Source organism: Dipodomys merriami, unplaced genomic scaffold (genome assembly GCF_024711535.1).
Source record: "Dipodomys merriami isolate MVZ:Mamm:240054 unplaced genomic scaffold, mDipMer1.0.p SCAF_2, whole genome shotgun sequence".
Classification (NCBI taxonomy): Eukaryota; Metazoa; Chordata; class Mammalia; order Rodentia; family Heteromyidae; genus Dipodomys; species Dipodomys merriami.
In genome coordinates, this window is record NW_027203381.1 from 109,883,027 (window position 1) to 109,955,115 (window position 72,089).

Sequence of the window (72,089 nt, forward strand, 5' to 3'; positions counted from 1 at the left end):
GCCATCCCCATCAATCCATATCAGGTTATTAGAATTCCAAATGGTTTTACTATTCAAATCCCAGGCTTCACATACGCTTGCATTTAAGATTATATTTTAACTGTCCCCTTCTTGGTTAAACCAGTGGACTTTCACTCCTGAAATTATAAGCTCAAAATGGTACCGTATATCCATTTTTATAGAACATGGGCCAGTTGTTTTGGACCTGTTGACACTGCTTTATGTGGATAGGAACTTTGGAGGTCTAGTGAGAAAGATCATCTTAGTTTTTGAAAACCCACTTTATATCAGTCTAGAGAGCACAGGATAGAAAGTATGTGTAACACAAGAAAACTACAATCCTGTTTTTTTTTTTTTTCTGCTGTCTCAAAAACAGGATTTGAAGTCTCAGAATGTTGCCATAGTCTGGGAAAAGTCTGCTAGCTACTGTTCAGATATGAGAAAAGAAGAGAAGTAGAATTCTGTGATGTCTTATGAGCCTTAGCTAGTCAAGAGCAATGACAATCAATGTATACCTTAGAGCTACCATCAAATCAGATAGAATCTAAACTGGTTTAACACACACACACACACACACACACACACACACATACACACACACACGTAGAAGTGGAATCATAAAAGTTACCTCCATTTCCTTGTGCAAATTGGAATTTTCAGCTTTTCTGATACATGGGAAGTTATTTAGGAAAAAAATATTCCTTGAATCAGAACAAATTAGACCGGATCTACCATACCAATAAATACTCTTTAAAAAGCCAGTGTGTCATGTCTTTATGAAAGATCTTTCTGATCTTTCTTATAGCCAAAAAAGATCTTTCTGATCTTTTTTATAACCAGAAAGATGAGAAAATATGTGGGAACTCTGAGAAACTAGGCCAGTGCTGCATTTTGTAAGGGCATGGAGTTCATGGTCATGATTCTTCACATAGCCTTTTTAAAACTGGAAGATATTTAAGTGGTATGAGGCAACTCTCACAGATCTTGCAATAACTTTGATATTGAAGTTTGAGATCTACTGAAGTAATCAAGTTCTCATGCCCTAGTGAGAGACATTGCTAGGTCAAGTGTCACACCTTTTGCTCATTTTCTACCCAAAGGAAATGATTTCTTTTTTTTTCTTTTCTCTTCCTTATAGATAATTTATTTTATTTTTAAAAATTTATTGTAAAGGTGATGAATTGGGGGGTTACAGTTATGTAAGTAAGGTAATGAGTACATTTCTTTTTTAATATTTTTACTGGAAAGATATATTTCTTCTCAGAAATAATTCTTCTGATTTTTAAAAAGTAACTCCCTGTGAGTCTCATGGTAACCAGAATAGATAATTCACCTCAGATGGGTTTTGCTATTTATTTCCAGAAACTAGTTCATTTTTCTTCTTCTTCTTCATTTTATTGGGTTGTATTCTTATTAATAAAATGTGTGCTACTGGAAGGGAAAGTCACCTTTGTAACTTAATCCATGTGCAGTCGTTGATATTTGGCCTGCCTAAATGTTATGAAGAACAGGAAAAAGTATAATTCATGAGCAGAATTCATTTTTTTTTTGCTTGTTATCTTCTTGCCAAATTAAGGATTATGGCTGGAAATTCATGGTGGAGGTTCACTTTGGAAATAAAGGAGGGGAATCAGATTATCCAGTGTGTGCTGTCATCATCAAAGGACATTGAAACTTCTCTGTGGATCATCAATTTCTAGTGTTTTAATGGAGAACTGTATTTTGCATAGTTCACTTTCTAATAAACCATAGCTGGAATTCCTTTTCATGCATAGTAACTTCCTTCACATCGTTCCTCAGTAGTATTTAGTTTCAAAGTGGTCAAAATACATTGAAAAATACATCATCTCATGGAGATCTTTGCTAGACTTCACTTAACAATGTTATCTTGATGTGTTTGTTTTCTTTCCCAAATTTATTTATCAAAAATTCATCCAGCTCCAGATTTCATAAGAGAGAGAAAAACCATAGCAATGTTTTATTGTTCCTGATGTTAGTGTTTGGGAAACTGAGGAGGGAACTTAATGCCACATGCCTGCTAGCCTAGCGCTTGTACCACTTGAGTCATGACCTCCAGCTTTGTTCAGGATTTACTGCTGTTTTGTGGTACTGGGAATTGAACACTGGAGAAAATGACAATTGTTAGCTTTCTGTTTGTTTTTCAGATAGTGCTTCCTGTTAACTTTGCTCTGGCTGACCTCAAGCTTCCATCTTCCAAATAGCTGTGATTATAGTTATACACCATGATGCCTGCTAATAGTTTGTTTGTTTTAAAGAGATTAAAAGTATTCTTGAGGGACACATCAAACATGTGATCCAAGTTACTAGAGAGGTAGTAATCAGGAAGATCGAGGTTCAAGGCCAGCCCAGGAAAAAAGTTAGTGAGATCCCCATTTCAGCAAATATGTTAAGCAGTGATGGTCATAACTGTAATCCCATCTACTCAGGAGGCAGAGACAGGAGGATCAAAGTTCAAGGTCTGACTGGACACAAAATTGTCAAGGGTCTGTCTTAAAACCAGGCTAAGCAAGGTAGTACATACTGGTGGTCCTACCAAGGCTGGCCCTGGGTAGCAAAAACATTATAACTTGTAGCAAGGAGGGCTTTGAATTCAAGGCTCAGTGATCCACACACACAATAAAAAAGACCTGAAATTGATTTATCATCAGCTCCATTATAAGGGCAGTGCTGTTTTCAGCTATAGTCAGTTGAGATCTGGTAGATACTTACTCTGTCTGGAAATCACAGTTTGTTCAACAGTCCAAAGTGGGGAAAAAATAAGAAAAAAAACACAATATTGTACTCATATTTCTTTTCAATAGATGTATCAATTGGTAAGCTCATTTTAAAATATGGAAAATAAACTTTTACACACATTCTATTAAATGCATGCTTAAAGCAGCTGCAGTTTGGATGGAGGGAGCTGAATTTCAAACCCAGGGCCTTGGGCTTGCTCTGCAGACCCTCTACCATTCAGCCATGCTTCTTGCCCCTTTGCCTTTATTAATCCAGAACACGTTGCATTTTTTTTTTTTTTTTTTGCCCAAGGAAGCCTAGTCTGTGACTCTCCTACTTTGCACTTCCTGTATAGCTGGAATGCAGGCCCTGCTCTCATACCTATCTTTTTTTTAATCCTTTTTTTGTAAAAATACTGTACAGAGGGGTTACAGTAACATGAGCAAGGTCATGAGTACATTTCCTATCAAGCATTGTTGCCTCCTCCTTTGTTTTCACCTACCATCCCTTCCCTCCCACCTCCACAACTACACTTCCCCCTTCCTTCCTCCCCCACCACCGCTAAATTTTAAAGTTTGTTTTTCAACATAATGTCTTGTGCATCTCATTGTTACAATGGGTCAACCTATATCCCCATTTAAGCATTTTGTTTTTTTTCTTCCCCTCCCCACATTAGAAAAGTGTGTATATAAGATGCAAGGCAGCGGAATCAAATGCAGTGAAAATAGGGGTTATACTGTGGGGGAGGAACATACAAAGAAACAAAAAAATCACATGGTACATTATAAATACATTAGAAACAACAGCAAAAAAGAATAAAACCTCCTGTGTCCCTATCTTGGGGTTCATCTTTCTCAACATCATCTTATCTGGTCACATGTACATAGCTTTTGATCTTTTCTGCTTGTCCCAGCCATATACTAGTTATTGCAAATAAGGGAAATCATGGGACCAATGTTTCTTTGGGCCTGGCTTACTTCACTTAATATAATTTTTTCCAAGTCTGCATTTCCTAATAAATGGGGCAATGTCATTCTTTCTGATGGAGGCATAGAATTCCTTTGTGTGTGTGTGTGTGTGTGTGTGTGTGTGTGTGTGTGTATACACACACACATATATATGTGTGTATATATATATATATATATATATATATATATATATATATATACCACATTTTCTTGATCCATTCATCTACTGAGGGGCATCTGGGTTGGTTCCATATCTAGTTATGGTAAATAATACTGCAACAAACATAGTTGTGCCAATAGCTTTAGTATGGTCTTGTTTATGATCATTTGGGTAAATGCCCAAAAGTGGGATTTCTGGGTCATAGGGGAGCTCTATGTGGAATCTTTTGAAGAACCTCCCTACTGTTTTCCAAAGTGGTTGAACAAGTTTACACGCCCACCAATAATGAAGTTGGGTTCCCTTCTGGTCACATCCCCTCCAGCATCTGTTGTCGTTAAAGTTCTTGATTTTAACCATTCTAACTGGAGTGAGGTGGAATCTCAATGTTCTTTTGATCTGCATTTCTTTTATGGCTAGAGAGTTTGAGCATTTCTTCATATGCCTATTGGCCATTCTTATTGAACAGACCTGAGTACCAATGGAATAGAATCGAAAACGCAGAAATGAATCCACAGACCTATAGCCATCTAATCTTCGATAAGGGAGCTGAAAAAATAGAATGGACAAAAGACAGCCTCTTCAATAAATGGTGCTGGCAAAAGTGGTTAATCACCTTTGGAAAATTAAAGCTAGATCTGTATATATCACCCGGCACCAGAATAAACTCCAAATGGATCAAAGACCTTGGAGTCAAAGCAGACAGCTGAAAACATTACAGGACCGAATAGGAGAAACCCTAGGCCTCCTCGGCACAGGCCAAAATTTTCTTAATAGAGACCCAGAAGCACAACAAATCAAAGAAAGTTTGGACAAATGGGATTGCATGAAGCTGCAGAGCTTCTGCATGGCAAAAGACATAGCTAGTAAGATCAATAGAAAGCCCATGAATTGGGAGAAGATCTTCATTAGCCATACAATGGACAAGGGTCCCATATCTAAAGTATACTTGGAACTCAAAAAATTAAATCCCCCAACAAACCCTCAAAGCAATGACTGATCGATAAATAAGTGGGCGAAAGACTTACAGAGAAACTATCATACCTATCTTTTGCTGATTGACGTGGGATTCTAACTGACATTTTGCTTGGAATAGACTTGAACTGTGATCCTCCTGATTTCAGTCTCTCAAAAATCCAAAATTGCAGGTGTGATCTACTTCCCCCAGATGAAGTTACATTATTTCTTTACCTCCTATGTCAGCATTGAAAGTTCTAAAAGTCACAGTATACACAATCATATAGGAGAGATAAGGAATATAAACACCTGATTTCATCTCTATACATATATACATTGGTCACAAAATTTGTGATATGTGAACCAGAAATGCGTACAGGAGTCATTTTCTGTTTTCTGTGTAGAATCCAGTACTGGTATTTGGCTTTCGAAGCTCCTATAATATTTTCTATGACAAATAATTTCTATGACAAATATTCTATGACATATTTCCCTTACTGTTTCCACATCCTCTTCAGGTATTTGAAGCCTCCTGTATAGGCTTTCTAAAGGAACAATTACCAGTGGTAACTCAACAGATTCATCACTATTATTCTGTGCTACAGAAATTCCTCTTCATTTTAATTTCCTTGTATAAACTCTAAGCAATCCCCACTACAGATTACCAATTTACACCAAAAACTCAAGCCAAGTTCCAGAACCTGTTGAAAACATCTGGCTGATTGCCTTTTCTCCACAGCTTTGTTTGTTACTTGTCATTCATGACAATTCTGCCAATTTGGTGTCTTGTTTACCTCCAACCCTTGTGATACACATATGTGATTTTAGACCAATATTTGTGATTATAACTGTAATTTTCAATTAAATATGATCATATCTGCTGTAATTATCTTAGTGCATGCTGTGTTGGTAAAGCGAATAAGAAGAAGAAGAAAGAAGAAGAAGAAGAAAGAAGAAGAAGAAGAAGAAGAAGAAGAAGAAGAAGAAGAAGAAGAAGAAGAAGAAGAAGAAGAAGAAGAAGAAGAAGAAGAAGAAGAAGAAGAGGAGGAGGAGGAGGAGGAGGAGGAGGAGGAGGAGGAGGAGGAGGAGGAGGAGGAGGAGGAGGAGGAGGAAGAGAAGGAGGAGGAGGAGGAAGAGAAGGAGGAGGAGGAGGAAGAGAAGGAGGAAGAGGAGGAGGAGGAGGAGGAAGAGAAGGAGGAGGGAGGAGGAGGAGGAGGAGGAGGAGGAGGAGGAGGAGGAGGAGGAGGAGGAGGAGGAGGAGGAGGAGGAGGAGGAGGAGGAGGAGAAGAAGAAGAAGAAGAAGAAGGAGAAGAAGAAGAAGAAGAAGAAGAAGAAGAAGAAGAAGAAGAAGAAGAAGAAGAAGAAGAAGAAGAAGAAGAAGAAGAAAGGAAATGGGAAATTTTTTAAAAAGAGGACAAACACAAACACCACATTAGGCCAATTTCAAGCTTGGCTTGCAAAATTGTATCTGATTTGTTTGGTGGCTGAATGTGATCATGTTTTTACCATGAGAACTCTTATTGTCATGGCTAATGTAATCCAAATATTTTAGTTCCCAGTGAAAGAGTCAGGAATAAATAAGACAAACCCAGCCTGCTAATTCTGGCTGTGGAAACTGAGTGTACTAGAGATTTGAATGAGGAAATCTGATTTGGTGTCAAGCCTAATAAAATGAAGAGATGTTTGTTGATGGGCAAAAGGAAGAGAGGGGTTGAGAGTATGTTACGTTCCCTGCTGAGAGAGTAGTTTGACTTTGGACAAAATAATATTTACAGGGTTTCTTTTGACTTATTAATGCTCATGGACTTTCTCTAATTTGAACCTTGTAGGGGTCATCTGTGCCTCTGTCATCTCTAATTCTCTCCACTTCAGTGAATCATGCTTCATGCTGCCAGATTGACCACCCACAAAGTCCTGTTTATGTAGGACTTGGCTTTTGCAGAGGAGTTCAGCGTAAGTCCTAAAAAACAGAGTCAGGAACAGCACCAAAACCTCCTCTTTGTTTCTGTCCATAGATGGAAAGACAATCATCTATAAGGCTCAATAACCAGCTGCGAGTTAAACCGTTGGAGTTTTCATGTCATCATTGATCATACTTATCACTGTATACTTTGGACTGTGTTATAATAGCATTCATTCTCTAGATCTTCTGGTTGGTCTACAATAATGCCAATGTAAGGAAAATCAGTGCATTTGAGTAAGGAATTTGCAATTAAGAGAACCCAGAAATAAAGAATCTGATGATTTATATTTTATTGCCAGGTGCTCCTGTTTCCTGTCCAATTTTATGATTGTGTCATTTTAGCCATGAACATATTAGAAAGCTAAGATGAATTTTTTCGGTTAAATTGATTATGATATTTTAGATCTTGGGAGAGACTGAAAGATGTTGCAACAGGTAGAACAAAGTATTAAAACTCTATTCCATGAAACACAAGACCCCTTGCAAAGTATGTAATTTGCCTTAGAAGTGTTTGTCTCCATCTTTGAAGAGGCTTTGTAGAAACGGAAGTTAACAGAAAGAAAATGGATAGAAATGGCAATAATCTTTGTCTATAAAAATTTAAATCGTGTCTTTTTGCCCTATTGTTATCATTGGCATGTGCAAATTCATTTCTGCCTTCCTGTCTTCAATTTTTTAACCTCCTCAATCAACTTGGGGAGCTCAGGATATGAAAAGGCATCTGAGTCACAATCTCAGATGAGCGGCCGCTGATAGCCACCGCCAACTTTTGAACATACAGATCAGTCGTCTTAAAAGTGGCTTCAAGAGGTCTAAACTGAGTTACTCTAGCTGATACTTCCTACAGCAGAGACAAATCTGTTCTATTAAGCCATGTCCAAATAAGTCATTAAGCTAAATCAGTCATTGTTGTTTTGTTAAGTAGCAGGAGGTAGCCAACATGTTTTGTCTTACCAGATTCTAATGAGTTCATTTCTTGTAAATTAAATTCTTCTAATAGGGAAGTGCTAGGAAATAACTATATATTTTGTTATCTTTGCCTACATAAGAAACAATAGCAAATTAGAAAGTCAAGAATCCACGTTCTTCTTGGAACTCCATATATTTTGCCTATTTTCAAAGAAACCTTTTTAAAGAATGCATTCAGAAAGTGTGTTTGCAATCACCACCCTTATTCATGAGGAAATATTTAGATGGAAAAATTCTATGTGTGTGTTTTTTCGGGGGGGAGGGGTGTATCCGCTGAGGGGTTTATGCTACTTACTATAGTGTATGTTTTGGCTAATTTTATTTGATTCTTATTGGCTCAGGATGTGATTGTTTTGAGACCCTCAAGTTCACATTCAGCAAATTTCCTTATCTCCTTCCAACATCGTTCCCATACAATCTTTTTTTTTTCTCTTTCTAAATTTAGAATGCCTTTGCCAAATTCTGATGACTGTGAATTCTGTCCAGCTCTCCTCTTTTCTCCCTCTCCATACACTTTCAGGTTGATCTGCCTTTCTAGAAAAGAACTGTTATTTTTATCAAGATAAAATATACATAACAAATTTGTATTCTTTTGCAGTGTTTGGGACCAAATCCAGAATATTGAGCACATGCTAAGCAAGTAATCTACACTGAGCTTCAGCTTTAGCCCATTGTCATATATTTTAAGTGTACAATCCAGTGGTATGAGGTGTGGTCATAATATTGTGCAACCATGACTATCATTTATCTCCAGAAGGTTTTAATCATCCCGAACACAGACTCTGCATACATTAAATAATTCCCAGCCATTGATCACTACCATTTTACTGTCCATCTCCACCAATTGGACTCATCTAAATAAAATCAGACAATATTTCACCTTTTATGTCTCCTTATTTCATTTAGTATACTATCACCTGTTCTTGGGTTCAGGGGTCTTCTGTTTTATGGAATATATAGCAATTGCATTCATTCTTTGACTGAATAATATTTGGTTATATATGTATATATATTTGGCATAGTATCATTTATTATGGGGTACTTAGATTTTTCTTCCTTTTGGCTATTGTGACTAAAAAATAATGCTATGAATACTGGTATATGAATATTTGTTTGAAACTCTGCTGTAGTTTTTTCCAGGATGCACTCAGTAAGAGTGCCTCACATAAGTAATTTTGTGTTTGTATTTTGAGGGAACTGCAATTGGATGTGTGGAGGAAGGAGCATCCTACTGAAGAATATATCATAAGTGACATCAAATTATATGAATCCCTTTCCTAATGATTGTGCTTCACTAATATTTCTTTTCTGTGCATGCACTGGTATCATGCTTAAAATCAGAGCTTCATGTTCTGACTTGTCTTCCTTTCTCACGGCTAGTGATCCTGAGTCATGCCTCCAGTCTAGCATTAGTTGGTTAATTAGAGGTGGAGTCTCATGAACTTTTTTGTCTGAGCTGGATTTGAACCACTATCCTCCAAGTCTCAGCCACCAGTGCCTACTTAATGACTCATTTGACACTAAGGACCCTACACTATTCATACTACAGTTGAAGGGTACTATCTCACTGGTTTCACCTTGAATTAACTTCATTTCTGTTCTTGCTCTGAAATAAACTATCCCTTAAAAAGAAAAAAAAGAACACAGGGAGAAATACCAGCTCTCTCCCCCCCCCAAACTAATCTGATGAGTTTTCATAGATTCAAGAATATGTTTGCAACTTTCATTTATCATAACATATCATTACGGGTTCTAAAACTGCACTCAAATGTGCGTGGGGAGGAGCACACAAGAGAAAGAAGGAGAAAAGAGAGTTTACAAATGGGTTTACATGCTTGAGGAAGTGCATGTTTGAGAAAAGTCCAAAATTTGCAGATAAGTTCATCATACTGGAGACCCAGGAAAGAGGAGAATGTAATCTCAGTCCAAAGACTATGCTGTTAGAATTTTCTCTTCCTCAGAGGGAAAAGGTGTTTTCCTAAAGGTCTTCAACTGAATGGATGAGATCTAGCCACATTATAGAGAGTAATATGCTTTATTCTTGGGCTGATGATTTAACTTATTTATTTAATTTACAACAATATGTTCATAACAACATTGTGCATGTTTGACCAAATATTTCTGTACTGTTGTCTGTTAAAGAATCCTTAGTGCTTACCATTAGAACCATTTGACCCCAAATCTAAAATGGCTTCTTGATCATCATAATCTTCTCTGACAATTTTCCTAAATGAAACATCTCTCTTTAGTTCTACACTAAAGTTTTATTCCAGTTTCTGTCATCTTGCAGGATTTCCATTCTCATTCTATCCCATTACCTACCAAGTTATTGTTTAGATCCTTCCTTTACAAATTCTGCCCCAAGCATCTCCATTTCTCTCATTTACTCTGCTGCTTACGTTGTCTATAATCCTTAATATTGGTGGCAAAGCCCTTACCGCCTATGGTGGATGCTCTGTGGTCTAGTCTAGAAAGCTGACTTTCTAAAGGGGAGCACAAAGGTGCCAACAGTCACTTTCATTGTGTGTCACTCTTCCTCTAACAGTAAATAGAAAGCTCTATCAAGAAATGTATTAGTAAATAGAGCTAAAGGAACGAATTTATAAAAACCATTCTAGGATCTTGTTCAGTGTAGCTCTATCCTTTGCTTTGACCTAAGTTTGTAGTCACTGTGTTTTTCACTGTGCTATGTACAACTCACTTGTGGGCAGTTGCTTTAATCTCTGCAGACCACTGGTTCATTGTTTATACTCCCATTGGTAATTCTTCTAGAATCTTCCTTTAGCTATTTCTCCTTTTCTAGTTGGTTTCGTGTCTTGATAGTCCATTGCAGTATTTATCATTTTCTTTGGCATTGAGACAGTGATGCATGACTTCGGCACTGCTTTCATGTCTACGTATGTCAAACAACGTATAAATGTCAAGTATTTTTAGCCTCTGCATCATAGCCATTACAGGATTCCAGACTCCCAGGATGCATTTCATCTTCAAGGTCCAAACTCTCAGTGAGTCATTTCACTAGGGAATGAAAGAGCTTTCTATCTACAAGCTCTTATCATATTCATGCTTCAAACTATGTGTAAAGTCTCTAAAGTACTTATCCATAGCAACTTGTTTACTGAGTTTTGTATTTGTTTTCACTGTTAAGTGTTTAATCCAAAACATCTAGAAAAGAGAAAATACATGTGGAAGAGGTAAATAGTCGTGCTTTCAAAGTTATTGAAACTACCCCAATTGTAAGGGAGAATTTGTTGGTATTTGATGATCTGAAGAGAGCAGATTGTGAAACAGTTTCCGCTTAGTTCACATTGAGGGAGAGTGTGTGTGTGTGTGTGTGTGTGTGTGTGTGTGTGTGTGTGTGTGTGTGTGTGTGTGTTCCTTTTCTTCAGGGAAATCTAAGGTACTGTTATATTGATCGCCTGATGGCAAAATAGTGCCAGAAAGAAAAGTCATTATATCAATAACAGTATTTTTAACACCATTATGAATGAAAACAAGCTCTAGGACCTATTTAAACTTTTATTGTGCATTTCCTGTTACAGCATCATTTATTATTTTTAAAAGTCTATTTTTAAAGCTACAATATTCCCTGTGCACATGCACAAACACAGATAACAATGTTTATCTTTATGTGAAAAAAAGTCAGGATACTTGGGAAAGGTACTTTAGGTGATTTCTAGTGAACTTTTGTGTGGAACATAAGTGTAGAATGTTCCACTGGTTGTTTCTACTTTTCTCTAGTCAGTTTTATTTTCTCATTTTTTTTCTCATGGTTATATTTCTTGAAGCCTCCTTTTGACACTGAAAGTGTATGCTACTTATTTTCTAATTTATTCTAAGCTATGCACCATGGAAAGAAAGAGCATGGGTTGTTTTTTAAGAACTAGGTACATTCAGCAGTTCAAGAACTTGGTCATTCAGCTGGGCAATCATCACCATCAAAATCCTCTCAGACAAAACAGTCACAAAATCTCCCAGAAGCAGGTTCGTAGGGTTGGAAATTGAGGTTAGTTTTAGAGTTCTTAAAAGCACTTGTTTTACTCTTAATCCAATATATCTTTGGGATAGAATTCACCACCCACTTATTTTAGAGTAATTCTTGGAGGTAGCTCCTAGTTTTACAAAATAGGACCCCAAAACTCAAAGCAGATTTACTACCTTTCATATTCCAAAGAATTGTATTTTTCTAGTCCTGGGATTTGAACTCAGGGCCTGGGCGCTGTCCCTGAGCCTCTTGGTGCTCAATAACAGTGTTCTACCACTTCAGCCACAGCACTACTTCTGGCTTTTTCTGAGTAGTTTATTGGAGATAAAAGTCCATGAGACTTTTCTGCTCCAGCTGGCTTTGAACCACAATCCTCAGATCTCAGCCTCATGATTACAGGTTTGAGCCACCAGCACCCAGCCACAAAGAATTTCACAACCCCAGATAATGTAAACTTTCATGGCAGTAGTAATGCTGATTCCTTAAGGCTGCTTTACTAGTGAATGTTTTAAGTGCAGGTTCTTTGCAAAGTGCCCTTATGTTGTCAAATCTTTATTGAACTTCTATTATGTGTGGACTATAATTCTAGAAACTCAAGAGTCGGGAAAATGATTTACATTTTTTCATTTTGTTATTAAAAATCACACAGTTTACTTACAGAGAGACAGCAAAGGAACACAAAATACAGTTGAGTGCTTATTTGTCTGCTCTAAAACTTAGCTCACAAAAGCCATGTAGTCCAGAATGGGACCTCTCTAGTGATTCTAACAGAATGTCTTTATTTCTTTTTTTAGTAAACAATTAAAATGACAGTCTAATGAGTAGAGGAGAAATCAGGAAAAAACATAATAAAATTAGTTATAATTAAATGAGATCATTAGTACAAACAACATTTAAAGGAAACTATCTTGGTTGTTTTTATGATAACTGCCTGTGTATGCACATTATCAGAATAATTAATAATATGTGGCTATATCTGTCCAAGTTTTCATCCACTGACATGAGGTATTTTCAAAGGAAATCACCAAGATAAGATAACCCAATTCTCTTTGTTGAAGACCTAGAGGAGTTAAATGACACATATTTGGTTCTAAAAGATCCAGGATGTTTAGTTAGGTGACTAAAAGCAGATAGGATGAAAGAAATGTTTGCATGTTCACTTTTAATACAGAGTATAGCATTAAATCATATCCAACCTTGCATGGTGAGAAACTATAATGGAATACAAATCCAAACAGTCCACACGAACTTAGCTTCTTTGTAAACTAAGACTTTGAGGATCCTATACATCAATTGTGAAAAATGTTAAAGTGTATAAGCATCTTGGGGAGAGATGATTTCTTGCATAGATGTGACACTCAAAATTCTTCAGGATTTTAGAAAGATAAATCATAGATATTATAAGTTATATGCACACATTCATGCATTCTCCAAATATTCTGTCTCTGTACATGTAAATGTACTTTTATTTTGTAGGGCAGGATGTATTTTTTTTTGGGGGGGGTCCAGTCATGGGGACTGAACTCTGGGCCTGGCCGCTGTCCCTCAGCTCTTGAGCTTAAGGTTAGCGCTCTACCAGTTGAGCCACAGCGCCACTTCCGGCTTTTTTCTTTTTGCTTATGTTGGGCTGAGGAATCAAACCCAGGGCCTCAGGCATGCAAGGCAAGCGCTCTACCACTGAGCCACCTTCCCAGCCCTGGCAAGGATGTATTTTTTGACATAGATTTTAGTGTTAAAATGCGGAAGTGAATACCAACAGTCTAGACCAGAAATGTAGAGGGTACCTTGAAAAGAATCCACACTAACGATAAGACTTGGTTGTAATAAGTAATAGGCTGGTCTCAAAGGTCTTTGTCAGCAAGGCACAGTAGCTCACGTCTCTAATCCCAGCAATGTGGACTGTAGAGACCAGAAGTATTATTATTTGAGGCCAGCCCAGGCAAAATATTAGAAAGACTCCCATCTCAACAAACAGGCTGGATATAGTGGTACACTGTGTTCCCAGATAAATGGGAGACCCAAGTAGGAAGATTACTGTCTGTAGATGACCTAGGGCAAAAGGTCATCCTATCTGAAAATTAACTAGAGTAAGAAATGGCCAGAACATGATTCAAGTTTCACAGTGTGTGCCTAGTAAACACAAAGCAAGTTTTAGTCCCGTTAAAAAACAAAAGATTCAGTTCTCTGATATTGGAAAACAATAATGCTATCTATCCCTGGTTAATGTATATCCCTTTGCGTGTATATCCTTTACAATGTAGACTCCCAATCATGCTGAAAACTGAATTTTACCGCATTTCATCAGTGTATGTTATTTTATTTGGGGTTACTTTTCAGACAGAGTACTGTTATGTAACCTACATTGGTTTAGAACTTGTGATTCTCCTGGCTCAGTCTTAAATACCAAGAGTACCGGTTTTCACTACCATACTTGACTATAAGTTTAATGCAGTCCCAACTGTAAACTCATAGAAATGTTTGCAACTGTATTTAATCAAAAGATTTTCCAGTCTTTTGTCTGAAATAGAATACAATGGCATGATGACCCTAGATAGAAAAACTGATGCCTTTGTTTTAAGAACAGAGAAAGGGAGATCTTAGAGCAAAGATTAAACAGGATATTCTGTGATTTCCTCAGCAGTCTAGTACAGTTGTATATTGAATTTGGAGGTCAAATTTAAAGTTCACATTGACAGTCCATACAAAAACTCTTATCACTACTATTATTGTAATATTTCAACACTGCCTATTTATAGCATATTGTGGGAAATTTTTAAATTAGAAAGCTTCAGGGCTTAACTCTCTAATTTCAGAGATAGATTATCCTACTATCGGGGAGAGTTTTCCAGAATGTTTTATATTTTGCAAACTAGATACTAGCTTCATGAGTCTTTAAGAACAAAGGACCCTGCCTATAAACTTGAAGACCTCATATTTATGACTACATATCCACATTGTTTAAGATAAAAGCATCCAGCCAATTTCCATCTACTTGAAATTTATTTATGAAGTGTATGCCCTGACCTTTATCCCTTTTCCCCTTAAGAATCTTTTGTAATGAGCTCAAGTTTTATTATTATTATTTTTTGCTATATTTTATGGTTATTATTAATGTAATGGGGTTTATTATTATTAAGGTAAGAGTTACATAGTCATGTAGTTATATAGTCATGTAATGAGTTATATTTGTTTCTGAACATGCTTCCTCCTAGTTTTTCCCTCTTGATTTCTCCCTTCCCCCACAAGTTGTATATTTCATTTTCAACATAGTGTTTAGTGAATATCACTGCTACATTTGTTTACCCTTTGTCCACCATTTCTATGCTCCCATTACTCTCCCCCAAACAGATGAACTTACCTACAAGAAAAATGTACAGAAATAAAAAAACAGTGAAAAAGGAAAAAAAACAAAAACAAAAAGCAAAACAATAAAAACATCTTTTGTTTCCATTTCTTGGGGTTCATTTCAATAGACATTTTCTATGGTCATATGCATCTAGCTATTGAGCCCTTACAATCCTCTCCTAAGTGTATTCTACTTGGTGTCACTGTGTGAATGCTTATAGTCCAACTGTAACTTTTTGTCCAGTTTGTTTACTTGTGGATTCATAAGCATATTCTAGTTACCATGCAACCTATATTTCTTTGGGTCTGGCTTATTTCACTTCTGCATGGGAAAGGACATAGCTAGCAAGGTAAATAGAAACCCCTCAGAATGAGACAAGATATTTAATATGCATCAAACAAGGGTTTCATATCTAAAATATACGTAGAGCTAAAAAAAAACAAAAATCAACCCTCAAAGAAATAATAACTCAATTAATAAATGGGCTAATGACTTAAAGAGAAGTAAGAATGACCTATAGACATATGAAGAAGTGTTTAACATCTCTCACCACAAAAGAAATGCAATTCAAAACAACATTGAGATTCTGCCTTACTCAAATTAGAATAGGTAGAATAACCATTATAAAGCAAACTAACAATAATTGATGCTGAAGAGGATATGAACCAAAGGGAATGCTACTATACAGTTGGTGGGAATGTAAATTTGTTCAACCACTGTGGAAAAGAGTATGGAAGTTCCTCAAGAAAACTGAACATAGAGATTCCCTATGACTCAACAATTTCATTCCTAAGCATTTATCCAGTTGCCCAGAAGCCAGGCCACACTCAAGCCCCAGCCCAACCATGTTCATTGCAGCATTGTTCACCATGGCCAAGATATGGAATCAACCTATTTGCCCCTCAGTGGATGAGTGGATCAATGTGGCATATGTACACAATGGAATTCTATGTTTCAATCAGAAAGAATGCTATTGCACCATTTGTAAGGAAATGGAATGACTTGGAAAAATTATTACTATTATTTTTATTTATATTAGCTTTGGCATACTCTGAGAAAGCAGAAGATGAGAGCTAAGGTTGTTGATTCTACCACTATTAGCAACTTTGGTGAAAATATTGAGGGTAAAAAGTTCTGGAACATTCATAACTGTATAAACTAATTTGAAATAAATAAAAACTGGGCAGAATATTATCATGCATCTAAATGTGCAAGTATTTGCTTTGTTCCTATATTGTTTAGGTGGTGCACTTTTTACTTTTATGTAAAATGCCTTGGGGACTAAGTGAACTCAGTTTACTTTAAAGAAAAATTAAGAAAAGAACTTATGTACAAAACAATCTAACACATGCGGAGAAGAGCTGAAGATAAAAAGCACAGATCTTTGATCCTTGCTCACTTATTTCACATTTAGCTGATCTCACTCATCTGCAACTTCAAAGTTACCAAATGTGACCTATAGGGGCAATTGTGTTTTTGCTTCACCAGTGGTTTCTCTCCCTTAACTTTGAGACCTGAGAATCATTATGAATGCCTACACATTAATTTCTTCCCTTTCACTTGGCTTTTCTTAAAAGCCAAATATATTTGGTTTTAATCTTTAAGATGGAATTCTGAATACATGCAACAAAAACATGGTGACTTTTTGTCTTTATTCTGCCTACTTACTTTTCTTCTTAGAGAGATTAGAAATCCTAAGAGACAACACAAAAATATAATGAAAACTTTCAGCCTATGATAATATTGAACACATATATAGAAAAAGTAGACAGCCTATTATAACAGGGAGCCTATCAATGTATATAATATATATTTCACTGCAGAAAAGCAAAATAATTTGTTTTTGCCTTTCTCCCTTTTCATTTCTTCCTTCCCTCATCCCTCTGTCCCTCTTCCTTCCCTTCTTTCCTTTCTTCCTCCCTTCTTCCTTTCCTTCCTTCCTTCCTTCCTTCCTTCCTTCCTTCCTTCCTTCCTTCCTTCCTTCCTTCCTTCTTTCCTTTCCTTCCTTTCTTTCCTTCCTTCCTTCTTTCCTTCCTTCTTTCCTGTTCTTCCTCTAAAACATATGAAAAATAAGAAATAGGGGCTGGGAAGGTAGTTCAGTGGTAGAATGCTTGCCTTGAATGCATGAGGCCCTGAGTTCGATTCCTCAGCACCACATAAGCAGAAAAAGCCAGAAGTGGTGCTGTGGAAGTGGGCTGGGAAGGTGGTTCAGTGGTAAAACGTTTGTCTTGCATACATGAGGCCCTGAGCTTGATTCTTCAGCACCACATTAGCAGAAAAAGCCAGAAGTGGTGCTGTGGCTCAAGTGGTAGAGCACTCGCCTTGAGCTGAAGAGCTGAGTGACAGCACCCAGGCCCAGAGTTCAGGCCCCACAACCGACAAAAAAAAAAAAAAAAAAGAAAAATAAGAAATAAATACTGTGTCTTATTTTAAATTAATTCACATATAATGATATTGACTTGTGATTTACACAAAACAAATACCATTTCTCTTTTTAAACCTTTGTTATAGGAGGTTTTCATTATTCAGAAATAGAGAGCAAAGGCCAGCAAATCCCTAGTCAGCCATCATTTAGCGTTAACAGTAATGATCATTTTTTTTGAATAGTTTCATCTGTGTATACCTTGTCTAATTTTGCTTTAAATTTTTAGTGAAAACTCTCAGACATTTGATCATTTTCACCTAGCTTTAGTTACTTGAAATAATAGATAACTGAGGAATATCTATCCCAGTTATGAGCTAGATAAGCAATAAGCACAACTACATCAATGGGCCCTTTTTCACCTGAATAAGTTTTATGTTAAGATTCTGTTGGAGATTTTTGCCTTCTGCTGTTAAAAGGGAAAGTTTCTCTGCCCCTTTGATAATTTCCACAGGAAAACAAAGCCATTGGAAAAGATGATTTCAGCAATTTTAAAGGATCTGTAAAAAGGTTTAGCATTGGCAGAGATCATGGGTGTATGACTTACGTATATGTCTCTGAGGATCGTGGCAGCACCGTTACCACAGACAATCTCAAGTAACTGAGACTGTTGTGGAATTTGAGCCCACTCTCATCCTTATGTCTGACATCTGGTTACTCTCAAAATCAATGCAAGACTTAATGACAAAAGGCAACTCATTGCTAACCTTGTAAGCTTGTTTTCCAAAGAGCCAGTTTGGAACAGAAAAGTGACATCTGTTTGCATTGTTACAACATTTGAAAAGAGTAAGACGCTGGTGGCTCGTGTTTGCAATCCTAGTTACTCAGGAGGATGAGATCTGATGATTTGGTTTTGAAGCCAAGCTGAGGAAAGGGAAGTCTGAGACTCATCGCCAATTAACTACCTAATAAAAGGCAAAAATGGAGCTGTGGCTCCAGTGGTAGACCTCCAGTTTTGACCTGATAAAGCTTACCAACAGTGCCTATGTAACCAAGAATGCTCTGAGATATATATTGGCAAGAGCTCTACAAAGGAACACAACTGTTCCCTTAGGAGGTAGATGTAGTCCAGGTTGTTGAAGAGACTTGAACTGAGACCTGGTTGGCTGTGTGTGGGGAGGGGGGGAGGGGAGAAGGCAGCTGTATGGTGGTGATGAAGAAATTTCTGTGCAGCAGCACATTTGCCTACAAACCACATGTAGAATGGGAGAGAAGGGATCACTGGAAATAACCAAATCCGTAAGAATGGTAAATAGGAAAAATTTCTTCATCTATATGCAGAGACTGAGTTTAATTGTGAAAATACAGATTTTGAGGTTGAAAGTTGATAACAAGTTCAATCAAGGCTGTACATCTTTATTTACCAGGAGGTAAGAAAACTTTCACACAGCTGTCATAAACTTTGCATATTTTCTACCTGAATTTTCTTAGTGTGTAAATGAGCACTTTGATGAATGGTAAACTGGACATTCTTTCTAAAGTTTACATATATACAAATGTCTTTTTCTGCCATTTATATTATTTAAAAATATTTTGTGAATTCCCCTATTCTATTCATATGAACTTGCTCACATGCAGATCACAAGTATATGTCTTTTATGTATAATGAAAATACTTTCTTTTAATTTATAAGAAAATTTTCTAAACACAGCTATTAAAAGTTTTTAAAGTAAAACCATTCAATTGGTGTGCTTCCATGTACATTTTCATTTTGTAATACGTTTCATTGTTTGGATATTTTATATTGTTCAGAGATCAGATAAATATTCCATTAGACTTGCTAGTAATACCTCTTAAGGCTTTGAAATGATTAAGTCTATGTCTCACCTTATCTGGGCCATGTAATATCCAGAAATTTGGTTAAACATTATTCAAATATCAGTGTGTTATCAAATATCAATGTGTTTCTGGATGAAATTCACTAGGCTAAGAAGTTGACTGCCTTCCTGAATGTGTTTTGGTTTCATCCAAACTTTTGAGGGTCTACATAGAACAAAATAACTTAGAGGGGGAGAATTCACTCTTACTTTTTTTGATTGGAAATGGGACAGCAGTTTTCTTCTGCCTTGAGATTCAGCCTGATACTGGAAGTACCCCCACGAGCTCTCCTGAGTCTCCATGTTGTGGATGCAGACCTTGGAATTTCTTAGTGTCCCTGATCATATGAATCAATGGCTTATAATATAGCCATCAACCTGATGGAGGCATGACTCAAGTGGTGGGAATGCCTGCCTAGTACTCATGAGGTCTGGATGCAAAGGTATGGGAAGGGGAAACAAAGGAGGAGGCTACAGTGCTTGATAAGAAATGTACTCATTATCTTGCCCATGTAATTGTAACCCTTCTGTACAGTATTTTCACAATAAAAAAATAAAAATTAAAAAAAACAAAGTAAACAAATAATTTAAAAATAGGTAAATAAATCTATCCATGGATAAATAGACAAAAAAGAATAGACATAGATTACCTATTTATTTTATTTCACTGGAGAACCCTGACTAGTACATATTTTGTTAAACTATACTTTAACACCTTGTACATTTGGAATTTAAGGCTATGAATTATTTGAAAGAAAGCTCAATGCAATTTATTTCAGAACTGTTTCCAACATGTCCATCTTTTTCTATGTTTCTATATTTCTTTTCTAATGTTTCCAGCATTATCTATATTAATGCTTTGAAGTTAAGCTTACTAAGATTTTTCTTTATAATCTAATTGTGATTTTATGTTGAATTTTAAAAGTATATTGTATTATATCAAGTTAAATCAAATTATACTTTGTTATGTAGTTACATTTCTTTCTCTCATCCCCAAATTGATTACTTCAGGTAGGCTCTAGAATCATGCTTCCATGTTTCAAAATTCATGAATCAGGAACTTATGATTGAAATTTCATTGGATTTACTCTTCATTATTTTTGGATAAAGTGAATAATTTATAATTTGGAGTCAAACTCTAAGAAATTTGTATGTACGTCCTGCTATATTCAAGTCTTCTTTGTCTCCTGAAAATTTTTCATTTCTTTGTATGTTTGCTTTGCACCTAGCTAGAGAGAAGTGTTAGAGTTTTCTACAGATGATGACTTAATTTTTCAAAATTTTATTTTATTGTAAAGATGTTGTAGAGGGGTTACAGTTACATGAGAAAGTTAATGAGTACATTGCTTGTTGAGCATTGTTACCCCTTGTTTTTCTCCTGTTATCCCTCCCCACCCCCACTCCTCCCCCCACAAGTTGTAAAATTCATTTCCAACAGTGTCTTGTGAGTATCATTGTTGCACTGTTTTTAATTTTTTTAAGTTTGAATAAATGCTGTATTATCTGGGGCACATATTTTCCCCATGAATGTAACTTTAATTCCTAAGAGATGTTATTCTTTATTACTGTTTTCCATCTCAAATGTAATTTGGTTGAAATCCTCTTATGTTGCTAACTTTGTTTGCCTGATAAATCTTCACACTTCGCCTTTTACTTAATATGTCATTGGCTTTTACTTTATTTTTAAGCACATCCTAAAGATAGTTGATTTTTAAAAAGAAAGTTTTTCAAATGCACTGTCATAATAGTGTGGTTGGAATTTTGTTGTTATGTCTTTCCTTTATTTATTATTTGCTTTATGGGTTTTGTTTAATGAATTTTGTTAGCGTTCATCTTTTTCTATTAGTTTTTGTGTGTGAATGTTTTCCAGAAATATCTTTTGTCTACATCCACATACCAAAATGAAAAATAAAATTGGCTTTTTTGATAACTCTCAACGTAATATTAGAAATTTCTATCTTTAAAAACTTTGTCAGTAGGGCATTTGCTTTTCTAAGTGATCTATATTAAAATCTTTTATGCAACATATCTTCAATTATAACTTTTATCCCCAGTTAATTTTGAAGACATATTTCCAACAATTATTAATATATATCCATAGATGTGACTATATGCTCATGTCCTGTCAGCTTATTCACATCACCAAAATATGCATATGGTAGAACAGACTGCACTTCTATGCTAGAACAGTCAATTTCTTGATATTTTCACAACCTGTGATCCACTAATTTCTGTTACCTTCCTTCTGAGAAACCAGTGAGATCAGAAAATTGGTGGTTGTAGTCTATCATTGCTAACTCACATCACATCACAATCCAAAGTGTCCTTTAGAAGGCAAATTGAACCAATAGACAGGAAACTATTGTTTACCAATTATTGGTGACATTTTTGACACAAAAAGTGTATTTAATGGTTTATTGTCTTCAAATGATATTCTTGAAATGGTGGTCATATACTCCAAAATTTAGATGCTTTGATCAGAAAGTGAACACCAGTCCAGCTTATCATTCATACCTGAGACCAAAAGAACTCACCTGCCTAGTCAAGCTCACAGAAGAGGAGTGTGTCTTAATCTAACCTCTCACTGGTGTTAATACAATCTTAAACTGCTGCGCCTAATAAATAAAGCTCTCACCAGAAGAGGGCAGAGTAGTAAAGTGGCAGTTGTTTGAGATAACCTTGGACTGAGCACAAAGGGAATGACAGCTCTTTTCATGGTTCTATTTCTTTGTGTCCTGAACTTTTAGAACCATTATTTATGACATCAAATCAGCTTAAGATTCTTAACAGTATAAAACACACAGAAAAAACTTCAACTCTTGGGTGAGTGAGAAAGCACCCCAAAATAACATCATGGCTTATTCAAATCATATGAATCCTTTTTTTTTTTTGCTTTTCTTTCTTCCTTCCTTTTTTTTTTTTTTGTAAGTCGTGGGGCTTGAACTCAGGGCCTGGGCTCTCTCCCTGAGCCTCTTTGTGCTCAAGATTAGCAGTCCACAGTGCCACTTCCGGTTTTTGAGTAGTTAATCAGAGAGTCTCATGAGAACTTTTCTGCCCAGGTTAGTTTGAACCATGATCCTCAGATCTCAGCTTCCTGAATAGCTAGGAATATAGGCATGAGCCACCGGTGCCTGGCAGAATCCTCTTTTCCTTATAGAACATGCACAGTACACGATGTTCACTACTGTGTTATGGGTCCTCAATGCCACTGTCTGTGGGGATTTGTACTCAAGAAGGCAAATCCATTATCACAAGTTGCTGGTGCACAGGGCAAGGCAGGTTGTTGAAATTCATGTCCAAATTCTGTGTTAAATGGGACATAGGCTAGTTAACACAATATAGGAAGGCTTGATTTCTGTCTTTTAGCCCAATAGTCTAGTAGGTGCTAAAACAACTAAAGATGAATATGACTCTTTCTCTACAATATAGGAAGGCTTGATTTCTGTCTTTTAGCCCAACAGTCTAGTAGTGCTAAAACAACTAAAGATGAATATGACTCTTTCTCTACATTCTTTGGGTCAACACTTGGGACTTCTGAGAGGTTCAATTGAATAAATGCAGGCAAATTATCACCCGAAGGTAACGTGTTACTGTGAAAACCTTTGTTATGGATTGGAAAAAAGGATGAATATGAATTTGGAAATGTCAGTGGTTAACCACATTGTCTTCTAGTAAATAGGCTTTGTCTTCTAGTAAATGGACTATTTCCTAGAAGCAACGTAGTTGCTTTCGAAGCAGTCTGAATCTATTCAATCCTAAATGGTACCTCAATGACTTCTAAAAGATGTGACTCATAAAAATCTACCCATAGAGGCCTGTGTTTTTCCTCTCAAACACCTCAGATATTCTCAATATGACAATGAAATGTTTGGAAAGTTGGCTCACCATGCCTCCCAGGTGAGATTTATGAAGCTTCATTTCTACCCAATAACTTAAGTACTTTTCACATCATTTTACCGATGTAATAGAACTGAGGAAGAAACAAAAATTCAAACTGTATCAGAGCCAACCGTTTTTTTCCATTTAATTGATGATATACATCAGGGATTGGCAAACAACCCAGAGAACAAATTTGGCCCACCAGTTGCTTTTGTAAATAAAGTTTTATTAGAACATGGTCATGCCCATCCATTTACATAGTACTTATGGCTGCTTATGCATTGTTAGGAAGTTGTGACAAAGATAATAATGTCCCATCAAGCCATAAATATTTTACTATCTGGATCTTTACAAAGACATTTGCCAACCACTGGTGTATATTATTAGATACATTAGTAACCATCTTATCACTAAAAGTACCACTAATTCATTTTCTATGAGCACTTCCACAAATCAAGAATACAGGTAACATATTTCATTAGAACTAAATCTCATTTCCAAACAGTCCAAGAAAGACTAGTCTTCCTGATTCAATGTTTGTATCTCAGAGTTCCTTCCCTGAGAAGTTAATTTCTCACTTCAGGAAACAGACGCAGACATTCAAAAGTGTTCTTTTATTATTCCTAGTAACATAGATTGCATAAATACTCTATTTTTATATGCACTTTTACAAAAGTGACATTAACTTAAAAGTTTTTATCATTAGAAATAAATGTATAAAAATAAATATGTTATTATAGGCATTTATTACAAATTACAGTCCTTCCCAGAAGGAACACACAACCAATACTTACAAAGTACATACAATTTACAGCAACATGTTTTTACTATGTACACATGGACAAAGTCATAGTCTCTCTCAGTAGAAGAGGTGAACAGATATTCACCAGGATACGACTGTTGGACCGGCTGCCACGGGGAAGAGCCTGCTACCCCTCAGCAGGCTCCCTATTACAAGATGAGTGAGCTCAATGTCCTTGTTCTACATGCTCCATTCTTACTCTGGCATTGCATCTTTTCAGTGTGATCCTACTGACTTTTTTGTAACATAAATTATTTTTCTTTCACATCCACATTTCCCAAGTAGGCTTACATAAGGAGGAAAGTCTGGTTGGGAGGTACCTTGATTACCGTATCTCCTTTTTTCCCAGTATCTAGCACTCTGCTGCTTATTTGCATCTTTGAAGACTTGATGCCACCAACCCATATGTGAATTGTTCCTTCCTCAAAATGAATCACATAGACAAAGACTGAGATGGTAACAGGGAAGGAACCGTGAGTTCTTTCACAGGGCTGAGCCTTTCTTTCCACTATCAGAACTCTTTCATTCTTAACAGAAAAAGGTATAAACATTCTGTGAACCTATCAGCCATATGCAGTGCCGATCCCACTTCCTGCTGGAACCGTTCTCCCCATGTGGTTTGGGAGGTTAAGTAAGCCATGTCTTCAAGGAAAATTTCTCTTTCATTTGCTTTTCTTTTCCCAGAGCATTCAATCAGTACCAGAAAACAGGACTTGCAACGTGTCAGGCTCATTTTTTTTGTAATGGATATAACGAAACAAATGAAATTCATGTTCTGGAGCCTTTATCGTGCTGTGTTGTTGCTCAGAGTTTAATAATGCATGTTAACTACCTTATCAAATTGGCTGCATATTCTTATGATCTACCTCCTATCCTCTCCATCCTCCCATCAAGTTGACACACCTCACTGGTTACAGGCAAGATAAATGAGATCCCTCCGGCATTCTGGATTTCTGAGCATCAGCCCTTCCCCACTGACTCTCCCTCCAGACCGACACTGCTTAACTGCATTCTGCTATTGTGCAGAAGTCGATGTAATGCTTCGGTTTCTTTAAAGGATCACAGCTCTCATGGGACAGCACCCCCCCATCATGGGACAGACACTTCAGGGTTCTCTTTTTGTAACCCTTCCCACAAGTCTTGGAACATGGCGACCATTCACCCACCTGCCACTGGGGGCAAGGCAGGTCTGCGCAAGGTCTGGTGCTGTCTGGCTTCACTTCCTTTGCACACTCGGAAGCAGGTTGCCCGTTCATGTCTCGACATTCGACTAGTCTTCTCTGCCAACCCAACCCACATGACTTAGAACATTCACCCCACTCTTCAATGACCCATTCTGAAAAAGTTGGGATGGCATTGAATGATTCCTTCTTCTTCTTTACAAAGTAGGTGTATTTAATTTTGGGCCTGAGGGCATTGCCCACAGTAAGAACTTGAATGGTTAAGGGCTCTTTGAGTGGGCTAAAGCTGCGAATTCTTTCCAAGGCTGCGGAAGAACCACTGTACCTTAAGACAATGCCTTTGTAAGTAATGTCTTGCTCTAGAGTCGACAAAGTGAAGTCACCATTCAGGATGTACGTGCCATCAGCAGCCCGGATAGCAAGAAAGCTGCCATTGTTTCTGGATCCCCTTTGGGTCCGTTGTTTTACTTCAATGTTTGTGGCTCCAGCCGGAATTGTGACAATGTCATGATATCCAGGTCTATGAGGGAAAAAATAAACAGGTTTAACTAATTACATTTTAGTGTAATTTGTCCCTAGCTTTCTAAAATGATACACCTAAATTATAAGGTCTCTGAAATACATGACTTAAAAAACAAAGACTTACTTTGCACTAGTAACTGAGCCAGATATTTTCTTGCAGGTAGAACCATTTCCTCCACAAATACCACATTTATCAAACTTCTTTTTGGAGTCTATGATGCGATCGCACCCAGCCTTTACACACTGGCCTTGCACACAGACAGAAGTGGAGTCCGGACTGCACGGAGTGCCATCCACAACCTGCGTAGAGAACATGCATCTGGGTGTTAATTAGAAGGAAGGCTAGGAAGCTTCCATGACTATGAATGTTTTTCTCTCTGCTTTCTTGACCATACTAATGAAAGTGATTTTCTCTGGACATAGCATGCATGACTTTGTCAAGTTTCTGTAGCTACCTGAAAAAATGTACATTTTGTATTTGTTTATTTTCCTAAGAACCAAGGCCAGTAAAAGAACAGATTGCCAACTGGATTATTTCTATACCCTCAATGCCTGTAATAAAATCCTGCAATAAAAGGTGCACTGTAAGCTGGGCGTTGGTGGCTCACACCTGTAATCCTAGCTCCTCAGGAGGCTAAACTCTAAGGATCACAGTTTGAAGCCAGGAGAGTCCTGAGACTCTTATCTACACTTAACCACCAGAAAACCGGAAGTGGAGATGTGGCTGAAAGTGCTACAGCACCAGCCTTGAACAGCAAAGCTCAGAGACAAAGCCCAGGCCCTGAGTTTTAGTCTCAGGACTGACACTAAAATAAAATTAAACTAAATTAAAAATAAAAATGTTCTGTATATCATTTGCTAAATGTTGAATCTGCAACTTGGGATTGGTTTCATACCCTACAATGCAATAACACATCAAAATCTCAATCCAGCTTAATTTCCTTGTCTACCTTAGAATAAGATTTATCATACTAGAAAAACAGCAAAGGAAATAATGCTTCTCTGTTTCATATGCATGCTGACACTTCCATTTTCCTAAGTACATTTGTGCATGCTACTTCTAGTTGTCCAGTAACAAGTACTTTGGACTACGCTTAAATTGTTTTCCCCAAATCACTGGTGGCTGTGTTAATATATAATTTATCTAACAATGAGTTATGTATAAAACCTTATTATCCAGAAAAGAATTTCTCAAAAGATATATATTTTTTATATATCATATATTATATATTGTATATAACATATACAATATCATATATATAATTCTAAGTGATTGCAAGAATCTTAAGTGGTATATTTTGGCTCCCTAGAAGCAGCAGTAAACTCAATGCAGACAGTTGCTAAGGCATAAAAGTCCAAATTAAAAGTGGAACACAAAGAGAAAGCAAGTCAGAAGTTGTATCAAAAGCTAGCAAGCCAAGTTCTTGGCTCTTAGGCAGGACAACACGTGAAAGTCCCTACCTCAGGCTTTAAAACAAAGAAGTAGCCAATGCCTTTGGCTTGACAGATGAGCTTGCACCTGTCCTTTGGAGAGACGCCAGCATACTTGGGCGTCCACTCCACCGCGGGCCCACTTCCAAAGGAGGCTTTTGAAAATTCATTGTGTTCTTCACATTGTTCTTCTCTGAAGGTTTTTCCTGGAAAGAGAACAATGACATCAGTTTCCAACTTTGACCATGGGCTCATTTCCTTTACCCCATCTCTCCAAGCAGAGATTCGCTGTGGCTCACCATTATTATCTGGACAGTCCTCAATGTTACATGACTTGTAGCGTACTCGCTTGCCTTCGCAGTACTTCCCTCCATTCTTTGGGACTGGGTTGTCACATTCCCTCATTGTATACTGAACCCCTCCACCGCAGGTTCTTGAACAGTCTCCCCAAGGTCCCCACGGCCCCCAGCTTCCATGGACAGGAGTCTACGTTGGGAAACAAACCATCAGTGTTAGAATTCTCCAATGAGAAGAAGGAGGGAAAACATACAAGGAAAGAAACAATCTTAATATTAAGCTAGCACAGGATTTTGCACAGAAGACACAAATGGGGATTTTAACAGTAAGAAATCTTTTAGCATCACTTTGAATTCTGAATTCTAAAGGTGTGTAAACGCATTTTAGCAGAAAAACTCACATCAAAATGCTTCTTGTCAGTCTTGTTCACACACTTGCCATTTACACACCATTTCCCTTCTTCACAGTTGGTGCCATCTGCCCAGGGGAAGTGTTTGGTTTGGCATACAAGCAGGCCTCCAGAGGTACCAGTACACCACAGAGTGGTACAGGTACTGGCTTCATCAGGGCAGTGTTTGGACTCCTCCCCAAATGTAAACTGGCACTGGCGGTTGGCATCATAGAGGGTGCCCGGGAGATCAGACGGAAGCTGGATGGGGTTCTGGGGCTTGTCCATCAAACATTCCCCTGCAAAGAAAATGCCAGGTAATACATAGATTACGACGGTATGCAAGGTAAAGATCACGGTGTTATAAAGTATTTGTCTGAAACTATAGATGTGTAGGAGAAAATGCTAGGGAGATTAACATTGTTATTATAGATTATGTCCCCATCAATAACGGTAGGATGTTATTATTCGGTTCAAACTAGGAATGAATGGATTTCGAGGGCCATTTAGATGGCAATACAATCTTCATTGGGAATTAAAGTCTGAATATTTATAATCTTGATAGAAGAAAATAATTCAGAAACAAACCAATTTCCCCCCCCCCAAAAAAAGATCTCCTTCATCTACAAGCTTATCTATGAATGGTGGGTGGCTATCTAGGAGTAGCACCATCATCTTACCATGACCGTTATCCAAGAATGAAGTGATCGTGCTGGCACTGCAGGGAGACCACGGCTGGCTACGGTCCAAATTGGAAAGCATCGATGCCATCATGTGCGAATTCTGGTTCACTCCATTATGGCCGGCACACTGCTTGGCATCATCATGTGGCATGTTAAACACGTGGCCTAGGAAGCGATCCAAACTCACAGTAAAACAGTGGTAATTGGCAGCATTTTTTTTTCCCCCTGCTAGAAAGGACTCATTTGTCTCCCAGTGATATTTCTACAAGAAGAAATGTATTTAGGAGACCATTCACTGTGGAGACAATGCCTACTTCTCACGGAGTATACGGAAACGTAAATTTCCCCCTGTCCTTTGCACTTCCTACTTTTGTTCTTTTCCTAATCATCAGGTTGAACTCATGAAGTGGGCACGACTTGTACTCTGAAACGGACTTACCTAATTCATGGGCTGTGGTAAAGGCAGCTTGCAAACCATCATCTTCTATGACCGAGCAGCTTCTGCTGGGATCACATACAGTTCCAACATCAGCCATCCCTAGAGTGTCACATGTCTGGACCCCACATAGATCCTATAAAGAGTAAACGCAAATCCACATTAATGACCCTATTCACCTATAGACAGATGAAAATGTTAATGAGAAGACATGGGTGAAACGGCTTTCATCCATGGCTACCATGCTGACTCTTGGAATAGCACAGTCATTAGCATTGCCTGGCGCTCACCTGTCTCGTGAAAAGAATGGCCGTGTCATAATGCTCAGCGTATCTGTCACTAGGAGGGTTGTGCTGCTTTTGCCAGTTGCAGAAGTTTCGCAGGGTGAGGGCAGCATTGGAAGTCACTTCCGGCCCCTTCTGTTCTTCATAGATAACCAAAATCTTCACCACCACCAGGCTGATGGAATTGCGAATGCTGGGGTGCTTGTACAGCCTGGCTGCCACCGAGAACAAGGTGAGCAGGTAATGCTTCAGCCCGCTGCCGTGGAACTCTGCCATCGACTGGTCTGCCACGAGCATGGTTTCTACATAGCGAGGGCTGGACACAAACCGTTTCTTTCTTATGCTGCCAGTTACTGTAAAGAAACACAGATGAAGACCATTTGCTCAGCGTGGACGGTCAATCCAAGAACAGTGATCTTTCCCGACTATTTAAAGGAAGCTGAATGAGTCAAGGCCAATAGAAGCAAAATATAACAGCCAAAACTAGAACAAAATTTGCATTTGTCTTTTAATTTTAAAAAAATGTCACTTAAAAAGTTTTGTGTTTTGTTTTAAACTTAAAAAAAATGTCCTGGAGAGATCAGGTTGTGTGTGTGTATGTGTGTGCGTGGGCATGTGTGTGTGTGCGTGTGTGTAAGCAAGGATTTCTTCTGCCCCCTTTGAAATCCTACAGTCTGAGCAAGGCATTGTGCACACCAGCTATAGTAAAAAAAAAAAAGAAAAGAAAAAAAATGTTGGAGGAAGGGCAGCACCAGGCAGGGTGCCCAGAGTCACTCTTCCACTCCTCAAGCCAGGACTTCAGTCCTGAATGAGACCATCAGGCTCCACGTGGAAGGCATAGGGTAGGGCCTGGCGGCTGCCAAGGGGCGGAGCCTGCAGGAATCTCAGCCTGCATTGCTCAGCTCTCATTCCAGGGGTCCCTGGGGCTCTGTGCTCAGGCCAGTTCCCGGCAGGAGGACCACCCACTCTGCCCAGTAGACCATTGTCCCACTCCCACTGCCCCAGGGAAACAAGTTCCTGCCTTGAACCCCGGCTGATGATTTGGAAAAAGTCTGATGACTCGCTGCCACCCATCCCCACCCCCACTCCCTGAGAAATTTTAAAGTGGGTGGTGATGACCCAAGTATCTGCTTCCAGCAGCAACGGACGCGGGAGAAGGGGGAGGGGGAGGGGAATTCTAAAACAAGGCATGTGAGCAGAAAACATGACACCACTGCGATTTAAAAATATATATCCATCTGGACCGTCAGGACTGTGGTACAGAGTCAGGGAAAGGCGCAGCAGGAAGAGTCAGCCGAGGCTCACACTCAGCCAGGCTTTAAGAGCCGAATTATGGCCGCGAGAGGGAGCGCAAACCCGGAGGCGGGGCGCGTAGAGCAAAGACCTCCCAAGCAGGGTCGGGCGAGGGGGCCCTTCGGCCGCCAGGCCTTTTAATGGGGGGCGGGGGGAGGGAGAGGACAGAAGCCCACAGCACAGAAGATCTTGAGCACAGCTGCCCCGGGGATCACCGTTCCTCCTCTTTCCTCTCCATCCCCGCCCTCTTCTGCGCGCTGGCCTGCAGGAAGCTACCATCCCGCCAAGCCGCGCGCGCGCGCGCGCACACGCACACACACACACACACACACACACGTGGATAGAAGAAAAAAAATGACACATTCTCACACTCCACTAAAGGTTTCGGATTCGAGTGAATCCGAACTTGTGCACAGTCAAATCGCTTGTGCTTAGTCTGTAGAAAACCACTGACTTATCCTTTCTTGGTTATTTATTCCTTGGACAAACAGATCAAGAGTTCTCATTACACTGGCTTCTAAACTACTTTCTTTCACCCCAGGTCTCCCTTCTGTCTGGTCTCAGGTCTAGGGTGACTGAGAGCCAGGATGCACACCCCTCGAATCAAAGGCAATAGAGAGGAGAGAGATGAATGGAGAGCCAAGGAGAGGGTTAGGCTTCTACCTGTTGTTGGCTGTCCCTCTCGTTCCGGATCCCGGTCTCTTTGGGGCCACTGAGTCTCAGACTCTTCGCCCTCGGGTCCTGAGCCCCTGGCGGGCAGGGGATCTTCGTCCACGACTCCACATTTGGCGCCGCCGCCCCGCCGCCGCCGGCGAAGGAGATGGAACTGGGGCGGCGGCGGCGGCGCGGGCGGCTCCACCCCGGGCGCGCGGGGGGCGACGCGCTCGGTGGCCTCGGCGGGCGCGGGCTGGATGAAGAACTCTTCGCCCCGCAGGTAAAAGGCGCCTCGAACACCCTCGCAGAGGCTAAGGGCGGCGGCTGAATTGGGGTCACCATTCACCGTGCCGGAATAGAAGCAGTGGGCCAGGTCGCCGGCGGGCTCCAGACGCTGCGTCTCGGGTTCGGGTCTGCGCCCCACGGTCTGGAGTGTGAAGCCGGGCGCCAAGAACCCGTGATCCGGATGCAGCTTCAGGTGCAAAGGCTGACCAAAGGCCTCCAGGAGGAGGCGCGTGGTCCCCCGGCCGCCGGCGCGCTCCAGCGTGGGGAGCACCAACTCTTCGTCCTCCTCAGTGGGGCGCCCGTGAGCGCCGGGCACGGACAGCAGCCCGGCGGCCGCCGCGAGCAGCAGCGGCGGCAGCAACGCGATCACCCTGGAGGGTGCAGGCCGAGAGCTCCGAGATCGTGGCACCGGCATGGTGGTCTCCACGTCGTCACCAGACTTGGTCCCTTCGACACCCCCCTGTCGGGATCGCTGGGCTGGCACCGGAGACCCGCCGGGACGCACCGTGCACCGCCGCGCGCTCAGCCGGGGAGAGCGCTTTTTTGTTCTGGATCTTTCAAGTGAACCAGGACGGTTATTCTTTTCTATTAAAAATGAGGCTAATGGCGCGCACAGCCGGAGACAACCGAAGCTTCGTGAGTCCCTTAGAAGACCGAGCTGCGGGAAGTTGGTTTTTTTTTCCCACCCCCTCGGAGCGCGCAAAGTTGGAGACACCGCCCCGGGAAGGCACCGCGCCGTCCCGCGAACACGATGCGTTTTCGGGGTGCCTTTGGGATGGATAGGGATGCGGGGGGCAGGCTTGGGGAATAACTGGAAGTTCAAGTGCCTGGCTCCACTCGTCGTCCTCCGCCTGGATCACGGAGATGCTCGCTGTCAGAAGGGTTAGGGAGATTGGGGGGGAAATTATTATGATAATAATTATTATTATTCTTCCTTCTCTTTTTCCGCCGCCTCCCCCCTCGCCGGGCTCTGCTCTCAAGGCTTTGTAAATAGCACCTGGCTCCTAGCTGCTTGGCCAGCGAGTGCAAGAATCGGGCAGCCCGGGCTGCCCCTTTATAGACCCGCACGAGGCCCCTCCTCGCTCTTGGCCGCCTTCCCGGTGCCGGAGACGCCGCCCCCTGAGCTCAGCCGGTGTTAAACCGCGCTCAGCGCCGCGGGCCCCGGCGGGGGAGGGGGCGGCCCCCGCGCTGGAGCGCAGCCACCACCCGGCGATCTAGAGACCGAAGACGCACCGGGGGCGCGGTGACCAGCCCTGCGGACACCTGAGACGAGGGGAGGGGGGAGAGGAAGGAGCAGGTGGTCCCTTCCACCGTGCCTCTCCCGGGCCCAGCTTCTAGAAACACGCTGCCTTCCCGCCGCCTCCCGTCCCAGTCTTCAATCCAGTGGAGAATGGGGTTTTCTGCGCAAAGTTCCCCTTGCCTCGAGCCGTGCACCCCTGCTCCCGCCCTCAAAGCGCCCCCACAGTTTGGGAGATGAACAGTGGCCCTTTTTTATAAATACTCCCCCATCTCACGCCCCCCCCCAAAAAAAACCGTCTCACCTCCTCCCCAGCCTTGCCTCCAGAAGTTTCCTAACCAACTTTTGCCTTCAACTGTTCTTGGGTGGAGGGGACCTGGGTGGGGGGATCGGGGGTGCGGAGAGGACTATTTCTGAGCTTCCACTAGAAAGTTCTGAGTGAGGGGCCCAAGAGACGCTCCCAGGCTCTGGATTCCACCCCCCCAAAAATGCCTATGCGCTGACGTCAGCGGTCACCCCCTTCACCCCGACCCCACCCCCTCACCCCCAGGGACTTGTGTCGGGGACCTAGGTTCACGTTTCCGGCACGGGTGATCTGGAACAGATTTCAATTCCCTAAAGAAGGAGGCAAAAGTAAAAAAATAAATAAATAAAAATAACAAACCTCCCGCCCAGGCGGAGATTTCCAAAAACCACACCGCGGCCGCCGCAGGCCCCAGGTTAGGGGCGGGGGCAGCCGGGGAGGGGCGCGGGAAAGTCCGGGGAGCCACGGCCCTGGCGGGAGCCCCGCGGCGGCCGGTCGCCGGGGTTGGGACACTAGGCCCGCATCCTTTTCCTCCCCCCCGCTCCTCTTCCTATCAGGAAGGGAAAAGGCTGCGTCCGCGTTACGAAAGCGACAAAGGCTGAGTGTTCCTCGCCCCGAGTCACCAAAGAAAAACGCTGGGCGGCCCCGCTGGAGGGACGGAGGGCTCCGGCAGCCGCAGGAAGGAAACGCTCCTCCGTGCGCTCCCAGGGCGAGAGCCGGAGGGGACAATGGGGAGAAAGACCTCCCAGGTCCGGGGCAGCCCCCCGGCGCTCCCGCTCCCCACTCCCACTTCCGAGCCCCGCCAAGCCCGGCGTCTCGCCGTCCCACCCCTGTGCCGCCGTCGGGGGGTCTGGTCCCCTTCTGTGCTCCTTTCCAAACCTTAAACGTCGGTTAGCCTCAATCAGAAGCCTCCCCCCTCATTACCCCCCCCATCACCACCCCAATGTATTTTTCTAGAGGCTTTGCAGGATCTGTTCTCTCGGTTCTACATTGCCTACTTGGGGGAAACAAACATAAAATCTCTGCATCCCTTTCCTGCGGAAAGATCACCGAGAAAACATAGCGGGGGAGGGGAAGACAGGGAGAAGGAAGGAAGAGGGAGGGAGATAGAAGGAGATAGAGACATAGAGAACCACTTCATCCTCCAAAGCTCTTAACTCCCCTGGGGTCTCCCCTATCTCAGGAGGGGGTTCTGTATTAAATGTAATTTTACATTTCCACGCACGCTCACAAAAGTGGATCATCACCACAACTTTCTTTTCTGTGCGGTTCCACCCCCTCCCCCCATCGAACATTCCACCCTTGGGGTTCTGCCTTCTTTCTCTACCCCAACTTAGTCAGCCATCAAATTCAGAGTAGAGATCCACACACTCCAGCAGCTCCTTGGCTTCCTATGTTATCGGCCCTTGGTCTTTATCTGTAAGAAAAGAGGGTAACTCCTCTTTGCTTCGCAAATGGCCTTTCCCAACAAATGAGTATCACTCCTCCCCCAGTTTGGTTGGCAGACATATTTTACTTCTCTTACAGTAGTTCTATAGCAGTCTAGCATTCCTTTTTATTTCTTTTTTTAAAATGATTTCATTAAGTGTAGCCTCTTCCAATAACATTTGAAAAAAGATCATGTTAGGCTTACAGATTGATTGATCATGGCGAAGTCATTTTCAAATCTCTTGCTTAGCAGAGAGCTCACTCAGAAAACAACACGTGGCTAGCAGCATTTAGGATTTAGCGTCTTTGAGATGGAGATTTCACAGAGTTCAGGTGGCTGAAGAACTTTACTAGAGCCTCATCAACTCCATTCGCTTCAATTGAGGCAGGAATCGAAACTCAGAAACACAGAATGTGGTACTTACACAAACAAAACAAAACAAAAGTCATGTAACATATTCCCATCTGCGAACTGCTCTACATTAGGCTTCAAAATAAATGAATCCAAGTTTGACCTTCTATCCATCCCTGCCTCCATCCAGTGTGTGTTCATTGATAGTTTATTTAATGTAAGGCAGACATTTCCAGTGTTGAATGGGTTATTTCAAATCCACTATATATTTTTTTCTTATTTCATGTTGTATGTCCAAACAGAGCTGAAAAAACAATGAGTTAAAGGGAAAATAGTTGCCAGGAACATGGCTTTTTTATTCTCTGGGTTTCTCTCCAGATTTCTGTTCTTTTGCATAATGACTCCAATCTGTTGTGCACCTGTAGTTCTGGGAAGTGATTCTTTTTTAATCGCTTCAGCAGACACATGGATGTAGCAGTTGCCAATTACTAAGCTGAAAACTCCACACTCAGAACATCTAATCCATTTACCTTTTTTTTTTTTAAGTCCAGTATTCTTTAGGTGTTTGGAGTATTACACAAAAACATACCTATAGCAGAGAGGTATGTATTTGTAAGCAAAATGGGAATTGGAAAAATAAAATATTTGACTTAAACAAACATTGTTCATGTCACTAGTAAAAGTGACACTGACACTCATTCCCTGTAGTAAGCTTTGAATTCTCATCTTCATAAAACTTTTATTCTCAGAAAACCACGTGCTGGCCTGAGCTTTACTTACCATATATCTGGTTTGCTTTTTATAGAACACACATGAGTTTATACAAACATTAATCATAATATACTCAATTTATAGGCTTTGATCATTTTTTTCAGTTATTTGTAGAGATGATCAAATAAGAGCTAAAGCAGTTGATTTAAAACTCCTCTTTCAAAGGTTTGACCTTTGAAAAGCATGCTTGTCCTTTCTGAACTGTGGGACTTCCTGAAAAAGAAAGAAAAGAAAAGAAAAGAAAAGAAAGCTTTAGGCCTTTTTAAACCATAAAGTTCACTTATCTTTGTACTTGTGTGTTTATGTTTGTTTCACTGGCTCATAAGTTGTAGACAAAATGCTCTTCTTAATTTCCATGTGGCCTGTAGCTAAGTGAGTCTTCAACAAGTAGCCATGGTATGAGGAAAGTTGGCAACACACTGGGGCAAATAGAATTGTTTTGGTGTAAAGGTTGTCTATAGAAATTACTAATGCACATACTGCAAAACCACAAGAAGGCCTTTGTTCATGTTTTCATACTGTAGGATTTACCAATTAGAAAATGAAAGCTGTTTGACTAAGGAACATATAGTCAGAAAATAACATTGAACCTATAGATGCTTTATTTAATAGTATTTGAGAAAATTAACAGACAACATCTGTTTTAAAAGAAGTTATAGACTGGAAAAGAATTCTACCAAATCTTGAAGAATGAAAAGTGATCATAAATTATATTAGGACATACAAAGTCTAGGTCTACAATGTCATGCATTTTTAGGCTGGAGAGGAGGATAGCCTTTCTAATTGATTTCCTTTAAAAAGAATCATAGAAGAAATGAACCTCAGAAGGGTTGACTTGCCCAAAATTGTGTGAAATCTTGGGAAACAGAAAAATCAGAGTAAAAGGAGAAGTGGCCTGACAAAAGAGCTTGATCATATCTCCTGGCATTGAAACCACATAAATATCTTGTAGATAGATATATTTCCAGACGGAGGACTGATGTTGTTTACAATTATTAGATCTCATTTGATTGTCCACAGACATTTTCTAGTAATAAAAAATTTCCACCTTAAGAAATTTTCAGCCTTTAGTACCTCTTTCTTAGCCCACAAGGTGGCGATAGTCTACAACAAATGATGTGTGACTTTTTTCTTACCACTCTAAGGCAGAAATTTGTATCTTTTACAACTTTTTGGTCATATGTTACAGGCTTTTATCAAATTTTTCTTATCTTTTTTGGGTAAAATAAAATATTTCTAAAGTATTTCTAGAATGTTGCAATATGAACTGTATTTACATTCTTGAAAGTATATTAAAATGCTTTATCAAATTACTAACATCAGCCAACTACTTTTTAATCATGTGGCTCTGTTAAACACACTTACAAAAAATCAACTGAATTTTCTAAAAAGAAAACTACCCTGGGCCACTTATTTCTCACATTTGAGAACTCAAGGCAAATTTAAAAAACAAAAAAAACAACCAAAAGCTATGAACAGAAACAGATTTAAAAATCATCTATTCAGTAGATATTAATCATGTATGATATTTTTATTTACTGTATTGAACAATCAATATTGAGGTTCACTAGCTTCTCTGAAATTATAACTTGTAAAAATACCAAAAATTTTGTAGAAAAATGAAAGTGAAAAAAATGTCATACCACCAGGTGGTGACAAAAGATAAAATTTAAAACAAGACTTTAAGAATAAGTACTGCAATATTAATCATAAATGCAAGTGGTTTCCCAATGTCATGTGATTTCAAATTTTTATTCTGGGAGATTGTCTTATTGCATAATGGTAATATTGGTGTATACCTTGAGGTTAATAAATACTGGAACTTGATAAAGGGCATTTTAGTCAGCAGGCGGCACTTGAGATGACAGATTAAGAAGTGTTAAGCTGGCCAGGTAGGTGATGGTGGCTCATGACTAGTTCTAGCTACTCAGGAGGCTGATATCTGAGGATCACAGTTCAAAGCCAGCCCGGACAGGAAAGTCTGTGAGATTCTGATCTCCAATTAACCACCAGAAAACCAGAAGTGGTGCTGTGGCTCAAGTGATGAGAGAGCACTTGCCTTAAGCTGAAGAGCTGAGGGACTACACACAGGCCCAGAGTTCAAGCCCCATGACTTACAACAAAGAAAAAAGGAAAGAAATGTTGTTATTTTTTGTTTTTTACTGCATTTTTGTCTCCACTTAGCTTACAAGTTTGCTAATGAGCTGATTGATCTGGGAAGAACTCATGGTCTTGCCCTTGCTGAGCTGGCATTCTACCACTTGAGATTCACTACCAGCTTAGCTTTCTGCTTGTGAATTGGAGATGGGGTTCCTGCTGAGAAAAAAAATGAATTGAATTATAATTTTTTAGCTCTCAGCTTCTAGAGGAACAGGAGTGAATCACCAGTGTGTAGCTGAAGCTGTATGTGTGCTTGTGTGTGTGTGTGTATATGTGTGTGTGTGTGTGTGTGTTTTAAACCTTTATCATACAAATATTTAAGCAGAGGCTACAAGTCTACAAGTCAATTGACCAGCCCATGACATAGTTAATATTGATGAGTTGTAAGACTTTGTGTAAAGATTTATGAGTGTACAAAACTGCTCTATTAGTCAATAGAATAGTTGAATTATCAGCTGTTACTGAGAGTCCATTAGGACTACAACAACTTTTGCTTGTTTGAATCACTAACATTTGGGTATCTTCACACCCCTAGCTTCTCCTCTCCACCCTTCTCTCCTCTGGAACTTTATCTTTGCCCTGCTCTCAGGGGTCAATGAATTAAGATGCTCGTTGCCTAATCTAAGATCCAGAAAGCTTGCTTGCTCCAGATGGCTTTCAGTTTGTGAGCTAGGGAGAAAGAGCTACAAGCTGTCAGGGTCTTTGAGCCCAAGCATATTTATACAATTGGGATGCAAGAGAGATACAGCTACATTTGAATTCTGACATTATTACTCTGTCACCTTAATTGCACCTTTAGGAAATCTACTATGACCCTAAAGCCTCAGACTGATTTTGTGTAAAAATGAGGATAAGAGCAACCCTGAGCTGAAGCATTGTTGCAAGGAATAGAGACCACACTGAAGTAGAGCAATCAGTGGAGAAATGAGACTTGTTGATCTGGGTTAGTCACCCAGGATAAGCCTTAAATCAGGTACTAGAATGAGAAACAACTCTTTCCTGGGCTTAAAAGTTTTTTAAAAACAGTGGAAAATTAATTCCATGGGAACCAAAAGGACAGAAGACAACCAGACTCTTTCTTCTTTAAACCAATTAGCTATATCTTAAATCAAAGATGTTTATCTTTTTATTTTATTTTCCCATAGAAAGAGTGCATAATGAAAAAAAATCTGCCATTAACAACGATAATATGACCTTTAAATTTAGGGTTGCATTGTTCATTCCTTCTTAACATTTTATACACACCTATGTTAAAATAAGTGCCACATCTTTCTAGTTTATAAGAGTACTATTAAAGCCATGTACCACTAGCTCATACCTATAATCCTAGCTACTCAGGAGGCTAAGAGCTGAAGATCGCAGTTTGAAGCTAACCTGGGAAGGAAAGTCTGTGAGACTCATCTCCAATTAATCACAGAAAAGGCCAGAAATGGTGCTGTGACTCAAATAGTAGAGCAATGGCCTTGCACAAAAAAAAGGAGTTCAGGGACAGCACTCAGGCCCCAGAGTTCAGGCCCCAGGACTGGCAAAACAAACAAACAAAAAAGAGTACTACTCATTGAAAGTGATGGTTAACAGCTTCAAAGAGCTCATCACAAGCATTTAGACCATGATCCTCACACCTTTGCCTTCCATGTAGTTGAGGTTACAAGTGGAAAAGGATAATAAAAATAGCCTGCCTTGAACTCTGATACTATATGTAGGAAAGAAAACAACAACTTTCCTTTAGACATTGCAACCTAAGTCACTTGATTTCCCAGGTTCTGAGTATTCTCAAATCTGAACATAAAAACATCTAGGGTAAATTTTTCCCTGGTTCTTAGTGCTTCCAGGATCTGGAAGGACCAGATAAACCTTCCAGAAGGACCTGGAAAGACAGAGTGTCTTCCATCTGCCCTGATGTGGCCTTTCATTTCCCTGCAAGTCTGAACCCTTTCTAATGAAAACCACCAAAACTCAGGGTTCAAATAATATCCACAGAAAAATAACAAAGCCAAGACAAAGACAAACAAAATAAATAAACTATGATGAATTAGAGTAAGCAGGATAAAATAAACAAAACAAAAATCAAGTCACAGAGCCAACTTGCAAAGTCCAGGTCAAGATAGTAAACTGGAAACATGCAACATGTTTGCTTCTTAAACAAAAAGAATTAATTGATCCAAAAGGAAAGACTTTCTGAGGAAGGAGAGAGAGGAAGAAAGAAGACGTTACAAGGAGTTTGTGAGGAATGTAGAAAATTGCAGAAAATCAAACAGGCAGAAGAAATATCATGAAGTTTGAAACTGGAATCAGGTTCTCTTAGCTGGGGACCCAGAATGAAATCAGCAGGTAAATCAGGTCGTCCTACTGAGAGATTGCCAAACTCAGTTGCAAGAAAAGCAACCAATCTGAATACCTTTTCACCAGCCCAGAGACTTGGCAGAATGAGACAGCAGGAAGTGGAGCAGGAATAGAGACTGGTACATTCGGTGTCCCAGGTAGCAACAGAAAAATCTCCATCTTCAGAAAGCTTTCTGGGAGCCCAGGGACAGAAGAGAGTGGCAATTTGGTGGTGTACAGTAGCAGGGATATGGCCAAAGGGGAACACTGCTACACTGTTGGTGGGAATGTAAGCTGTTTCAACCACTCTGGAAGGCAGTATAGAGATTCCTCAAAAAACTAAACACAGAACTCCTCTGTGATCCAGCAATCCTACTCCAATTTATCCAATTGGTCTCAAACTAGGCCACACTAAAGCTACCAGCACAACTATGTTCATTGCAGCATTATTTACCATAGCTAAGATATGAAACCAATCCAGATGCCCCTCAATAGATGAATGCATCAAGAAAATATGGCATATTTACACAATGGAATTTTATGCTTCTGTCAGAAAGAATGACATCTCCCCTTTCATAAGAAAATAGAAAGGCTTAGAAAAAAATCATATTAAGTGAAGTAAGCCAGACCCAAAGAAACATAGACTCTATGGTTTCCCTCATTTGTAATAATTAATATGAGTCTAAGTTAGTTCTGACAGAGAATCATAATAGCTCAAGAGCTATGAACATATGTTCACACAAAATGTTGCTAATTGAAATGAACTCCAAGGCATGGAAACAACAGGTCTTTTTTTTTTTTAGTTGTTAAACTTGATGTTGCCAATGTACTGTATCTAGCTCTTTCTTCTTATTTTATTTCATTTTTCTTTTTCCATTGGATTATCCCTGGCAATCTCTGCCTTTGATTCTGGTACCCTCCATCTTATATATGCATTTATCTGATTAGGGGGAGGGAAGGGAAATAACAAAATGCTGAAAGAAGTACAGAAGATGACCCATTGCAACAATGATACTCACAGTACACTATGTAAGAAGAGAACTTTACAACTTCGTGGGGGCGGGGGGGGAAGGAAGGGATAGTGGAGAACAACAATGGAGTGCGTAACAACGTTCAACGAGAGATATACCTTTTCATGTAAATGTAACCCCTCTGTACAACATCTTTACAATGAAATAAAATTTAAAGAAGAACATTTTGCCTTGGAATTTGTATTTAGATTGGTTATAAAAAAACAAGGTGCAAGTTATAAGATATGAATTTGATAGAGATGGAAACCTGAAAAAAAAAGCAATAAATCCTGGAAATGAAGAGCTCAATTGCCCAACTAAAGCTGAGACATCTACCTATATGGAAGAAGAGACACTCCTATGAACACTCCTGAAGAAGGCAAGCTTGATGATAACAGAAGTGAATACGATCAACTCTGGTAGGATATGACTGTAAGAGGGTATCACAGATTTCCATTTTACTAAGAAAAATAGATATAAACACAAACAATGCATTTTTGCAACACATATAGGACTATGAATGTGACAAGTTCTAGCTATAAAAATTACATTCCAGAGAGGGAAAGAAGTTCTTAGTTGAGTGGAATTTGTGGTGGTATTCCCACCACAGTGATGTAGCTGAGACCGAATCTGGAATTGTGATTTGCCAAGGAGAGTCTTGGTGAAAAGAGAATAAGCAAGGTTTCTTAGAGTTATTTGGAAGCCAGAAAAGAATTAAAGTCTGGAAGAATGCCAAATATTTTCCTACTAGTTTTCTCTTAGGATACTATTCCTGAGCTCTGGAAAGCTGGGCTGGAAAAATGTAGAAACCAATAACTTTCTAGAAGAAAGGCCAGTACTAATGAATGATAAATCTTTCCAGAGAGCGAAGTAATACCAGGTGAAATGAGTATAAATCTTTTCTTGATCAAAATTTATGTTTGTCTGGATTGTCATAATCAACTTCTCTCTTCACTTCCTTACAGGAAAGGAGACGCTGAAACAGGGACACAGGATGACCTACTGCAACAATGATACCCACAAGACACTAGATTGGAAATGAACTTTACAACTCGGTGGGGGGGGGGGGAGTGAGGGAGATGGGGGAGTGAGGGATAGTGGGAGAACAGCAAAGGAGGAAGTAACAATGCTGGCTAGGACTCATTACCTCACTCACGGAACTGTAGCCTGTCTCTATAGCATCTTTACAATAAAATAAAATTTTTTTTTAAAAAAGAAGCAAGCACTCCTTTTAAAGAGAAAAGAATTAACACCTAGAAATCAGCTTATTAATATGTTAGAAACAATAGCACAAAAGAAAAACCATTTGAGTCCTTATCTTGGGGTTCATTTCACCTAACATCAACTTATCTGACCATTTCTGTTTGTCTCAGACATATACTAGTTATTGCAAATAAGGGAAACCATGGGACCTATGTTTCTTTGGGCCTGGCTTACTTCAGTTAATATAATTTTTTCCAAGTCTTTCCATTTCCTAACAAATAGGGCAATGTCATTCTTTCTGATGGAGGCATAGAATTCCATTGTGTTCTTCGTTGCTTTTTATGTTCCTCCCCCACAGTATAACCCCTGTTTTCACTGTATTTGATGTTAGTATAATTTGTGGAAGGGAAAAAAACAAGTTGTTTAAATAGGGATACAGGCAGACACATTGCAACAATAAGATGTATAAGACATTATATCGAAAAATGAACTTTACAACTTTGTGGGGAGAGGAAAGAAGGGGGATTGGGAGGGTAGGGATGTATTAAATGAAAACAAAGGAGGAGGCAACAATGCTTGATAAGAAATGTATTCATTACCTTGCTCATGTAACCCCTTTGTACGGTATTTCCACAATAAAAAACTTATTAATTAAAAAAAAAGAATTAACATCTAACAGAATCAATTGAGAGATGACCCAAATATTGGAATTGTGAAACAATGACTTCAACAACACAATCATAATAACATATTCAAGTGAATAAAACAGCATGTATGAAAAGTGAATGAAAAAGTGAGAATTTTCTTTCTTTCCTATATGAAAAATAGAATTCATTAAAAGCACCAAATGGATATTGTAGAGCTAAAAATTAATACTAGAATTAAAAGTTAATACTAGTACTAAAACTAGTATTAGAAATGTACTCAGTTTAACCAAAGTTTGGGTCCACAAGAATAAACCAGAGAACTCTAAACCAGGGCAATATGAATTATCCACACTGAAACTCAAAATGAAGAAAGAGATCAGCACCAATTACTCATGTCTACAATTCTAGCTCCTCGGCATTCTGAGGATCACAGTTCAAAGCCAGCCAATCGGAAAAGTCATTGAAACTTCATCTCCAAAATAACCAGCATAAATCAAGGCTGGAGAACAGAGTCAAGTGGAAGAGTGCATTTGAACAAGTAAGTTGAAGTCCTGAGTTCAAACTCCAATATCGGCTGAAAATAAGTGAATAGTAGAGGAAGCAGAAGCGTATGTAAACGAAGGAGAGGAAATGGAGGAGGAGAAAAGTAAGACCAAACAAAGCATAAGAAACATGCATTTGTAGGACACAATGAAACAGGATTATGTGTTTAGTTGGAACCCCAGAAAGAGATGAAATACTGAACAGATTCTAAGTAATAGTTGAAGAGAAAGAGGCTCTGAATTTTCCAATGCCTGCTGTGAAATAGCAACTTAGATGTTCATAAAATTTAGGGAAACTGAAATGATATAATACAAGAAAACATCGCAGCCTCCTGCTGGGGAAAAAACGAGAGTCCTTCACTAAATTGTACTACTATGGTTATCATATATAAACAAAGATGTGTGCATCCTGTCCTAAAGGCCTTTTCTCTAACTGACTCTCTCATGGGTTTTTCGGGTTCTCCATCTTGCAGGCGACATGAATGTGGAAGGGAGTTCTTGGCTTCCATAACAGCATGAGTCCATTCTCAGAATGAAACTCCTCAGATGTGTCTCCATATATCTTGTTGTTTCTGTGTCTTGTTAGAATTGTGACAAAGACACACCTCGGTAATCTTGTCTTTTCTATGACATCTATACATAGAATCAAGCAATATAAACTATTTGGGATTTGACTTTTTTCTGCTTCACAAAATCTATTTAGGATTAATTTACATTGCTGTCCTTGAGAAGTTTCCATTTTTTGGCTGTGGGACCCTTTCTTCACCTTCTCACTGGTTACTAAGACATCAGAATAATGAGCAGTTTGAGACAATTATGAATAAAGCTGCTATAAACACTGAAGGAATTACTTTTATGTTAATACTGTTTTTTTCATTTTTCTTGTATAATCACTGAATAGTGGATTATTGGGTCATATGGTGGATAAATGTTTGATTTTATAAGAATAAAATAAAGAATGGTTAAGTTCTCAATTTGAGCCATGGATGGAGGTTGGCGGGATGTAATCAAAGATCTCCCTTCTCTAGCAGAGGGAATTTACTCTCTTGTGCCTTTTCTTTTCTTACGCAAGCCATCCTTCAGCAGGATTGACGTCAGCCAAGAAGCCAGGGCAATCTTTCTCACTTAACCCACAGGAACCCATCACAAACACACTGGAAATAACATTTTACCACCAACGAATCCCTCCATCCAGCCTAGTTCACACATAACGCTCTTTCTCTCCCAGGATGGAAAGCAGATATGTTGTTGCCATAGAAGTGGATAAGGAAAGATGCTGACAACAAAGAGGTAGCATGAGGGAATTTGGGGGTGAAAAGGAAATTTTGGGGTGACAAAACTCTTTTTTAGAAGAGTAGTGTTAATGTACATACTGGTTTTACTCCCCAAAAGTTAGGACTGTACATAATATAGAATAAATCTATAATTTAGAATTAACTATGAAGAATATTATTCATTTATCTACATGCATGTGTATTATTCAAATACTGTATTATACATTTAGTTTGTTTTCATAAAGGTATAGGTTGGGAAGTTTGAAATTACTTTATATGTAGAGTATGGTTGAAAATGAGTAAATATATAATAGAAAGTGAGAGCCATATTTTTTCACTATCTCAGAAGCCTAGCCTGAGCTCTGGTGTTGGATGGGGTTGGACATCTCTGAGGGAGCTGTTCATGTACATACAGTTACCCTCCATATGCAAGTGCTCCACATGTACGAATTTAACAAAGCAGGAATGGAAGATGATTGCAAATAATTTTCAAAAGGATTGCATCTCTACTAAACACATGCAGCTCTTTTCTTCTCACTGTTGCTTGAGCCATAAAGTATAAAACTATTTACAGCATAGTTAATTTAATACATAGCATAAATAATCTAGACATGATAAAATACATGAAAGAATATGTATAGATTATATGCAAAGACTTGGGCAGGTGATACAAGGGATTTCACTACTGATAATTATTGCTATCTGAGTGGTGTTCCAGAACAAAATCCTTGTTGATATTGAGAAATAGCAATGTGTACATATATACAGACACCAAAATAAAACATAATGTGCATGTATATATGGCAATGAGTGTCTACACACATGCCATATGGCAAGAAGATCTACAAGTGGTCACAACCCACAGAGGAAAAAAATGCACTTATGTATCCTATGGTACCAGAAAATAAGGTATTTTTAAGGATAGATCATTTAAACATAACTGTGAGCAAGTGAAACTATACTGTAGAATATGTACTCAGAATATTCTATTTATGTGAAGTCTAAAAATGTTAAGAAATAGACAGTGTTACAGAATGCAAACATACAAGGTGATAATCTAAGGAAAATCGAGGCTATCCAATTCAGAACACTATTTTCTATATTTGCTAAAAACAAAAACACTGTTGAACTTTCAACAACTAAATAGCTCCCACAATCAGAAAGACATTTCCTTCCTTTATCGCACATTTATCTTTCTATTGTTACAATTGTTTCCATCTGTTCGGGGTTCTGTAGCTCTGATGATTGCATCCTCTGGGTAGTAGCCAAGGTTAAAACTGAAGATTGATTTTAGCTAACTTTCTCTAGGGTAAATGATTCCATTTCTTAAAGATCATGTTAACCATTTAACAATATTGGCATATACCTCTGGTCTTTTCTGAGTTTTCTTTATCCTTTTGGCTTGAAAACCTTGTTATACTGCTGTGGGTTGACTATTCTTAATTCCTACAGTGGTACTCTCTGTACAAAGTTAGCAAACACAGATAGATTGTTTCCCAAATCAGTTTGTGGAAAGAGCTTTGATAAGGTGGCTCTCTAGAAGAGACTCTTAGAAATAACCAAGCCTCTCATGGGTGAGGTTTCTTTCTGCGCTTTCTCTCTCTCTCTCTCTCTCTCTCTCTCTCTCTCTCTCTCTCTCTCTCTCTCTCTCTCTCTCTCTCTCTCTCTCTCTCTCTCTCTCTCTCTCTCTCTCTCTCTCTCTCTCTCTCTCTCTCTCTCCCTTCTCTTTCTCATCCCCCGTCCATGTGTTTCTCTTCTTCCTTGGATATTTCACAGTAGTAGTTTTATCTATGCAGGTAGTCCCTCTATCTAATGAAGATAACCAATATAACATCCTTCTATAAACAGTAAAGATAACAAAAATGGAAATACTGATCTTTTCAGAGTATACGTGAATTTGCGATTTGAGTATTATATGCTGATACAATAAACTAACAATGAGAAATACACATCAAAAGCAAAATAAATATCCATTTAAATTTGTTTGTTTTTATTTTTGAAAAGTATGCAACCAACTGTACCCTGGTGTGATTGCTGAAATAGGAAATGTGTTAGAGAAAAAACTGCTGAAATCTGACTTAGTACTATAGTTTGAGTTTGTAATCTGATTTCTCAGAGTCTCATAAACTTGAGGGGGGGAGAACTAACTAATTTTTTGGGGGGAGGGGTCCGGTCGTGAGGCCTGAACTCTGGGCCTGGGTGCTATTCTTCAGCTCTTCATTTTAAGGCTAGCGCTCTACCACTTGAGCCACAGCGCAACTTCTGGCTTTTTTCTGTTTGCTTATGTGGTGCTGAGGAATCAAACCCAGGGCCTTATGCATGCAAGGCAAACGCTCTACCACTGAGCCACCTTCCCAGCCCAGAACTAACTAATTTTTGAGGTTTTCTTTCCAAATTTGTTAAAGAGGTGTTACCTAATAAACTATCATTCTTAAATGCCTTGTGAAGTCAAAAATCATGGCATAAACTTAATGCTCTAGAATATAATAGAAACACACACTCATTTCACACACAGAAATCTCTGCTCCTTCCTCCCACATACAGAATTTTCAAATTGTCAAATTTGATATTATGCAATATCAAGACCACCCAAAAGGTGGCACTCAAAAACCGATAGCCATTATGTGTGACCTTCAAGTAAATCTAATTTAGTCACGAAAAAGGAAAACATAAACTTGTTTTTTTTTCTGTTGGCTTCTGTTCTATTTTGTTTTTATTCTACTTTGTCCTAATCTGTGTTATGCTAATTTTACAATATTTTAAAAATCTTGTTGACTTATAGCTCAAACACAAAATGTACGGGGTTAATTCAAGAGTTCTACAAGCTGCTTAAAATGCCAGGTAGAGTAAGACAGAATGGAAGAAGACTCTGCTAAAACCATAAGTATTTGCTAAGCTCAATAGGGAAATAAAGTAAAGGACAGCAAATACAAAGTAGAGAAAGGATAAACACCAAACTTGCTACAATAATAAAAGTGAAAATTTCTCCTCTGAATCAGAGGTAAAGATCCTTAAAAGAATGTTTATGAAGCCTGCTGGTCTCCTTGAAACGAGTAAGTTTAGATAACCAAGGAAGTCAGACTATGTTCTTGGAAGCAAAACCACTGTGATTATGACCTTGACAGTTTTCTTGTTGTCTTTATAGTCTTAAGTTGCTTTCTTAGCAACTTTTAAACATTAAGCAGTTGTTGTCCTAAAACCTGGATTCCAGTCAGGTACTGCTTGCTCACATTTGGAATCCTAGCTGAGACTCAGAGAGTTGTGATTCAGAGCTGGCCAGAGCAGAAAAGTCAGTGCGATTTCATCTCAAAAGTGACCAACAAAAAGCTGGACTTCCAGACATGGCTTAAGTGGTAGAGCTTCAGGAGGAGGATGGGGAAGGAAGGGGAAGGAGGAGAAGAAAGGAGAGGTGAGAAGATGTGAGGAAGGGGGAGAAGGAGAAGAGGAGGAAGAAGAAAATAGGACAGTATACTAAGAAGTGCTAGATCATGACGGTTCTGCTTTCACGAAGGCATTTGTGTTCTGACCATAGGAATAGATTAGTTATCTTGAGAGTGGCTTTGTTATAAGCTATGTCCCCTACTGTCAACTTTTACCTCTCATGTGATACTGTGTATGACATCATAAGGACCCTTATTATGAGGTAACATGCTCGTGGGCTTCTCAAGATACACAATCAAAAGCCAAATGAACTTTTATTCATTATAACATACCCCACCTTTAGGATTCAGCAACAGCATCTGAAAACAAAGACAACTACCATTTGATACCCACTCAGCTTATATATCAACTAAGAAATAGAAGAAATAAGATGATGTATGGACCATGAGAAACCTATCAGAGTTCAAAGTGTAATTGGAAAGGGTGTTTTGCATTTGGGAGAATGTGGGTTCTTGTTTATTGAACCCCTGATTTCTATAGCCTTGTTTACCTAGTCATAAGCACTTGATGGGACAGGCTCTATCTACAAACACAGACTTGCCTACAAAGAAATAAAGCAGAGGAAGTGGGCAGCTGTTTCTCAAGAGAAAACAGAGGAGGAAGGTGCTGGTTCTACGTAACCATGTTCTCTGTCCAACCTTACCAGTGGGGAGATAAGCCCACTTAAACTGTGTGGGAATGAGCAAACAGGCTAGATAAGCTAAGGTCTAACAATCATGCAATCTTCCGCAATGGAAGAAAAGTCTGGGAGGAAAGGAGGATTTCCTACCTATTCACAAATAGTCTTTCTAACAAAGAAGCTCTTGTTTACCTATGAAAGAACCTCCAATGTTCTCTTATAAACAAGTGCAGGGGTGTGGAAGAAATCAACCTTATATAATGTGTGTTACCTTAGAATTCTCTTTAAGATGCAGAATGCATAGGCAAGCATTGCTTCAAGTGTCAACGAACTGTTAAGACAAGTGCCATGGTTGATTCATATTTCCTTGCCAAGTTTATTATTATTAACATTAATCCTAGTCATTCAGGAGGTGGTGTTTGAGTCCTAGTGATTGAGTCCTAGGGGACCTTAGCACTGTAAGGGATTAGAGGTATTATATAAGACATTCAGAAAGCTTGGCAGCCTTTTCCTTGAATGTAGTTACAATGGGAAGAAGTTTGTCTAAGAGAACACAGACCTTCCGGAATTGTGAGAAATCAATTTTTGTTCTTTATGAGCCAATCTGCTTGAGCGGACAAGGAGAACACCCGATTGCCAACTCCTATGTTTTCATGTTCTTCTGGAGGTTCAAAACAATCTCATTTGTCACATCAGAGATGTTCTAGGGCCTATTCATTGATCAGCTTAGCTCATCATCAGTAAGTAGTGGACTTTGATATGTGCCAAAGAGGGAACTTGTGATGTGCCCGGGCTGCTAGCCCTAGGGCTCCAAGATCGTGTTCCCCATTCATGTTGCTTTCCAGATGGTCTGACAGCAGCAGTGGATCTTTTAGGAGAGTCACAGACTGTGATTCTTTTTTCCTATGAGAATTCTCCCCTCTGCCCCGTCTCCCCCAGTGGCTAGTGATATTCTAATATAAAAGAGTGCAAAGCCACAGTGGAGAATTTCTATTCCTACATGAAGTAAGATAATCATTACAAATGTATTGTGATGGATATAACGCTTAATATGTTTTCTGCTTGCTCCTCTCTCCTTTGTGGCCCACAAATAGTTAAGTAATAATGTGTGAGATGAAAAGAACTGCGTTGATTCTCATCAGAGGCACGGAAGATTTCTCACATGATTCTCTCATGTTTTTCTTCCCTTGCTCTCTGGACTGAGAGCAATGTAGCCTTCAGTGGGCAGCATCTAAATCTGTGTGCTTGGGATAACTGAGCAGCATTTACTACAGCTATCTGATGACCCACAGTGAGAGCACTATTGCAAGGACTAAGCTTTGCTGTCGCAATTCAGAGAGAGTATGTGAGGGCAGCATACATGATCCCATTTCGCCTCACACTATTCTAGGCATTTGTATGAAAAATTAATGCAAGGTTGCTGGAGGATTACATGGTAGGATTGCACAAATCATTGAAAAGAGGAGCACAGAGCAGACTTTTAGAAGGCAGGTGTGATATAGGATAAATTGAAGATGCTTGAAAAATATGGTGGGCAGAGTACTCTAAGAAACGTTGTGGAAAAGTAATGTTGATGGCACCATCAAACTGGTTGGTTTTGTTCGTATTTTAAAATTTGGGTAGTAGTGGGATTTGAACTCAGGGTCTCATGCTTATTAAGTTGATGTTCTACTTCTTGAGCTTTATCCTCAGCACTTTGTGGTTTTACATAATTTTCAGGTAGGGGTTCATGGTTCATGTCCATTAGAACCATAATCCCCCTTTCCACATAGCTGGGATGAAAGGCAAATGTGACCCACCAGTTGTTATTTTTAAACTGAGATAAGGGACTCCCTAGTAGTTCTCCTGGGTTGGCCTTGAACCATGAACCTTTTGATTTCTACATTCGGTGTAGATGTGAATCACAACAGGAATTACAGATTTGGGATTAATGCCAAGTGATGATAATAATATCTGAAAGTCATAATTACAGGAAGAAAGAATAATTTTGGTTAGGATATTACATAGAAAGGAATGGAGAAAGGGCAAGTAGACCTGACACAATAGGAGAAAAGTTCTTTTCTTTTTCCTTTTGTGCTGGTCCTGGGGCTTGAACTCAGGGCCTCTGTGTTATCCTGAACCTCTTTGTGCTCAGGCTATTGCTATACCACTTAAGCCGGAGAGCCACTTCAGGCTTTCTCTGAGTAGTTTATTGGAGATAAGAATCTCCTGGGCTTTCCCACCAAGGTTGACTTCAAACCATGACCCTCATATCTCAGCCCTCTGAGTAGTTATGATTCCAGGTGTGAAACTACCAGTATCTGGCGAGAAAAGTTCTTAAAGGATTGAGTCTAGTGCATTTTCTGGCCATCCGCTTATCTTCATCATAACCATGTTGCCTTTTTCTGATATTGTAAATGTATGTGAAGGCATAATTCTTGTGCTTACCCCTTTTATTCCATTTGACTATTCTAAAAGAATATCATTTGCAATAGCCTACTAGCCATTCTCACATTTCTTATACAAGTTTCCATTATTTTTGCCTGAGTTCATATATAGAGAGAAAATTGTCAGGAAATGTCACGTTAATTTCTTCCTGCCCTGACTGGACTGATTTAATTTACCCTTATTTTTCCATAAAACTGTTTGTTTTGGACTAGATCATGGGTTAATATCCAGAGCTTTATGAACATATGTATTTTTCAATGTTTCAGTTCTATGAAAGATTATAGGTTGAGTCAATAGAAACATCACATGAGTCTCAAAAGTTTGTTTGCTGTGTTGAAATATTTTTCTTTTAAGTTTGGTGGTTTTAGAGCCTTAAAACTCTATAATGTCTAGAAATTTTGCAATTAGAAAGTCTGCAGATGTAGCCTATGAAAGTTTTCTCAGTTATTTGACTCTGTATAGAAGATATTTCATATATTGCTTCTGGAATAACATTCTGTGTATTCAGCTAATCAGTGTGCATTTATTGGATGGTTTAATGTGCAAGGTATTCTAATAAGACTGGGAAATACAAGATGTATCCGATACAGTTTCCAAATTGAAATAACAGAAGGTGCCCTCCATTAAGAAAATAGAAGTAAGCAAAGGGTGAGAAAATCCATGGAGTGGTGGGTTTGTGTTGGAAGTATGCTCAGAACTACCAGTGTCATGGAGGAGACTCTAAGCCTGGAGAACAGAGCGTAGGAGATTGTTAGGTAAAATGAGGGCAGGGAAAAGGAAGGGCTATTCACAGTAGAGGAGCAGCCATGCCAGGCCAGATGAGAGGATTTGTAAGTAGCTCAGTATGCTTGCAGCACAGAGTGCTAAGAGATGATGCTAGGAAGATAAGCAAGAGCCAAATCATGATAGATCTTCATTCTTCCATTGTTTGTTTAGTTACAGCTCACTTTGATTTAGAAGTGTTTTCAAGTGCCTTGAAGGCCACGAATTCCATACTCAGACATCTGGAGTTCTTCCTACAATGCTAGCAAGCAACATGATCAGATTAGCCACAAGAAATATACACACTGGCTTGTGAGAGACAAAGGTGGAGGCTAAAAAGGCCCCAGCTAGTAGGGTAAGGCTGTCCTAAGGGACTGAATTAAAATACAGTTTTTGAGGATGAAAGAGACATATAGTCAGCACAAACAATGCAAAGTTGGTAATAAGTTCTTTCTTTTCTTTCTTTCTTTCTTTCTTTCTTTCTTTCTTTCTTTCTTTCTTTCTTTCTTTCTTTCTTTCTTTTTTTCTTTCTTTCTTTCTTTCTTTCTTTCTTTCTTTCTTTCTTTCTTTCTTTCTTTCCTTTTTCTTTTTTGTTGGTGGTGGGGCCTGAACTCTGGGCCTGGGTGCTGACCCTCAGCTCTTCAGCTCAAGGCTAACACTCTGCCACTTGAGCCACAGTTCCACTTCTGGCTTTTTCTGCTTATGTGGTGCTGAGGAATCGAACCCAGGGTCTCATGCATGCAAGGCAACTCTCTACCACTGAGACACCTTCCCAGCTCAATAAGTATTTTCTTAAAGAATGAGTTGTAATGAATTAGATACATGTGTAAGGTCAAGAAAAGGGAGAATTAAAGGGAGAACTTCAAATTCAGCTTGGAGAATGATACTTTTTTTGTAAAGCTCTTTTAAATTTAACATTATTTAAATGCCTGAGAATTGCTGCGTATATTAAAAGTCTATGGTGAACACTCCAAGGATAATTTAATGTCTTCTTTTCCTCTTACCATTTTTCTAGTACAAAGGATGGTTATTGGTCACACAGAATGTGATCAGTTGCTTTCATTGACAATGACAACTCAAGAAGCTGGCACATGGAATTATCTATTTAGTGATGACAGGTAGCCCTCAACTAAATATTGATGGTTATTGTTTGGTTGAAAGCAATGGAAGCTGACAGCAAATTTAAGCCAAAGAAAACTGAGATGAGTGACGGGCAAGATTCAGACCTGATTCCCAACGTGCAGAAATGGAGTTGGAGAGAGTCAAGAGAAAGAAAGAGCAGAGGGAGAGAATCAAGCAAGGGGAGGGGAAGCACCCTGTAAGGAAGGACTTAGGCAGGAAGCTACTATGGAAATGGATACGCCACACCAACTTGCATCTCTTTGTCCTTCTGCACAAGCTTTAAATTCCAGAGAGCTTTAAATTATTGCCTATCTTGAGTTCATCTCCAGGATTTAGGGAGAAGAGGGTTGGGCCCCTAATTATAGACTTCCCAAAGGGGTGGCGGTAATTCCTCAAATACTTTGGAAACACCCAGGAAGAGCAAAAAGATGCTCACTAGACAAATTATTAGCAATGTCCACTTCAAGCCCATTTTAACTCTTTTTGTTCTCTGTTACCCAAGATTCTGAAAAGAAAAAAAAATACGGAAGCTTTTACCAATGGACATCACACGTTTATTTTGTGGGGGATGGAATCTGAATTTCCTTGAATTTCGCTATTCTCTTAGGCCAACTAATCAATCTATTGTTTTAGCTCTAAAAAGCAAAATGGACCTTTTTTGAATATTTTTTTATTATCTTTAAGTAACTGTAAAAAGGAGTTGCCATTCACAGAGCAGTTTACAATACAGTGCATCTTGGTGAATGCCACTCCTGTCAACATTCTCACTCTCCCTCCCAACCCACCACTTCCCTTACTTAAATTAATTTTAGGCTATATGTACAATGCATCTGGATCTGTGTCACCACTTCAACCCCACTTTGACACACTCCTCCCCTTATATTGCTCAGTTCTGTGGTATATACAATGAATTCTTGCGTACATCCTTCCTTATTCCCCGTTCATTCTTCTACTTCTCTTGGCTCCACCCTCCCATCTCACAAGTACCCATTTCCTGGTACTTATTTGGTTGGTCTTGGCCTTAGTCTTTTCAAAGAATTATACTATTTGATCTCTGTATCATACTTTAGTTATTTCATTTGTAACTCCTTACCACCCAGTGTATTTGCTTGATGATTTATAGACACATTCTAGCTTGTACAAATGAGGGAAACCATGCAACCTATGTTTCTCTGGGTCTAGTTTACTTCATTTAAAATATTTTCTCCATCTTTCCACTTCCTTGTGAATGGTACAATATCATTATTTCTGATGGGTGAGTAGAATTCCATGAGTATATATACCACACTATCACCATCCATTTGTCCATTGAGGACATTGGGCTGATGTGGCCAAAAGGGAACTCTGTTACACTGTTGGTGGGAATGTAAGTTTCTCTACCAGTCTGGAAAGCAGTAGGTAGGTTCCTCATAAAACTAAACATAGAGCTACCCTATGACCCAGCAATCCCACCCCTGCATTTATCCAATAAAACACAAACAAGACCACAGTAAAGGTACCAGGACAACCATGCTCATTGCAGCATTATTTGCCATAGTCAAAATGGACATTTTAAAAACAGTAGGATATAGGCACTGACTTAATAAGACACAATAGGGCATTCTAAACTTGGGGTGGAATATGTAGGTTCTGGGGATAAAATTGGATTGTTGAGGGAAGATGTAGGAAAGAAAACATGTGAGGAGAGTAAGGAACACACACACAAGAAAAAAATTCCAGCATTATTTGGATGGGCTTCAGAACAGCATTCAAAGCAAATCTCCAACTCTTGAGCTTCCAGAGGGAACACCCGCCACTAATTACAGGACTCAGATAAGCAAGAAGCCACTTCATGGACTGGAATCAGCCATCATGATGGTAGTTTTAAAGATGTGGCTGTGGTTGGTTTGTTTGGTGGTAGGAGAGAGTTTAAATTTACTTCCCTTGGCAAACATCAGTCGATCTTTGTATTTCTTCCATCTCATCTTACTCCAGAGCAAAAAGATAACCTGTGCCAACTATGGCTTTGTTCCTCATGCCAGACAGTCTTGGTGACACACGGTCAAATCACTGGAAAGGATGTTTATGCAAATGTGGGCACAGGACAGTAGTGGGCTGAGGTTTTGCTTAGAGATTATTGTGGAAACTCCTGATTCCAGCTCTTGAGAAAATAAGCAAAAAAAGTCGCTTTTATGAGTGGTGCTGCAAACTACACAAGGATTTTGAGTTTATCTATATTTCAAAACACAATTAGATGATATTTCTGTTTTCTTTCATTTCTAATCATTGTTTTTCCCTGAAAAGAAGAGCTCAATACTAAGAAACTTGGCCTTCCTTGGCAGGGTACAAGAGAGATGAAGAGTACAAAGTGTTTCTTAGAAATCTTTGGAAATGTAATTAGATTTTTCTTTGGGCAACATGGCTCTGCTATTGCAAGTATTGATATATTAAAGACTGAGTTAATACAACTGCATGTTTGATGTTTGGAGCGTCACCTAAAATATCTCACCTTCTCATTTCTCAAGCTAGTGAGAAAATAAAGTGGCTAATTGTTGTTTATTTATTTTTATTGTTCTTTCCTTGGGGGTGTGAGCTTTTTTTTCTCTCCCTCTGTAGAAAAGATGATTTTGAAACAATACATGAGAAGAGGTAATTAATTGCTCAAATTGGAAATGTAATGGCAGAGTTGTTTAAAGGAGCAAATGATTTAAATTTGTCACAAAGAATATATTTATATTATTCTATATTTCCACAGTTTCCAAAGTATTTTGATTGTCCTCAAACCATTAGCCAAGTTTACTATGTTTTGGTAATTCCTATTGGTCAGGTGCTACTTAATGGTGTTATGGGTAAATTTGTCTCACTATTCTTGGTAAGGATTATTCTGTTTTTATTTATAAGATACTATTTCCATTTATATGTCTAGTTTATAAGAGTATAATAAGTTAGGAATTGTTCTTTTCTCTAAATTTCTGCATTTATGAAAATGGTTTTAAAATTTTATTTCAATAGTTAATGTAATTCAGCTGTGAAGACATTTAAGCCAAGGGCATATTATTTTGGATGCTTCGCTTTTTGACTGACTTTCAAAATATTAAAAATGCCTTGTTGTGGTTTTCTGTATTATTTTCCTCTTTGATGAGATTTTTGAATATGTGGATTTCTAATGTTTATCAAGTTTGGAGGAAATTAGACCATTATTTCTTTTCATCTATCTCTTTCCCCCTCTTTTTCTTCTCTCTCTTTCTTTACAATTTCTATAAGCAATGGGAACTTTTCACTTATTTTTCAACATTTCTCCTTTCAGTGCCTACTTTAGTTTGCATAATTTCTATTACTAAATCTTTAAGGTCATTGCTCTTACATTATGTAATCTTCTGATTACATATGTAATCTTCTGATTACATTATGTAATCTTCTGATCTGCAGAGTTAACTTAATATTTCTGCTCAGATATTATAGTTGATAACTCTGTAAGTTCTGTTTATTTCTTCAATTTCCATTTATCTTGTGTTACTTTTTTCTGTTCATCAAAATCCTTGAAATCACTTGTGACACTTTAAAACTTTTTAATATACTTCTCTGATACTTTCAGAGGATGGGGCTTGTTTGGACAACTCCAGTCCTTTATTCTTTAGTTCATTTTGAGATAGGTTCTCATACTTTTGTTCAGGAGCAGCTTCAGACCAGGATGCTCCTCAGTTCTGCCCTCTGTATAGTTGTGATTACAGTGTGTGCAAGCATGCTAAGCCTTACTTTCATCATTTTTATCATTCTGCCATTTCTTTTTAATCGACCAACTGTTCAACTGATCATCAGCCACTTCTTTCTACTTTCCATGATCAGTAACTTTTGATATGACATTGTGGATCTTTGAGATGCAGGTATACAGAGCTTACGGTCTGAAAGAGAACTGAAGTACATTTTGGCAGGAACTTTATTTACTTGTAGATTATTGTGAATGCTGTCTTTCCTTTTCTAGAGTGTCATAGACTAGTCTTATGATGAAGTCTCTGGCTAAGATATCTGTTACATTTTCCTGGCCCTCAATCCTGATTTTCATGGCTGTTCAATACAAATAGTATTCAATACAAATAGTTCAATTCAAATAGTTTTGAGGGCCACTCAGCTTCCCCCAGCTTATGTAGCTGGATTTGCTGCAGTGCTATGCTTGATTAGGTTAGCCTCACATATATATATATATATATATATATATATATATATATATATATATATATATATATCACCTAGTATAGTCCAAATAAAAGGGCGCCTTTTACACATTTAGGATGCTTTTCCTGGAAGTTTCTTCAGTTTCATTATTTCACCTTCTTCAGGTCTTTCTACTCTAATTTCTGTCACATTCCATCCAAACACTCCACCATGCTTGGCTTAGGATCCCAGTCCTTGATCTGAAAGTTCAAAAGTACTCTCAGTGCAGTGATTTGAATAGTTGACTCATTTGTTTTCCTTAGCTCAGGCATCACAACCCTGTTCTGCTGGTTGCCCAGTTCCTGGAAAGAGTTACTCCTATAATCACTTAGGCGTTTTAGCTGCTAGTAGAAAGCCAAGCCCAGTCTCTATGAGACTCACATGTAGCAGAATCAATCTTTTAATCTCTATTTTGCAATTGGAGTGTGAGTCAAAATAATGAGTTGTGATATGCTTCTCCAAAGCTCCATGGAACTCATATGTGCTTGTCTTAAGAGGAAGTCACAATTGAAGGTTTGATTTCTGGACGTTTTGCATTTACTCACTGTCCGAATCATAATATAACTCCAATTTTGATGAGATCACAAAGAAATAAACCTTTGAGCAAATACGTTTCCCTAAATCTTCTGCATTTCTTAAAGTCTTCAATGTTTATTTATAGTTTACAGAGAATTTGCACTCTGTAGAATGCGCTTGTAATCGTGGGTGTTTTCCCTTCTATTTTCTTATTTGATATGCTAGAATTGTATTCTCGTATCAAGTCTCTAAAAAAGTAATATCAGTTATAAAAATCTTATATTGCACCCAAACTTCTTTGCCTCTTTTTCTGAATTATTTTGCCATATATGAGACACACACCAAAGGAAACTTACACATGAGTGTACTTTAGTATATGATATAGGAAAGTGGTTGTGTTGCTTCTCTTAGAAAGTTTTAAATAGTGTTCTATTCCCAGAGGAGACTTTCTTTTCTATTCACCCACATGTATATTCAAGTCTTCTATTCTGCACACAATCTCCTTACCCTCCTCTTGATGTCCTGACACCATGCCTTCTTTGAGAATGCTTGGAGAATGACCTGCAAGCTTGAAGTGCTGTAAGGATAGCACTTAGCAGGGGGTCTTTGAAACAATCTATGGAAGGATGCTGTTATTAGTACTGGCGAGCAACTTGATTTGTAGACATGAATTATTGATCTCTTATCATAAAAAAAGAAAAAAAGGCAAGTGGCCACAGATTTTCTGATTAGTTTTGGCATCATAAGCTCCTTGTCCTCTCTCTGCGAATGTTTCCTCCCACAGGTAAATAAACTCAGTTTGGCTGTTGTAGTGTGTCAACTCTTCCAACAAGCTGGACCCTTGGTTGCATAAAAACTAAACACTGTCTCCAATCAACAGTTAGTTTACCTTCTCATTTTTTTAGGTCCATAATACACATGAAAGCTTTTCATATGATTCTAATATATTTTTATTTAGCGAAACAAGCTTTGAATTAGCATCTAGTTTAGGTAAGAAAAAACATAATGAAAATTTCAAAAGCTTTTGTTAAGGATATACAGCATTATTTTTGCTTTCATTAGTCTGGTGTTTTGAGATTTTAAAGAGTGGTTGATCATTTTAGAAGTTTTAACTTTGGAAGAAAAAATATTATTTTCCTATTCTCCATTTTTCTTTTGTTGAGAATATTTTCCGTTTTTAGATAAAAAGAAATATAGAGTAGAAATAACTATGTGGAGAAAGAAAATAGGAAAGAGGCAAAAGAAAGGGAGAAAAAGGAGAAGAAGAGGGAACAAAGGAAGGGAAAGGAGAGGAAGGGAAAAAAGAGCAGACATAGAGTGGGACCAATAACTTAAGAAGGGAATATAACTGAGATGTAGTTACTTTTCAGGAGTTAAGAAATCTGGACCTCATTTGATTTTACATTCTCAGTAACATCTTGATATGGTATGCCTCCTTTTGTGGTTATATAGACCTAGTTGGAATTTGAATTCAGTTCATTGTGATCTTGTGTAGACTTTTGAACTAATAACACTTTCTTATCCATAGAAGACATACATAAAACATTTTGATGCCAGCAGAGGACCTGATCATTATGGATTAATTTTTCTATTGGAGAATAAGCGTTCAACTTTTTTTGGCGGGAAGGGGGGCTCTGGTCATGGGTCCTGAACTCTGGGCCTGGGCGCTGTTCCTCAGCTCTTCAGCTCAAGACTAGCGCCCTACCACTTGTGCCATGGCACCACTTCCAGCTTTTTTCTTTTTTTGCTTATGTGGTGCTGAGGAATTGAGCCCAGGGCCTCATGCATGCAAGGCAAGCACCCTACCACTGAGCTACCTTCCCAGCCCCAAGCGTTCAACTTTTTAAATCAATTATTTTAGATGTTAAGGTATTTACATTGTGTTGAGAAATTTTATTTAACTATTTTTAATACAGGAAGCATAGAAATAAATATTTGTTTGTTTTCTCTAAGTTTCCATCTTTCATTCCTTCTGTGTGACTCAAGTATTTCTATTTTTATTCAGAAATTGATTTTGTTGATCTGTTCCATTTGTCTCTCATTCAATTAGTGGTAGTAGAAGTGATATACTATTGGAAATCTATCACAAACATTACTGGTTTACTTCAGAGGGAGCCCATTAACCAAAGATGGGGAAAAAATCCAGAAAACTGGATTTGCTGGAATATTTATTAACAAGTTTCGAGTTCCTCAAAGCCTTACTCACAATGTGGGATTTAATGGGGGGGGCCTCTCTGGGGGAGCAAAGATGAAATACAATAAGCACCAGAGACATTTGCTGGCATCAAACTGATTGAAGCGCATTAGGAAACCAAGTTAAAAGAGAGCTATGAAAACAAGCTTTGTACTTGGCGCATTGGAATGTTTCAGAGATGGCAATTATAAAGATTGGAACTAACAGCAATATCCCAAAATAAGGTTTCTCTTTCAGGTTTACATATGCACCCTTTTTCTTCATTCATAAAGAAATCTTAACTTGCAAACAGGATGTACATCAGACTCCAGAGGAGCTAAGCATTTCATAAGCAACATAAATACAGGACCTTTATATATATTATACATATAATATATATATATATATATATATTAAGCAAAGAGTAAATCGAAATGAAACAAGTGGGATTGACTTATCTTTTGTTTAAAAAGGAAGGAATATGAATGAAAATTAAGTTTTCATTTAATACATATTGAAGGGTTTCCTTTTACAGAAGTATTTATTTTATTCCATTTACTGACTTCACCATGAATTTAAATAAGTTCTTGGTGTGTTCTGGTTTATTTGACTTTTGATTTAAAAAGTCAGGGAATGGATTTCAGACTCTAAATTTGGAAAGAAGCCTTTGGAGTGATGCCCTCTGGCTTCCTGGAGGAAGCAATAGTTAAAATGGCACTTAAAGAAGGGGCACAATTTCAAACACCTAAGAATGAGGGAGGAGGGGGATCTCTTGGTGTAGGGATGTGAGAAAGAGACAAGTTCCGTTTGGATGAGATAGAGTACAAGATAGATCAAGACACAAAGAGAAAGGTAATGCAGGAAAGTGAGACTTCTGTACATTCTGCAATGCCAAACCAGGAACTTTCATAATTGGAACTTGGTAGAGCTTGAAAGTTGTAAGGAACACACCATCTAGACAGAAAATAATCATGCAGAAAGATCAACCATCTATGAGGCTATTCCCCTGGGCTAAGTTTTTACATTTGTACATTACATTTCCCACAATGCAAACAGGAAAACTAAAACCCAGAGATACTCCCCTCCCCTAAGCTCTATAGATTGACCTTTGGGACTCAAGTTTGTTGAATGAGCAAAGGCTAAGTTTTGAGTGAAACAAGATGCAAGAGGCTGGAAATGTGTTCTAGGCAGATCCTCTAGCTTTATCTATAAATGATGCTTCTGATTTAATTCCTGTGATGTGAAGAGTTTGCGAATTTTTCTGTGAATACGTTTCCTTCTTTAGATGGATTTTTAGCTCAAAATAAGAGCCTTAAAACAAAATTGAAAGGAAGGTACAGTGATTTCACATAACCTCTAGACCTACACTTCCATAGCTTCCTTCATTAGCAACATCAGAGTGGTCACTACAAGTGATGAATGTATGTTAAGACATCATTGCCTGATGGCTACAGAATACATGAGGATTTGTTTGCCATGTGCATTCTATGGGTTTAGAAAGATGGGGAATGACATGCACACACCCACCATTAAGCATCATATATTCACTGCCCTAAACATCATACATCCACTGCTCTGAACTCATCTCTTCCATTATAACCCCTGGGAATCACTGATCTTCTGCTGGCATCAGCTTAGGGTTTTTAATTGTCTTCTTGCACTTAGAAATGTACAATTAACTTATCTCTATGCCTCCTCATGACTCAATAGCTCATTTATTTAGTGTTTATCTATCTGCTCAATTACTGTTGCTTCCAGCTTTGGGTAATTATGAAGAAAGCTGTTGTAAGTATCCTTGTATGAACACATACTTTTAATCTTCAAAACAGATTTTTGGGTAAATACTAAGGAATGTGATTGCTGGATTTTATGGTAGTAGTGTTTAATTTTGTAAGAATCTGCCAAACTCTCTTACAAAGTGGTTATACAAACAAGGAGCAAGAGTTCCTATCACTCCATTTCTATATTTTTGGAGTTTTCCCAAGCAACTATAATCCAGCCAAGGCTGAGAACCATCGATTTAGAGTATCTTGTGGTAACTAGTTTCTTTTTAATCTTGTCTCAGTTTCTTTACCTGGTAGAAGAAAACCCTTCAACGGGGGCAAAGTAGCACTGATAACTATCATCGTGGAAACATTTTCACTTGTCTATAATGTTTATATACCAAAAGGAAACCCATATCCATGTTCAAATGAAAGCCAAAGGGCAAAAAGGTAACTCAACGTTGAATATGATTTAAGATGACCTTTTTTGTGTTTGCTTTATTTTAGAATGCAAGGTTCATACTAGATAATTGAGTTCAGACCTATCAACTAGTACTGATAGAGACAAAGACTTTGAACTGATTCTAGTTCACAGGAAAGTTAATTCAGTTTTGTTCTTGGCAATAGATCCTAAACAACTATCCTAAACAACAACAACAAACCGGAGGGAAACAAAAACAAGAAGACATGCATTTTTAAAATACATTTCTAAAATCTACAAATTATTCTGTTACTCTTTAATAGAAGAATTTCATCAGCATTGAGGACAACCAATCAAGCAAAAAAAAATCTGACTTTTCATCAGTTTCTTTAGATTCAATGTATGTTCCCTTAATTGCTTTAGGATAGGTGTGTATAAAACTTACCTCCAATACCAAATTAAAGGGGAATCAGGACTCATAAAGAATCAATAATCACGAAAACTAATATCTTAGTGGCATATTAAAAATAGAATTGAAAGATGATGAACATGCAAAGTCTAAGCAAACCGCAATTGAATTTATTTACTTATGTATTTATTTATTTGTTTGGTGCCACTCTTGGAGCTTGAACTGTCCTGGGCACTGTCCCTGGGCTATTGTGACCAAGGCTAGCACTCTACCACTTGAGCCACAGCTACACTTCCAGCTTTTGGGTGGTTAATTGAAATTAAGATTCTCACAGACTGTTCTGCCAAGTTTGGCTTCAAACTGTGATCCTTTGATATCTAAAATGTTTCTCCAGGTTATATTATGATACAATATTATGTTAGAATGTATACAATAAACTTGTAGTGATTTTATATATAAAGAGTTTAAAATATGATATTTGCCCTGAAAGGGATGAGATCTTTGTGAGTTTGGATAAGGGAAAAAGCAGAGTCATCCAAGTAATTTTAAGACAGGGAAAAAAAGAAAATATACTAGGTATACAATATGGTATTTAGAATATAAAGTCATTGATTTTTGGCTAGGAATAAATATGTGTGGACATACTTTATATGCATGTGTACTAGTTGGGATTTAACTGCCTGGAAGCGATCACTGAAAGGAAATGTGACAAAGGAAAAGAGGCCTGGGCATACACAGGAAATTCAGAAAAGAAGGTGACTTTTGTGCAGTCTTCAGTATGTATGATCAGGTACAATTGTGGAGTATGGGACTGGAAGTTGATTGTTATGAGTACCAGTCTCTGCTGAATTCTTAAGTTAGGCACTATGGAATGAAGACTGATGTGCTATTGTTCAAAATTTAGGCTCCCTACAAATAAATCCCCGTTGCAGTTTTAAATTCAGTTGTGTTTTAGTGATTGGTTCTCTGACCTAGTAAACTTAGCCAAGAAGATTTAGATAAACAACCAGAGAAGCATGCTGCCTCCTAAACTTAGTTTTGAACTGACAAAAGGAATTATTCGCTTCCAATCTGTAAGAGGGCACAGAGAATTAAAGCTGAGGTGACATGTTTTTAAAGATGGCGCAATTCTGATGGCTTGTGTGCTTTGAATACCAGCCTCTGTGCATCAGATTCGAATTGTGCCAAGATAGACTCATGAGAATCATTTCCATGAGAGAGGAGAGAGAGAAAAAGTATATCAAAGTACAATCATTTTTCAAATTGCATACTGGCTTCTAGAGATGTAGCATGTTTGGCCTTGACTTGAAAGCATTGGTGTTGGATCTTTTAGGAGGTGGAGGATAATGACTTTAGACAAAAAGACATAAACAAGAACCTCAGGAATCCTTCTGGTTTGGCATGTTGGAATACAGTGGCAAGTGCAAAGTACAAGTCTAAAAATAAATAACTTCATGAAAATGGAAGCGGAATTTTATAATGTGTCCTCCCTGATCTTATCTGCCATGCAATTTCTCTCTTTCCTTCTCTCCTTTTCTTTCTTCTTTCTTGTCTTTTACCTCTCCCTCTCTGTGTAAACATAATTGCTATAATAATGTTTATTATGCTTCCTTTTGAAGTTGACCAAATTCAACACTATTTTGTTATCGGTGGGCTCTTTTCTAACTTAGAAATCTATGATTGGACAAAAAGGCAGAGAAACTACACACCTTATCGTCTTCCTCTTTAGTCAATTAGAATATTATTTTAGGCTATTTTTAGTGGCCAAATTTTAAAATGTGTATTCAGAGAATATTTTCTCATATCAACTCTTATGTAACTCTTATTCTTTAGTAAATGTTTAAGAACTACTTAACAAAATATTTTAAAATAAAAGAACTAATATTTACAGGGAGTGTTTCAGTTTGGAAAGGGAATTAGATTTATTGGTTGGAGTGCCAAATGTTTCTACTTCTTATAATTCTCCAGAAATGACAACATGCTCCCAAAAAGCAGTTACTATTTGAAAATGCATGTTCTTTTCACCTAAAGTAGGATACTGTTTAAAACTGCTCTTATATAAACAAAACTTGCATTCTTCTCAAATCTTTTTATTTGGCTATGTGAAAAACATTCCACTTAGCTCATTCAGAAAAATGTACAAAGTTGGCTTTGGGTATAACATTAATATTCTAAAATGGATAAGTTAGAGCTGTTTTCTATAGATTATTATTTTTTTACTGATTGTTGTATATGATGGAAATTGGACTGATGGTATTTTGTAGTAATAGCTTGTCATTAGTCCATGGCAAGTACACCTGTATAATCCATCAATTGGCCCAACTATGTACAGGACTATAATCATTCAGAAGTTATTTGCTTCTCATGAAATGCCCCAAGATCAAATCCTCCAAGAATGAGAGATTGCTTTTGTTTTTCCAACTTCCATAGCAAAAAAGATAAAAATAATTATAGGAGATCATAAATGCAAGGTAAGAAGTAGTCATGGGAGAAAAGTTACACATGTTGAGAAGGGACCTGCTAAGGAAGAGTTTCTTAGCCTTAGTAGTTTTGCCTGCAAAAGGGTGAGGCAAGTAAACCATGTATCTTTACAGTGTAGGTGCCTTGAGTATTTTTATAGTGATGAGAAGCTGATTGTTAACTAAGGGAAAATTGAAGTCAGAAATTTGCATTGTTGAATATGTGCAGAAGATCGCACGCTATAGGATGAAAAAGAATACCTCTTGACAAATAATTACTTAGACTTAGAAGTAATGTATATAAATAACAAAACATACATTGGAACTTCTGGGGAAAAAAACTTATACTGGGGGAGGAGAGGGTAAAATTAAACAACTACAATTGTATTACCCAGAAAGCATTATTTAGAACTTTTGTTTTATGTTGGCTTTTACTTGAACGAACTCATCAGTTTTAAATCTATCCCTTTCTTCTGGTTATATGGTAATGACAATTTTTCCTCCCAGTATTAGCCCTTAAACTATTCAAAAATATAAAAAGTTTTATTTTTATACTTTCTTTTCCAACTTCTGTTTAGCATGCAGAATAGGACATAATGTTAAGTTCCTCTAAATATTTCAATTAATGGAACTTCAATCTCCTTAGATCATTATTAAATTGGAGTTCCTAGAATAGAGAAATCCAATTCCCATGAAAAGTTGACTTGGGTTGTTATGTTTTTGTGTGAAAGAAACAGAACATATAGCAGTGATTCAAGCTCTGAAAGAAAACAAGAACGTACAGAGGGGTTGCAATACATGAGCAAGGTAATGAGTATATTTCTTATCAAGCATTGTTGCCTCCTCCTGTTTCCCCTTATCATCCCTTCTCATCTCTCCCCCCCCCTCCCTGGTCAAAGTTGTAAAGTTTGTTTTTCAACATAATGTCTTGTATATCTCATTGTTGCAGTGGGTCCACTTGTATCCCTATTTAAACAATTTGTTTTTGCCCTTCTCCTCCACAAATTATACCAACAATAAATACAGTGAAAACAGGGGTTATACCATGGGGGAGGGACATACAAAGCAACAAAGAAATCATCTTACAAATATGTTAGAAACAATAGTAAGAAAGAAAAACCATTTGAGTCCTTATCTTAGGGTTCATTTCCCTAACATCAACTTATCTGACCGTTTCTGCTTGTCTCAGACATATACTAGTTATTGCAAATAAGGGAAACCATGGGACCTATGATTCTTTGGGCCTGGCTTACTTCACTTAATACCATTTTTCCAAGTCTTTCCATTTCCTAACAAATGGGGCAATGTCATTCTTTCTGATGGAGGCATAGAATTCCATTGTGTATCTATACCACATTTTCTTGATCCATTCATCTACTGAGGGGCACCTGGGTTGGTTCCAGATCTTAGCTATGGTAAATAATGCTGTAATAAACATAGTTGTGCTGGTAGCTTTAGTGTGGTCTTGTTTGTGATCATTTGGGTAAATGCCCAAAAATGGAATTGCTGGGTCATGGAGGAGCTCTATGTGGAGTCTTTTGAGAAACCTCCATACTACTTTCCAAAGTGGTTGAACAAGTTTACACTCCCACCAATAATGCAGCAGGACTCCCTTCTGGCTACATCCCCTCCAGCATCTGTTATTACTAGAGTTCTTGATTATAGCCATTCTAACTGAGGTGAGATGGTATCTCAGTGTTGTTTTGATTTGTATTTCTTTTATGTCTAGGGAGGTTGAGCATTTCTTCATGTGTCTATTGGCCATCCTTCTTTCCTCTTCAGTCTCTTGCTGAGCATCTCTCCTACCATTTGATGTTATGAAGAAAGGCAAATAGAATGCAAGTAAGTATTAGCAGTTTCTGTAACAAATCTAGTGAATACAGAATTGAATGATATCACCATCCCAAACTGTATTAATACACTTTAAGAATCTACTTGCTTTCTTGGCAAATAAATCACTGACTATTGTTTTATCTTGCCAATACCATGGGTGTTATTCTACTGTAGTATAGTTTTCTTGTCACACACATACACACATATAACACTTTGATTTTAGGGCATTGGATACTGAAATTTGTCTTATTTACTACTCTATTCTAATATTACTGGAGATCATGTAGCAAAATACTCAAAAATACATATTTTGAATTATCAATATGTAAAAATATATTCGATGTTGAAAGGGGTGTCATCGACCAAGATGTATTGTATCCATATACTGTAGTTAAATGTTACATGGTGACTGCTTTGTACAATTGCTTAAAGATAATTTCTAAAAGGAAACAGAAAAAATGCATTCTAGTTTCAAATGAAAATTACAAGATGTTATTTTCTACAAGGATTTCATAGAAAATACTTTGGGCTTCTGTTATATTGAATTTCTTTATTTTGCTTCATTAAGTACATATGCATTCTCTCAAAATTGCCTGATATATTTTGGGTACACGTGCACTTATTAAGCAAGTCACAGCGTTTACCAGGCTCTGAAAAACAAATATTTTGGCCCCTCAAAATTTAAAGCCCTTGACAATATGTGCTGTTTAGGTAAGATAAACTATTCCAACAGGAGAATTCTTTTTAAGAAAATAAGACAAAAATAACAACCATTTGATTGTTGAAATAACAATCATCCAATTGAAAAACACTCTAACAGTATTGAAATAGTTTCAGCCTTTCAGTAAGTCATAAATGCAACATCTAAACTGTCCTTTAATCATCGCAGTCCACTTTCTGCAGTAAATATCTTTCACCATTTGTGTTGATAAACTTAAGAGTCATTCATTCATAACACATGACTGGCTCCCTGTAGGACCAATGGCATACTGCTGATTGGCTGTAAGAGTGAAGTCTGTTATTTTGAAGGCACTGGAACTTGACCATGCTTCATGAAGTAGAGCCTAAGTAAGGTGCTGTGGACATTTTCTAAATAATGCACTTGCTGTTTTCATCCTTGTAATTAGGAAGCAGGAAACAGATCAGGATATATTCACTGCTGTTCAGGAAGGAAGAAAAATCTCGTGGTTTCCACGGGGTGGGGTGTGTGTGTGGAGCTCTGAACCTTAAAGAAAGGAACATCTACTGTGTGTTACCATAGACTATTACTCTGTCTCACATCACCACCACTGGCTAATCCTCCAGGGATTTCTTTAGTTTACCTACTAAGGTTGTATATCTTTTCCACCTCATCCCTGTTTCAGCTCTAAAGTCTAAAGTGCTATTTTGTAACTGCCTGAAAATATTCAAGAAATAAAAAAACAACAGAACTACCTTGAATGACTTGGGGATAGTAGATAGGAAGTGAAGAAACTATTGAGAAAAATTCTTTATAATGTCTAGCAAGTGTTAGAAAGAGTTGGGGGGAGGAAAAGAGGGGGAAAATGAGGGAAGGGGTAACAAGTTAGACAAGAAATGAATTCACCAACTTACTTATGTAACTGTAACCCCCTCTGTACATCACCTTAACAATAAAATTAAAATTAAAAAAGCAATAGTTGGAAGATGAATAGGTTAACATTTTTATAGCTGAAACATCTCCTTTTTTAAAGCTTACAATTAGTTCTCATCATTTTGGAATAAATCTCTTTACAAGTGATAAAAATGTACTTTGGGGGGGGGAGTTTCCAAGGCTTAGATGTTTTTAATCACAAAGAACAAAATGAGGACTGTATTTCCAATTCAAGGCAAATGACAGAGAAAGAAGTGAAACACTGTAGTCACCTAGAAGAAAAAAGTCTATATTGCATATTATGCAAGTGTATGTAACAATCTTGGATCTACTCTTTTTCCATCATCCTTGGTAATTGTCTCCAATAGTTTAGCATTCTCTGGTTTGATTTTACTGTACTACCTTGCCTGTGCTTATGTAAAATCACATGCAATCATATTGGCTTCAAGACCCTTCCAGATACCAAAATCCAAGCACACAAAATCTGTATCTGTTCATGATGGACTGTAATAATCACTTATTTGGTGGAAAAATAGAGTTTAATAGGACAGAAAAAATACTTAGTCATATAGTTAAGAGAACACTAAATAGAATCTATACATTAAAGGTGATTTTGACCTCCCAAATATGTGAGTTCTATTTCTAACTATTTCCTTTGTTCATCTTGCTGATTCTTTAAAAGCTATTCCTCACACTATTTTTATGCCTTTGACATTGCCTGTGTCTACTCATTATTAGTCACAAAGGAGTTTGTAATGTTAGATAACAAAGTTTGGGGGTCTCCATCTTTACTAGAAATTGATTCATTTTGAAAAGTCAAATTCTCTGTCCTCTTTTCCTTACAAAAATCAATCCTTTTGTAATGTTCTCAGCTCCAGATTCCACCCCTATTGCTTTCTTCACAGTGGTCTTGCTATTTTCATCATTTTAGGACCGACCTTGTCTGCTTATGGTTACACTTATGAGGGCCTCTCCCCTACTTCTTACAGTTCTTCATTTACCCTGAAATTCTTCACCCAGTCTCACAATCCATAAAGATGTAAAGCTCTCAGTGTGGAAAATTGATGGTGATTGATCCTCTCAGAACCTGAAGTACAATAGCATCCAGCATTTTGGTTTTCATACTGTGACTTTCATCTGTAATATTGGGATGTGAGGACCAACCTCACAAATCACAAAGAAATATTCATGGTATCAAGTCTATGAAGTGATTGTCACTTGTCCTAGCCGAGTACACATGGTAACCAGTGTTCAATCACTTGAGTCATGTCCCAAGTACTTTTATTTTCAAATATTGTTTTAGAGATAGGGCCTTGCTAACTCTTGTGTAAGCTGGACTTCAACTTCTGGTTCTTCTGCCGCCATCTCCTGAGTAGCTGTGTTACTGGCACAGAACATGATACTTTGATATACCATCTCTTTAAAAGGTATTAGCTTATTTTTTAAGTTTACATTCTCCTGAAGATAAAATATTAAAATATCACTATTCTAGAATATATTTTGATACATTCAATAATTATGTCAAGTTTCAAAGAATGAATCTTTAGGAAATTTGGTATTATATATAATCTTATTAGAAAATATATAAATTTGCAAGTAACTTTTAGCCTTTAAAAAATCTAATGCTTGCATTATTTTGTAACTAATTTTTTATGTGAAAGAATTTAAAATGTAAAACACAAAAGTCAATCAAACTATGTTGCTTGCTATTTCTAGTTTAATATTCAAATAGGGAGACTTTCGGTATGTGATTCTGGCAAGAAGAACTTAAAAGCAATGATTCTGGAGTACTGTAAGAGTAAACACAAGTCTAGTCCAAAGCAAATGGTGAATGAAAGCAATTATAGACCACCTCAGGCTTCCTTAAAACCTGGCACACTAAGCTATGAGTGTCTCGAGACAATTTTTAAAAATAGACAATAACTTTCGACTTTAAAACATATAGGAGCACATACTTTAACCTAGTTTACAATTTATATTTATTATGTCCACTGCAACCACAAAACCAATATTTAATTTTACAGTTTAAAATTACACACAGCAAAATGTTTTATAAAGTAGAATATTGCTCCTCAATGAAAAACATTACAGAATATTCCCAAAGGACTCAGCTCAAGTGGCTTACCTCAATAAGAGACCTGTTGTGGAACGCAAGCCATGAGACACAGCGATGCTTTAAATACGGACTCGGGTTTGGGCCTTGCTAAAAGGACATTTTAAATAAAACCTTTCCTAGTTTTCCAAGGTTTTTGACTTTTCAACTGCATAATTATGCCATCATTTTTAGGAAATTGAGAAAAAGAAGCAGTTTACAAGCTGTGTCTGATGTTCAGTATGCAAATCCTCTTTGCTTTTCTGTGTCATAAAACCATTTTTTAAGATACAAGAAATTTGAGTTATATCTATGTATTACTTATTCTAATATAGAAATCAAGTCTTTGTGCCATTCCTTACATAAATGGAACATATTCTTTAATCAACTGCATTATCTTCAATGTTTATTTACAAAGTATATGCATGTGCATAATTTTCACTATTAGGTCATGAGTCAAATGTAGGCCAAGATAAGCCAACGATGCTTGTCATACCTGAGTGTGTAATGCAAAACTACCATCCAGAAACTATGTTTCTTAATCAAATCAATCTAGCCTTACAAAGTTACACAGTCTGAACTAGTTTAAATATACTTGCAGTATAGGCAATAGTTTCTTTGATTGTTACTGTAAGTTGTTAAAGAAATTGTTTAATATAGTGACTAAGTATTCACTATGGGTCCAAATATTTCAAAGCTGAAATGAGTCCAGCTAAGTATATAAAAAACTTGAACGGAGTGCCTGGGAATTAGAAAATACTGAACTGTGGCTTATCTAAAGGAAACTTGGCCTGAGACTGTTCAAGATTTGATGATACCTTTGAAGTCACAGATGCACATACCATTGTGTGTCATGGACTCCCATTAGTCAGAATGGCAATTAGATGTGCTTATTTCCTGAACTGTATTCATTTGTGTCTAGACTGTGTAAGAAAGGTACATGTCTTTCCTCAAACGTAAAATGATGTTGAAAAAGAAAAGTAAATCAGAAACAGTATATTTAACAGTTTATCACTAATGATGTTAGCACCTCAATAACAATGACAATATGCCAATGAAACATCAAAACCAGAAATAAAAACCATGCTCTGGGATAAGTTTCCTCACAGTGTTAGACTGAGTCAGTTGATGTGGCAGTGCTTAGGATGATGGAACATTATTTACCTTCTTGTCTGAATGATGTAAGCGAAGGCACAAGGCCCAGACACAAAAACTTTTCCTAAGTTGCTAGTATATTAATAGTTTGTGATTCGCTCTTTCAGAGCTTCCAAGAGACAAGAGTCTTTGATTTTTACCATGATATTGATCTTAGAATTATATCATGGCACAAGGCATTTGCTAGATTTGATGTTTTACTGATCTGAGCACCCTCTGTATTCCTGTTCTCTTGGCTGACTAGTGCATGATTTCATTCTCTCAATTTATTCCCATACATTAACTTAATAAAACACAAATATGCATTACGGACTGATGCATGTCATAATGATTAAATTCAAGCCATTTTGTATTATGTGCGTACAGTGGGTTATTAGGAAGATTTTTCC

The 72,089-nt window shown here is 38.3% G+C and overlaps 1 protein-coding gene across 1 annotated transcript; it reads right to left on the reverse strand.

Moving 5' to 3' along the window:
* Positions 1 to 23,408: 23,408 nt before the first annotated feature.
* Adamts1 (ADAM metallopeptidase with thrombospondin type 1 motif 1) lies at positions 23,409 to 32,465 on the reverse strand. The gene is made up of 9 exons (XM_070030522.1): positions 31,180 to 32,465; positions 29,230 to 29,576; positions 28,943 to 29,075; positions 28,501 to 28,668; positions 27,833 to 28,119; positions 27,435 to 27,621; positions 27,166 to 27,341; positions 25,829 to 26,004; positions 23,409 to 25,702 (listed from the first exon to the last, which is right to left on the reverse strand). Exons 1-9 carry the CDS (start codon positions 31,868 to 31,870, stop codon positions 25,003 to 25,005), a joined length of 2,865 nt encoding a protein of 954 aa, XP_069886623.1. The 5' UTR covers positions 31,871 to 32,465; the 3' UTR covers positions 23,409 to 25,002.
* Between the last annotated feature and the right edge of the window lie 39,624 nt (positions 32,466 to 72,089).

Excerpts from the sequence above, each read along its gene's own strand:
- Adamts1 (XM_070030522.1), bottom strand. The coding sequence starts at position 31,870 with ATGCCGGTGCCACGATCTCGGAGCTCTCGGCCTGCACCCTCCAGGGTG. Across the intron at positions 29,076-29,229 it reads CCATTCTTTTCACGAGACAG|GATCTATGTGGGGTCCAGAC; the intron begins GTGAGCGCCAGG and ends TACTCTTTATAG. Across the intron at positions 26,005-27,165 it reads TCTTTGTTTTAAAGCCTGAG|GTTGTGGATGGCACTCCGTG; the intron begins GTAGGGACTTTC and ends TTCTCTACGCAG.